General features: G+C 38.1%; 8 protein-coding genes across 8 annotated transcripts in view; 5 read left to right on the top strand and 3 right to left on the bottom strand.

Annotated features, from left to right (window-relative positions):
• Nucleotides 1-6,409: 6,409 nt before the first annotated feature.
• K441DRAFT_671952 (uncharacterized protein) lies at nt 6,410-8,729 on the top strand. Its single transcript, XM_067650497.1, has 6 exons — nt 6,410-6,507; nt 6,559-6,984; nt 7,052-7,346; nt 7,408-7,762; nt 7,820-8,169; nt 8,220-8,729. Exons 1-6 carry the CDS (start codon nt 6,443-6,445, stop codon nt 8,589-8,591), a joined length of 1,863 nt encoding a protein of 620 aa, XP_067496245.1. The 5' UTR covers nt 6,410-6,442; the 3' UTR covers nt 8,592-8,729.
• Nucleotides 8,730-10,535: 1,806 nt separating this feature from the next.
• K441DRAFT_33829 (uncharacterized protein) lies at nt 10,536-11,501 on the top strand. The gene has a single exon (XM_067641250.1). The coding sequence runs from the start codon at nt 10,701-10,703 to the stop codon at nt 11,445-11,447; it is 747 nt and encodes a 248-aa protein (XP_067496244.1). The 5' UTR covers nt 10,536-10,700; the 3' UTR covers nt 11,448-11,501.
• A 192-nt stretch (nt 11,502-11,693) lies between these two features.
• On the bottom strand, nt 11,694-12,497 carry K441DRAFT_671949 (ubiquitin-conjugating enzyme). Its single transcript, XM_067650496.1, has 2 exons — nt 12,195-12,497; nt 11,694-12,010 (listed from the first exon to the last, which is right to left on the bottom strand). The coding sequence occupies exons 1-2, from the start codon at nt 12,439-12,441 to the stop codon at nt 11,757-11,759; spliced, it is 501 nt and encodes a 166-aa protein (XP_067496243.1). The 5' UTR covers nt 12,442-12,497; the 3' UTR covers nt 11,694-11,756.
• A 300-nt stretch (nt 12,498-12,797) lies between these two features.
• Nucleotides 12,798-13,199, bottom strand: K441DRAFT_683150 (uncharacterized protein; the record flags this gene model as incomplete). The annotated part of the gene is made up of 1 exon (XM_067651662.1): nt 12,798-13,199. The coding sequence occupies one exon, from the start codon at nt 13,197-13,199 to the stop codon at nt 12,798-12,800; it is 402 nt and encodes a 133-aa protein (XP_067496242.1).
• Nucleotides 13,200-14,995: 1,796 nt separating this feature from the next.
• Nucleotides 14,996-16,363, top strand: K441DRAFT_597901 (uncharacterized protein; the record flags this gene model as incomplete). Its single annotated transcript, XM_067645084.1, has 2 exons — nt 14,996-15,656; nt 15,708-16,363. 2 exons carry the CDS (start codon nt 14,996-14,998, stop codon nt 16,361-16,363), a joined length of 1,317 nt encoding a protein of 438 aa, XP_067496241.1.
• A 938-nt stretch (nt 16,364-17,301) lies between these two features.
• Nucleotides 17,302-18,282, top strand: K441DRAFT_712959 (uncharacterized protein; the record flags this gene model as incomplete). Its single annotated transcript, XM_067653926.1, has 1 exon — nt 17,302-18,282. The coding sequence occupies exon 1, from the start codon at nt 17,584-17,586 to the stop codon at nt 18,280-18,282; it is 699 nt and encodes a 232-aa protein (XP_067496240.1). The 5' UTR covers nt 17,302-17,583.
• A 1,139-nt stretch (nt 18,283-19,421) lies between these two features.
• K441DRAFT_649795 (ribokinase-like protein) lies at nt 19,422-20,934 on the bottom strand. The gene is made up of 3 exons (XM_067646956.1): nt 20,416-20,934; nt 20,081-20,311; nt 19,422-20,033 (listed from the first exon to the last, which is right to left on the bottom strand). The coding sequence occupies exons 1-3, from the start codon at nt 20,887-20,889 to the stop codon at nt 19,758-19,760; spliced, it is 981 nt and encodes a 326-aa protein (XP_067496239.1). The 5' UTR covers nt 20,890-20,934; the 3' UTR covers nt 19,422-19,757.
• A 39,533-nt stretch (nt 20,935-60,467) lies between these two features.
• K441DRAFT_649793 (sulfite oxidase-like protein) overlaps nt 60,468-61,568 on the top strand; it is a 1,800-nt gene continuing 699 nt past the window's right edge. The window contains exons 1-5 of the mRNA XM_067646955.1: nt 60,468-60,530; nt 60,603-60,664; nt 60,772-60,810; nt 60,915-61,320; nt 61,465-61,568. The exon at nt 61,465-61,568 is cut by the window's right edge and continues 699 nt beyond it. Of these exons, the coding sequence (XP_067496238.1) occupies nt 60,522-60,530; nt 60,603-60,664; nt 60,772-60,810; nt 60,915-61,320; nt 61,465-61,568 (620 nt within the window). The 5' untranslated portion in view covers nt 60,468-60,521. The remainder of the gene's footprint in view (nt 60,531-60,602; nt 60,665-60,771; nt 60,811-60,914; nt 61,321-61,464) is intronic.

Genomic DNA, 61,568 nt, shown 5'->3' with positions numbered 1-61,568 from the left:
GGTTATAAAGGAAATAGTAATAAAGGGCGGGGGGGCGACTAATGGGCGCCCCCTAATAACTCTACAGTAGTAGAGTAAAGTTTGCGATACTAGTACGTCCGTAGGCTTATTACGGCAGCAGTAATTCCTAAGGAGGTTAAAAAGTAAGGTAGTAGGAGTACTATAGGTGACTTATAGGCGCCTCGCAGGCGCCTTATAGGCGAGTCCCAAAAGGCAGAGAGATAGATTATAGGGTTTTCTTAAATAGAGTTTTCTCCCTATATATATATAAGGAGTAGTCCGCGTAGGCCTAATAGGGATCTAAATCGGACGTTAAGTAATGAATTATTATTATATAGCCCTTATTACCTAATACCTATATTTTAAAGCCTTCTAGTATTAGTTTTAATGGAATATTTATAATTTTATAAGCTCGTCCTATAAAGCGTTAGATTATTTTATTAATAGTAAGGTAAGTTCTAGGGTTATAGAGCTTCCTATAAGTAAGCTAAATATACTTAACTAGCTTATTAACTTAGGTAAATATAGTTTTAGGTGCTTAATTAGATAGTTGCCATAGTAGTAAGGCTTAAAAGTATTAATTAAGCTACTAAAATTAAACAGCTCCCATATATTTTTTAATAATATACTCAGTACTATATATATTTAAATCTTTCTAGTAGTCCTTAATGGACGATTCTATAGTGATTCCTATATAAATAAGCATACGCGTAGAGTTCTTGCCTGTATATTAGCTGCCATAAGCGTAAGTGCTCTATTTCTTTATCTAGTGGATAAAGCTCTGTATGCTTATTCGTCTACTCTACAAGCTTATCTATAATATCTTCTATAAAGAATAAACTAAATAACTTAAAAGGATCGTGCGTATTAACCTCAGGAGGAAGATTTGGTAAGCTATGGTTGTCAAAATTGTTAATATAGAGAGGTTTAAAATTGGGCAACGGCCAGGGCTTTGGGGGGGGGGGGGTATTTTCGCCGTCTTATACAGGGGAACGTTATATTAAGTAGCCTAAATAAGATCTATATCAATTCTAATACAATTAGAAGGCATAGCGGTCGTGTAATTAATGGTTAAATTCTATATAGCTATACGCGTTATTTTAAGAACAATATTCCGCACGGACTATTTACGCTAAGGGCCTTAATGGGTTAAGGGATAGTATCTACCTAGTAAGTAGTATTAATTTAGGGCCGTATAAGGTTTTCTATTACAATACTAATTTCTTTTATAAAAGAAGGGGTTAGGGGTAAGGTTTTAGGCTAGATAAACCGCCTACTCCGTATATTAAGCTGTAAGCCTAAATAGGCTAGCTATTTTCTTTTTAAGATTATATTATAGCTTTTTAAGTCCGTAATAAGAAAAGGGACATTATATTACCTTTGTCTATTAATATAGAGGTAAATCCGCAAGATAGTTATAATAGGCTGCCCTATCTGCCCGTTATACCTATAAATAGGAATTGGTTTAGGCAGTTCTTTAATAGGTATATTTAAAAAGTTAGCTAGCTTTATAGTATACTAGGTGTCTATTAAGGCAAAGGTATTTACTTTAGAGTTAGCTAAAGTAGAGGTTAAAACTTAATATTTATTACGGAATAAAGTATAAGGGATAGTGTAGCTTCTTCTACTAACTAGCTAACCTAGATTAATATATAATATATTAATCCCTTTTAACCCTAAAGAGGAGTCTTTTTTTTAAGGTTCCTCTTTTTCTAACTCTATACTATCTTTTTAGATTAATAGGACCTTGTTTACTTTTATATTTATTAGGCAATCCTTTATATAGTAGCCTTTTTAACTATAAAAGAAGTAAGCTCCTTAATTACTAAGGGCCTATATACGGGGGTTGCTATATATAGGCCGAGTATTTACTAGACCTACAGTAGGACTAGCTATATAGCTAGCTACTAAATTAACAGCGGGCTATATAGGTAGTACTATAGGGGTTATTAATTATGCTAGGGCATTACAGGCCGTTCTTATATTATTTATAGTCTAATTTAAAGGGTTTTTAGCTTTATACCGTTTAGTATATACCTTAATTTAATAAAGGCCTTAGTTAATAGCTAAGTACTAGTTCATAAGTTCCTTTAGCGTTTATATAATAGTAAAAACTAGTAGTATAGCTCGCTATAGGTCTAGGGTAAGCTTATTAAATAGGTCTAGTATTAGATCTTTCTAGGGAATTTAAACTTAGCTAGCTAGGTATAGAAAGTGGGTCTAAAAGGCTAAAAAGGTCTCTGTTATTTTTATATTTAGGCTTTTATAATTAAGTCGGGCGTTTTATACTTTAAAGGGGTCCTTATAGATAGAAAATAGGTAGACAATTATCTCTTCTCTAGAGAGGAAGGGATTTACTAAGTCCTATACATATCGCGGACGTAGGTGCGTTTATATATCCCTGCCAGTATGGCTAAAAACATAGGCCATTTTAGCTTAAGTAGTAGGGAAGTAATCCGTATTAACTTTAAGCTTATTCTATAATTAAAGCTTCTAATTATTAAATATAGGGTTAGTTCTATTTATAAGTAATAGGGGGTCTATAACCTTTACGGACCGCAATAATGCTAATACTATATATTAAGCTAGGGCCTTAAGGACCGTAGCAAGTCTCTAGGTATTTAATAACTTTTTACTAGGTATAGGGGGTTTTCTAGCTTTAAGCAGCTCTTAAAGTTATTTAATTTTAGTATTAGCTGCTATAAGCTCTACCTAGGAGTTTAAGTTAGTTACTATTTTACTATTAGAGGCATTTAAGGGTCCTATAGCTGCTTTACCAGCCGCTATAGTTCTTAGTATAGTAATATAGTTATTAGGGTAACTTCTAATAAGATTCTATAAAGGTTTTAGCCTATATATATTCTATAGGTCTTATTATTCTTTTCTATTCTTTTAGTTTTGTTTTATTCTTTAAGTTCTAATAATAGTCTTTAGGTCTACTTCTATATTCTATTCTTATTTATAGTTTATAGATATTTTTAAGTTCCTTCTTAAAAAGAAGAGTAGACAAGCTTTAAATAATATTAGCGACTTAGTTAATTAAGGCACGAGCACAGCAAAAGGGTCGCGTAAGCCTATATAATTGAATTGTCTATAAATAAAGATCTAAAGCTAAAAAAAGGAAAGGAGATAAAGGGTAACGCCGCTTAACGTTATATATAATCCTTTAGTTACATAATAGCAATTATCTAAAACTATATAAAACTATCTACGACTATCCGCTATAATCTACTAATATCTACTAGCTATAATTTACTAGTTTCTACTAATATTTATTAGTTTTTACTAATATCTATTAGTTTCTACTAGCGCCGTAATACGTAATAGTATAGGAGGTGCTAAAGCTGATTAAACTGTAGGATAAAGGCTAGATAAGTTATATAAAAGGGTTACGTATTTACGTACTATATATATTTCTTAGGTGTATAGTTATATATTTAAAGACCCTTAGTCTCTACTATAGATAGCTATCTCTTTATAGTAAATCTTAAAATATAATTAAAGTTAATCTATTAGGTACTTACTCTACTAATTACGCTTATATCTTTATTTACCTATATACCTAGCCTATTAGTAAGTCTACCGTAGTGCTTACTATAAGGCTTTATTATAACCTTCGCCTCATACTAAGACGCCCCTTTTCCTTAAGGATTCGTCTTATAGTTCTTTAGAACCTATTAATATATCTTATTTTCTATTAATTAGACTTCTTATCTATCTTATACCTTATATTTAAATCCTTTATAACCCTTTTAAAAGGACAACTAATCTAATTTTTAGGGAATTATGCCGCTACAATAGCTTTAAGAGCGAAAAAAACGGACCTTAGAATACGATAACGATAAGATACGCGTATAATTAGCTTTTAAAAATATCGCGAGCGACTATATTATAGGGGCGCTAGCTAGATTAGAGCTACTTCTCGAAATAATCGCTAAGCCCTAGAATATTATACTATTACTCCTATAACGTAATCCACAAGCATGTGGCCCACACAAGCATGTGGCCTACTTTAAAACCCTACCAAAAAATCGTTCCTTAATATCTCAACAACGGCTTAATAATAAATTATAAAAATTTAAAATTAGACTCTTCTACCTATTTTAAGACCCCTGTTAAAGTTTTGAAGTAATTTAATAAGTGGTTTTTAAGATATAATAATTAAGTTTAAATTTAAAAGCCAAATCTTAATATATTAATAATGGCTACACTAATTAGTCTAAAACTTTAATAGAGGTCTTAAAGTAAGTATAAGAGTCTAATTACAAAATTTTATAATTTATTATTAAGCTGTTGTTAAGATATTAAAGAACGATTTTTTGGTTTTTTGGTGGGGTTTTGAAGTGGGCCACATGCTTGTGTGGGCCACATGCTTGTGGATTACGTTAAGTATAGAAGAACCGTTTAATTTATATATCTAGATTTAATAAAAGCTAAATAAGATTGCTAACGCCTTAATAAATAATACTAATCTAAAGGAGCTAGATAAGCTAATCGATAAAGTATTATTAATTTAATAAAGCCCTTTTAATATACTATAAACATCTAATGAAATAATTAAGATGACGCCCTTGTATAAGCGTAAGTGACCTAAGACAAAAAAAACCACGTGGAGGCATCTTTGTTGCTCGCCACGGATCAGGGACTGGAATATATTGAGAGCCTATCATATATCGCCGCGAACATTTCCAATGCTAAATATAAGGATTTTCGAGATAAGCAGGAGTACTGGCGCGAACGGATATCTATTCGATTAGCCGGCATGGCGCTTTCTCATTTATTCTGACGGCAAGGGCAAATAATAAGTAAATATGGGACGGTGTGTTTCGGCTACAACACGTGGAAAAGGAGATCGTGTTGAGATTCTGTCCACTGGCGGCGCCAATCCTGACGGCGAAGGAGATTCCATCTTTTCTGTCGTAGAAGCAGTACTTTACGGTATCCTTATGTTAATAAGCTTTTGATCGAAGCAGTGGCAGACACAAGAAATTGCAATTCTGCTAAAAAGCCTTAACCCCGGTTATCTTCCATGATTGGGCTCTTCCTTGATAACAACAGAGTTAATAGTAAAATCTTGACAAACTTGCTAGAATCCAATGAAATCAATAACCACCTTCAATTTTGTGGCTGTACACAATTCTGTATCAAACGTGCACATCTGGTCACAGGCCAGTGCTGACGCCATCATCTGGGAAATTTTGAAAGGTTGGAACCTGTCCTCGGCCTTGATCGCTGCGGGTGCAAATGTAAGATCAGCTTTAACGCCTAGACGCCTAATGGGGCGGTCCAATGTGCAGTGAGGATTAGTGAAGCTGATGCTAGATTGTGAGCGATGGATCGAACGCTAAGAGAAACACGGGTGAAAGCTGAGAAGATTTCGAGAGGAGTGGCGCGGTAGAGACGGAGAGCTTTATCGGAAAGGATTTCGAAGATAGGAGAAAAGTCGATTTAAGTTGACTGGTCAAGTTTTGATGCAGGTTGGCTGCCGATTTGCCACGCCCATTGGAATCTTGGAAATGGCGCATCTAAATGACGGCTAAGGCGGACACCCTGGGCCGAAATTTAGGCCCCTGCTCCATCCAACGGAGCCGGTGCGCGGTTCTCCACAACGCGATAATTTGCTCCCAAACAACGACGATCAATTTTATACTGTTAAGACCGTCGCATGATTCCATCGCAAAGTTGTTTTTCCATTGTGAGACGTGTTTATCCACCTGCGTGGACACCACGACTCATCCAAAACCTACGCGCTAGCAACCCCGGATCCCTTGATACCCCAGATTTGGGCGCCGGCCTCCCCGGGGAGTCCGAGCCGCCAGCCATGCCAGCCATGTCAGCCTAAATGCAGCCTTCCAGCCATGAAACGTCATGTCTCCAAATTTGTTTTACATTGGCCAATCCAAAGCTTTCGCTTAATGTTGGTGACTCTCGCATCGACCTCTGATCTTTTCGACTTCTGTGACCTTGTCTGACCGATGGTGAAAACCCGGGGCCATGGCACCGAAAGCTCACCGGCAGCGTAACATCGCCCAGCCTGTCTTTGATCGATTGGCAGGCTTATGCCTCCTTTCGTCGCGTGATACATTGACATGCATCAACAGCCGAGGTGAGTTCCACCGAGAAACGGAGTTTAACCAGCTCTGGCCCTTCCCATCACGCCACAAGTGTAACGGTGCAAGGGCAGCCTAGTGGTCTTGCAGAGGGATAAATCAGAGATGGCGCCAGCTTTGCTGCCCGCAGCAGCTCTTAAGCGTCTGACGCTGCATTTTATCGGCTAAGCCCTCGCCTTCCCTCAATCATCATTCTCACCAAGATGTCGCAAGACGCAAAAACAGAGTAAGCATATCTAACGAATTATGGCGTGTTTGTTTCGCAGCAGCTAATTATTCATCGTGGGCTGAATAGCCCGATTGCTGTAGATAATACTGATAGGCGTGGCTCGATGTTCGCCGATGAGAGTAAGCGTCGTCAAAGCGTCCATGATTTGACCGAGAATACCACCGGAGAGTGAGTTCGTTGAAATAAGAATATAGGGTCCTTCTAGCTGAAGCCGCGTAGGATCCGAAACCCTCTAGTGGGAATCCCCAAAGAGCAGCTCTTCCAAGATGTAGACGTGTTCGCAACTGAAAATCAATTAACCGATATAATCCCACTTCTACGAAAAGGCGCTCTGGTTGCACAAAATCCTCTTGGATACGACACAATTGAAGAGCTTGACGAGAGTGACCGGGCCGTTTTACGCGAAGAGCGGACTCATCGATGGCGCCATCCTAGGATACTCTATTTCACCATCATTCTCAATTCAATTGCGGCCGCCATCCAAGGCTGGGATCAAACAGGCTCAAATGGAGCAAATTTAACATTCGATGTCGCCCTTAACATCCCAGAGGAGGGATCTGTGTGTGAGGCCGCTGGCACCTGTACCAAAAATCAATGGATTGTGGGCTTTATTAATTCATGTCCATACATTGCAATTGCCTTCTTGTAAGCCCCGCCGGTGTCGCTGAATTACGCGCTTATGAGAAATTCTAATACATATCTATCTTCAAAGTGCTGCTTGGATCTCAGATCCAATCAACAATTACATTGGCCGGCGAGGGACTATCTTTATAGGAGCGATTTTCAGTCTTCTTGCACCTTTTGGGATGGCAACATCACAGCACTGGGGTGAACTCGTAGCTTGTAGAGTTCTACTCGGAATCGGAATGGGCCTCAAAGAAGTAACGGTCCCCGTCTTTTCTGCCGAGAATGCCCCTCCAAATATTCGTGGAGGTTTGGTCATGTCATGGCAAGTTTGGACTGCTTTCGGTATCTNCATGGGAACTAGTGCCAATCTTGCAGTGAAGGTAAGCCATAAATGTGCTTAGTACCTGAATGGCTTTGGGCTAAAGGTCCTTTTGTAAACAGGATGTCGGTAAAATTGCCTGGCGTCTGCAATTGGGATCTGCTTTTATTCCTGCTATTCCCCTTGTCATAGGAATTTACTTCTGTCCAGAGTCACCAAGGTGGCTTATGAAGAAAGGTCGGGTTTCTCAGGCCTACCAGTCTTTCCTGAGGCTCCGAAATTCTCCCGTTCAAGCGGCCCGGGATCTTTACTACACTTATACTCTTCTCAAGCAAGAAGAGATACTGATAAAGGAGTCGGGTCTTTCCACGAATGGGAATTTTTTCACCCGTTTCGTTGAATTGGTCACCATTCCTCGCATACGGCGTGCTACTCAAGCTGCGGGTATCGTTATGATTGCTCAGCAAATGTGTGGCAGTAAGTAATATCCCGCAAGACATCTGTGATTTCACGACAGCTGACATGCACCCCTAGTTAACATTATTGCTTTCTATTCCTCCACCATTTTTCGAGAAGCCGGAGCAAGCATCACCAAAGCTCTTCTAGCCTCGTGGGGATTCGGACTCGTGAATTTCGTTTTTGCCTGGCCCGCTGTCTGGACAATTGACACTTTCGGACGTAGAGGTCTCCTCCTTTTCACCTTCCCAAATATGTGCTGGACCCTCCTTGCCGCAGGCTTCTGTTTCTGGATCCCAGAAAGCAGCAGCGCCCATCTTGGTTTGATCGCCCTCTTTATTTACCTGTTTGACGCTTTCTACTCTCCTGGGGAGGGACCAGTCCCATTTACTTACTCTGCCGAGGTTTTCCCCCTCTCACATCGAGAGGTAAGTCGGGTGCAACGAGTTTTTTCTTCCCATAATAACAAGCAATCCAGGTGGGAATGTCGTTCGCTGTTGCGACAAACAATTTTTGGGCTTCCGTACTCTCTCTCACACTACCACGCATGCTTCGAGCACTCAAACCTCAAGGAACCTTTGGCTTCTACGCCGCACTCAACTTGCTAGCATTCTTCATGATATTCCTATGGTTGCCTGAAACTAAACAGCGAACTCTGGAGGAATTAGATTACGTATTTGCTGTGCCGACACGGACTCATATGAAGTTCCAGGTTACCCAAACAGCACCATGGTGGTTCAATACATACATCCTTCGAAGACGACGGCCAGCACCACAGCTGTACAAGTTTGACGAAGTCACGTCTTCTCCGGAGATCGAGCAAGAGGCCAAAGGGGTGAAAGAGGCGTGAGTGCTTAGGTCTAATGCTGTATGGAGGTTGGTCCAGTTCGGTTAGATCAAACTCTTGTGTGGTTCTGAGTTCTGGCGGTAAAGTTGATGCTGGGGAAACACGGCCCTCCTAAGTAGGGTAAATTTAGTTAGTGAAATGTGTAATGCATCTGAATTTGACCGCCATGAACTAGGAGCCCTTCACGTACCCTTTCTATCCCAGCCTCGCACTACAACTGTGACTGCAAAAGCCGAAACTACAATGATAATGATACTATGTATATTAGGCTAGAATATAATTGGTTTAAAATTCTATTATGACTATTATAACTGCGTTATATTTTATAAAACGCAAATAAAAATTAATTTTTAAAATATTTAGTTACTCTTAAAACGACGTCTATAAGCTCTTAGGTTATCTTGTAAATTAGACGCTTTTTAGCAGAATTTTAGCCGAACTTAGTTAGATTAATACGTGCTTGGTTACGGAGTAGAATACGTTTATATCTACTTCTTATATTTTAAATTCTATAATAGAGCGTCTAAGAGCTTATATGCATCGCTTTAATAGTAATTTAAAAAATTTAAGATTTCTTCTTTTTATAAATTATAGCCTAACTACAGTAGATATATCTGTATTTATTTAATATATTAGGTTTTTTAAATAGTTGTTATTCTTTATATATATATTATAGCCCTATAAAAGTATTATTAAGGGATAAGATATAGTATTATAAAAGAAGAGTTACACTTTAGAATATGTCTCTGTAATTTGTGGCTGGTTGCTTATATCTAACTTTTTATATAATTTAGCTATAATATACAGTAGAAGGAGAAAATAGAAAGCCTTACCCTGTGTTATTTTTGACGTAATTAGATAATGGAAAAGTGGTAAGGTTGGCAGTGATTTAAGAATCTAGTGTCGATAACCCAAAATCGCGACCTTTCGTGGAAAATTTCGTTAGTTAATAAGGAGTTGTACGACCGATCCACGAAGGGTCTGGTTTGTGAGATAACTCTTAGACGCTTTGCTGTAGAATTCAAGGGACATAGGAAGCATTATGGAGCGTCTGATTTAAGAGGTAAGCGAGAGCATTCTGATGTCTAGTGGATGCTCGAGATGCTCTTCATTCAATGGCTTGATTTGTCCACAATAAAACCACCTATATAGTGTTAGGCGCTAAGGCCTTCCGAAAATGCTTCTTACATGGTTCAAGTGCTGTGCTGAGTGGCTTTATGACACCGATAATATGACCTAATTCTGCTTGTTTGCTTGCTTTATCTCGGAAGGCTCATCTGTAAAACAGGCGCGCGGCGCTTTCCCATTCTTAAATTTTAAGTCTCTAGAAAAACTTCTACAGCGAACACGTATTGCTTGGTTGATGCGAGAGAGTCCAATACCCGATTCTAGAACCACCACTCCTGCTCTTCAGTTTATCTGGAAAAAACGTTAGGATTCGTTGGTATGTGACGCTTTAAACCCTCTTCTTCCTCATCAAAACAAACATCAAGCACACTTCTCATTTCAGCGCAAGTATCCCATTATTCACTTGTCCTTCATCCTTAAAAGGCGGCGATCATGAATGCTACTCAGCAATTATTCAACTCCACCCGTCTAGAACTATCATCGCAGACGCCTCAAGATCCTGAACAAGTTCATCAAGCAGATGAATTTCGGAGACTGTGCGGATGTCTTTCTCTCACGGCAGCCACACAACATCCCGATTGGAGAAGTGGCCATACCAGACATCTTGTTGACCTAGATCGGATTTGCTTACCACCGTCTTACTACTGTCTTTGATGCCTACCACCCTATGTCTTACCACCTGTTTCTGTTGCCTATTATCTTTCTTTGCTGCCTGCATCTACCTTATGTATATAGAGAGCCTTTAGAGCCAGCTTCAATCGACAGAGTTCTCATTCTTGATCGTCCTGTTCGACACACCTGTGATGGAGGGCGGCCTGGTCTCTCTGCGGCGGAACATTTTGGGTCATGCAATGGTTTAAAATCTAATATTGCGAAATGACCGAGTCCTAGCTTCAAGTACGTCTAGATGCGTACGAGCGGCAATTCATTCGTTATACCAAGCTGGTTGACGATGAAGTTATTTTCGCTTTGAGCGCACAATGCATGCTACTCTATAGCGTTATTGAAAGAGTCAGGGCGTACGGGACTCGCAAGTCATTCGATCTGGCCATTCACCGTCCGCCCTGGGGTAGCGATCTTGACCCCGACTACCTATCCAAGTTTGGCAATGCCTGGGTTGCCCCACAGCTTGATAGGGACAAAGACACGAAAGTGAACGGTAGGTTGGTTTTCAGCCCGTCCGATTTTTCTGGCCCCGAAACCATCGAAATAACTCCGTCCACCTCAAGAAGCCCGCCTCCATATGTCCCCAGAATGCAAACCAATATTGACGCAGCGTTTCCGACCAATTCACTTCATTCCTTCATTCCTTTATCCCGCCTAAAAATTGCAACTAAGGTAATCAACAGGAGCCTTCTACATCGTCAAGTGACAGGAGCTTCCCAGGTCCCGAATTCAGTGAAAACTTCCCACTCAAAAGCCGCGCAGGGTTTCACCCAGCTCGGGCATTCAGGTTTTACTCGCAGGATGAGGAGATATATGGGGAAAACCCGCTGTCATTGGAGAGAAAGACAAATCGTAGAGAGCGGTTTCGATGAGGCATCAATGATTCTCTCGATTCCTGGCCTTTGTAAACCCAATTCGTCAAAGGATGGCGGCATTGATATAAGCAGTGGTTGCTCACTATCGCCGCCTTTGGAAAATGAGGAGGTCCCTGATAGAGGAGCCTTATTACGGTGTAGGAAGAGAGGTCACACGATCACTAATATTGGCAGTATCAGGAGCAAATGACAGTCGATAGAGTCTGGAGATGCTGGGAAGGTGGATGAGGGGTAGTCGTCGTTTACAGCACGTAATGTGCCCTGTATGATCATTAAGAGCGCAATTCTTGGGTGTAAGCAGCGGTGGCATGGTGCTTTATATTGCCTCCCAGCTGTTAAATTGAGCTGTTTCTTTCCTGTCTAAATAATTTATGTCGCTGCTCACCCCAAACGCCATACATGCCAATGTCTCCGCTCAAATCAAACGCCGCGTAATGCACCCCTGACATAACCGTCGTACCCTTTCCTCCTATTCTTACAAAAAACTGCAAAACCGCGATCACAAGCCTAACCCCTTCCTAACATTACCCCTCACAATCTTTTCATACTCCTTCCTCCGCTCCCGCCACATCCTCGCAGCGTCCACATTCGCAGGCGACTCGTCGTTCGGCTCTGCCAGCATGCTCATGACGGAAATCAGAATCTTCTCGACGGATTGGATCGGCGACCAGCGCTCTGAGGCCTGCTCGTAGTGATGTGGATCGTCGCCTGGCGGATGTAGGATTGAGATACATACGGTGCCGTTGGGATACACTATGACAATACAGAATGTTAGCCATCAGCGCTGCAAACCCCTCTACCCCACCCCTCTCGCATCCAGCTCGCACGCCTTCATACTCTTTCCCTCTCTCCCCCTTTCCTTCTCCAACCGCTCATCTCCTTCGCCCTCATACCTCCAATCATACCCTCCCCATCATCTAGAAAATGTGTCCCTTACCATTCGGATGCCACATCTCACACGTAAACCGCATGGTAGGTGGGGCCAGCGGATAGTCCTTGGGGAACTTCAGCTCGGCGGGAAATATGCCGCCTTCAAATGGCGTGCCCTCAGGGCCCTGTATCAGCGCCTCCCATACGAACATGTCATCTTCAGTTACAGGGCCTGCGGTGATGCCTTCGGGTGGGTCGGAGGAGAGGCCACGGTATTCTTTGAAGAGACGCTTAGAGGCGGAGGAGGAGGCCATCTTTGGGTGAGCTGGTGGAATTTGTGTGTGGTACGGGGGTGAGCTTGAGCTTACGGTTTAGAGGGGTGGTGGTTGAAGTGGGATAATCGAGTCACGTGGTTTTCAACTTGCCAAGGTTTTCCAGTTGTTATATATGGATATTCATAGAGTTGAATGAATCATATTCATGCCCGTCCATCGCACAAGATTCCTACATGCATAGTACAAGATATAAAAATATGCCGGCAAACAGTGACTTCCGACGCCCCTCATAAATGACCAACCCGAAAGTTGTGCGACTTGACTTTCCCAACCATTGATACCTCATAAAACCATTTTCCTAGTAATACACCTCCCAATACAGAAACCTTGACCAGTTAGCTATCGCTAAAGAAATCATCAAACAAGCCCCCAGCCTCTCCGCAACCTCCTTGGCCTTCACCGCCTCCCTGACTCCAGGGTGAGCTATCATTCTTGTTACTATTCCCCCACGTGCTCTCGCCCCAGACTTCCTCCTGCAGATTTTTTTGATCTGGTTGCCCTTGCTGAGGGCTTCGCTGAGCTTCGTACGGGTCGATAGCGGCAGGCGAGGCGTCATCCTGTCGCTGGTTGTTCCTGGCACACTGCATAACTTCGTACCCGGCCATAGGACCTGCACTAGCTATCGCGCCTTCACCTGCTCCCAGTCCTCTGGCGGCATTGCCTACTGCCCCTGCCGATTCCGCTGCTTCTATACCGGTATTTGCTGCACCACCAGCATCCGCAGCTCCACCGCTCATAGGGAACTACATCGGCATCCAGTGTCATACTTGGTGTGCTTTCCGTTATAATATTTTTAGTACGAGCGCCTGCTTTCGGGATGAGATAGGATGGTTCCGCAGCAAGACTAGCAGCATCCATTCACAGGGCATAAACTCCAGTGTCTGTGAAGATCTCCCGCGCAAATCCAGAAAAGTTCCTGTTTACGGGCCCAATGAGGCGTTTGTTTTCTGAGAGAAGTGTGAAATCCCATGAGAGAAATGGTTCATCGGCTCGCGCAAATTGCGAAAAGCTAACTGCCGAGAATCCCCTTCTGCGACCTGTAACGCTTTTGGGGTTGAGAGGGGTAGCTCGCCGGATGTGAGCTGGGGAGCGTGCAAATTAGATTGATATTGGTTGAAGTGACGGGAGAGAAAGAGGTTGTATTTACGACGTAGGGTGCCCATTCTTGTTCTGCTGCACCGATGATGCGCATTTCCGAAAGGGGGATGGAAGAAACCTGGGCAGAGGTTTGGTTACGATCGAGCCTGCGCTTATGCCCTGTAGGGCCGCGGAGGAGGTGTATCTTTTTGAGGAGTTGTCCCCAATGGCATCATAGACTCGGATTCTCGAGGATATCTAGCCCGAAGGGCGATGGAACTAATACGCAAGATCAGTATAGCTCCTCGTATCACAAATGATGAATTCATAATCAAAACAGATGCTACGTACCCTTAATATTTCTCTCTCATTCCTATCAAAAACATGTGTCGTAAAGCTCCTATGGGTACGAAACATTTGACGTGTAAAGGTGCTCCCTATGTCATGCTCTTGCTCTGCCAGATAGCCAATATGATTGCCATGCGGATCCATTATAGCATATCTATTCGCTTGCTCAAATCCCATCAGCACATTCATCATCTCCAGTTGTCTGTGTACTACAATGGACGAGTTATCCAGCAGCGACATGGCGGGTGGCTCTCCTTGAGTACTCCATGAGGGTCTTCAGGGATGCGGACTGGGGTTAATAAACTATTTTCACAATCGGGGGTTTGTTTTAGAGCTGCAGAAACTGCTTCTATCTTGGACGGTTCGCCTTTTCCATCTGCTCGAGAGTTTTCAGGATGGCGCAGAAGAGGAGATGGTGGGGGTCGTTTGCTGAGGCTACCTCGTAGTCTAGGAGTATTGGTTTTAGTAGATAAAGCTTGAATAAATTCCCGGGGTGGTCTGAGAGGACCTCGAAGCAGGAAACATGATTGCGGCCCTCTATATTGTGCAAGAGGAGAATATGAAATTTGGATGATGGCTATGCTCGTCAGCGGACGAAAACCAAAGGTAATTAGCCTTATCGATAAGATGAACTTCGGCGTAGGGCGCCACTGAAGATTTCGAGTCACACTTCAACAACCAACTTCCCTTCACTCTTACCACTGTTGGCCCTCTTCCATCCTCCTCTCTAGGAGTCCTCACTAATATATGGAGGAAATGAGCAGCTGTCACGATATCAAACAACACTTCGACTCCTCTGGACAGAGTTTTGACTTAGACTGATCGCTGCAGGTAGCTTAATTTACTTAAATCCTTTTTATCAAGCCCTCCCCCTCTCCCGCCCTTCAATTCGCATGATTTTGCTGTGATGACATACCATTCGTAACCTAGAATAAGACATTGACTTTCGTCTTCATTCTCTGTTGGTTCAAATTCTCATTGAGAAAGACTACAACGGTATCTGAGCAACCCAATTTCTCCACTCATCCTATGTTTCATTCGCTAGAGTTTATGGATGCTGATAAGAAATTAAGATACACCGTTATCTCGTTGATGGATACGGCTCGATATGACTTCTACCGTCCTCTCTAAGGAGGTTCCGTCGCTGGTGGCTGATTCAGCTACGAATGGAATTGCATCGACAGAAAAGGCTACTGAGCCTCAACAACGTGTCCCTCGGCCTAAGAAGCCAAACTATGGGCAAATACACTCCCGGCCACTTCCCCTGGATACATATCCTCTACCAGCCTTTATTCCACACAATCCACTGTCTCTATTTAGAATTGTGTATGCAGTGTTCTCGCAACTCTTTTGGCCACCATCCTCACATCCCTTGGTTTGTTACAAAGGCTACTTCTCGCATGAGACTCAATCAGTTCACGTTACAGACTCCAAGACCATCCGTGCCTTGTGGGAGAAAGGGTTCTTTGGCAAGGGTACCCTCAGCCGTAGTGAGCCTCGGTGGCTTGATCAGGAAAAGCGAAAACGAGGGTTTCTAGCCCAGGAAACTAGTGAGGAAGTTACTCGCAAAAGGCGCGAGGAGAGGAGGCAGTTCAAGATAGAACGAGCAAGAAAGGAGAGGGAAACCATTGAACAGCAGCTAAGAGAAGAGGGGAAAATTAGCAATTTAGCGCCAATCGATGAGACTGAGCAGACAATCGATGATACTCAACTAAAGGAAAAGCGCCCGCAGCCCTCCAATAGCCACGCCAAAGGCCATCTCGAAAATAGTGACCATGTTGCAAATGGCCACACCCCTGTCTCATCCGGAATAAAACCAGCTAAGCCAACGCAAATTCTAACCTCTGAGGACAGTGGACGCTCCGCCGAAGCTGCTGATATCAAACTCGATGAAGAACACTTGCAATTGAATCCTGAAGAAGTTTTCTTCCTCACTTATGGACTTGGGATTCTCGAAGTGTCTGACCAGGGAATACCAATACCAACCTCTTCACTTTTCAAGCTCTTCTGCCATCAGTCGACCTCCCCGTCTCCCGACATACCTTCAATCCAACCCGATGATCCGTTCCTACTGAGATACGTAGTGTACCATCATTTTCGATCCTTGGGATGGGTAGTGCGGCCAGGCGTAAAATTTGCTGTCGACTACTTGTTGTATAATAGGGGTCCAGTATTCAGTCATGCAGAGTTTGCTGTCATGATTATCCCCTCTTACAGCCACGCATACTGGCTTAAAAATCCAGAACGAAAGGCCAGCGTTCAACAGAAGGAGAAGAGGGATTGGTGGTGGCTGCATCGTATCAATCGCGTGCAGACGCAAGTTCACAAAAGCCTCATCTTAGTCTATGTGGAGGTACCCCCGCCGTTTCATGGCGTTGGCGCTAGCTACAAGCTTGATGTCGGAAACGTTCTGAAACGTTATAATGTCCGAGAGTTTGCGCTGAGGAGGTGGGTCGCGAACCGTAACCGCGACTGAAAATTCGTAAGGATATCAACATCAACACCCACCGAATCAAAAGACTGGAGTCAGTTGCAACACGGCTACTTCCAGTCATCAATGGAAGGCCTCCAACCTTTCAACAACCAGCGGAACAGCGTCCCATTTCGTTGCTGAAGCTATCTCACTTCTAGCTAGTAGAAAGACTCGAGGTTGTGATCCAGTAGATGAAAAACGATGGCTTTTTAGATTAGCAGCTAAAATTTTCTTTCTCAAAATGTCGACGCTATTCCAAGAATCCACATGTTTCTCTGACGGGTTAGTAGCTTCTGCGGCACGATTATCCGCATTTGATAGTTCATGTAAAACCATGGCAGGGCGTTATATCAAAAATCGAGAAGACTGCTCTAACTTCCATTCACTAAGGGAGTAACATCGAGGTGGTGGATTCGATGAGGAGCGCGATAGCTAAAACAATCATATGAACAAGAGTGAAAAGCCTGATTCTGCGATGATAAGTCCGTTAACTCAAAATTCTCGGCCTCAAATGCAATATATTGATCATTAGTCCATATACATCGACGACACGCAACAGTCTTCTGTTCGCCCCTTCCCATATATTCTAAGGGTTCATTGCAGTAGCAATAAGATACTGTAGATCAACCTTGCACAACGCCCAAAACACCCAATTCACAAGATACCAAAATAAAATTCACGCATTCTTGGAAGGCATTCACGATCTCGGGTAAACCGTTAAAATTTCACAAGCACTTCAACGCATCACAAATCCTTCACAATGGTTGTCGCGCATCGCATAACTTTGCCGTGCACACCAACAATTCTGACTTACTCAATGTTTCTACTATGGAGACATCCGAATCGGTTACTAACAATAATCAGAGAACTCGCGCTATATCGTCATTATTTTCCAGTATCAATAGCTTTTGGAACCAGGATGCACCCGTGAATAGGCTACAAGAGCCTTAAAATAGGGTCCGAATGGACACACAAAATAGTCTGCCTTTTGGCTCGTCAACCTGCAGAGACTGTGGCTATTTGAATCGTTTACGACACACTTTCGGCTCGCCCGTATCTTTAAATAATGGTCTATTCTAACGCGCGTCACCTAGACAAAGAGTGGATTATTGAAAACTCCAAGATCCAAGCAGAACATTGCTGATTATGTAGCAGCATTTACACCAACATTAATTATACCTTCTCCAGTAGTGAGCCTCAACTTGCTGAAGTAATAGATCTGGATGAGGGCACTCGGAGAATTCTCGAGGCATGATAGAACACTTGAACTGCTATTTCGAGCCTACCATACATCAGAACCCCGTCAACGAAAAATATTCGAACACGCGTTTTTGGCGTATACACTAGGCATGGGGCTTCGTGAATTCGTCTGGAGACTGTATTTCGGAGCGCTGCCAGCTACTTTTGTCGAGTTTTTGCTCGGGTATCCTCCCAGCTTCTTAGGGAAATTTGAGCTGACGCAAATCACAAAGTTCAGCCAGAGATCGATTATTGCAAAATCATTCGTGGCTGTCATCAAACAATTAGAAAGGGACCCAAAGGAAGTGCCCGGAGCTCTTGAAATACTGCAAAGATGTTCAAAGCGCTTTGAGTTAGCGAAACAGAGGATTATCCTCAGCTATTTCACGTATGACTGCATGTATTCCATCCGCATCATACTCAGAATCCGTCTCAGATGGTTGCTAGAAGCCTCAGACTGCATCCAGTCATGCCAGGAGAACCGTCAGCGTCCAGATTGGACTCAATCAGGGTTCCCTCACTTCACGTGGGCCCAAATGCGCTGGTCAGATACTATTACGGGGTTGAAGACACTGATCAACATGTATATGGCCATCATCGACACAATATGCGAGGGCACCAATACTGATGAACTGCCGGATATTGGTATTTGGAATAATGAATTAAAGTTCGACATGAATTAGTATTAGTACTTGATTCCAATCGATGACTGCGACACGAAGGGAGAGTATAACGAACACAGTTTTATGCATGATTTGACATGGGGCTCAGCGTTGGTCTGGTGGCTAGACAGTACGCGGACTCAGGCAGCTGCAGCAGCGCTTTTGCTCAATAGACGAATGGCGAAATACGCGCAGAATATTCTCCGAGTAACATGGCTCCTGCAGACACCGCAGCTCCCCCGTTCTTGAAGGATGAAGAAATGGAGAGAAACAGTCGAGGGCTTATTTTCTTCCGCGAATGACAAGAGATTAGTTAAGAAGCTCAAACGACTTATCGAGGGGAACGAGCAGTTTTGGGAGTTTTGGGACGGGTTTTTCTAGGGAAAAGTGCCTGGAGAAGTGCAGATGGTCATGTATTTCGCGAATGTAGGATTGGACAGTCTCTTTTCTATCCTAACACGTTGATCCATCCTCTGAGTTACCTAAGACCAGCTAATCGATCCTCTCTCGTAATTGCCTCAGATGCCTCCCACAACTTCAACCCTCAGGCCTCTGGTCACTCCTTCTCGCTTACTCTCTTATGGCTGTGCCATCACCCTCGAATCACCCCTTGAATACTTCTGGTCCTTACCCTACGAGAGATTTAAATATTCCCACCCAACAGCCGGACCACAGTCCTCAACCTTGGAGACATGCTTGTGAGGCGGAATCTACTAACTTATATAGAGGCGAAGGCAGTAATGGCAATAACTATATAACCGTAATCAGCCCCATGATTCCAATTATTATATAATTAAAGAAAGTAATTCTAATTTAATTATATAGTTATATTAATTACGTCTTTTAGGCACGGGCCTCTACGTAATATTATTTCTATATAAGTTATTATATATAGATAATATACTTACCCTAGAGTTTACCTAAAGCTCCCCCCTAAAGCTCTAACCCTCCCTCTTTTTATTTCTGCTATTTCCGCAGTTAATTATATAGTTATATTTACATAACATAATTAATAGGTGCGATTATAATTAGGTTAGTTATGTTTCTATATAATATAATATAATCGTAACTAACTAACTGATTATTGCCATCACTGGGCGAAAGGGTTTTAACTAATAAGAATGCCATGTACGTTTACAGTAATCTGAGGTTTCTCAAGTGGGATAAGGTAGTTAAAGATTGGTAGTGTCACTGACAAGACTAATTGTGCGGCTTTGCTACCGCAATTCATATCTTAAATTTCTGCGATCGCCTGAGACCATAGGCCTACTAAGGTCACTCGCTCATAACTATGATTTTTAGGCTTCCTAATGAGATATATAAAAGGCTAACATTCTAGTTTAGTTGTCACTCGACTCACCTTAAGGACGTGCAACGCTCTTGGCATCTCACAAGTGTTCACGAGAATAGTGCTAGATTCAAAGTTTCCACCCTCTAACGGCATTATAAATGGCGATTTGAAACCAAGCAAGGAATCACCTCTCTTTCCCCTAAATTTAAATGCCCGGTACCTCATCTAGCCATGGGATTGCTGATTGAGCGCCTTTTTTTTGTACAGCCTTGGAAGCTGCCCGATTAGCGAAGTCGATGGCAGCATCTATGTCAAATGCGTCTCTCTTAGAGGCAGCTTTACTGCGGGCGACAGCCACAGCATAGCCGCCAACAAACGTATCGCCAGCAGCAGTGGTGTCCACTACTTCAACTTTCTTTGCGGAGATGAGCTTGGCTGTGTCCGATTGTACTTGACGATAAGCTGATTGGTAGTAGACTCCCTCCAACAGAGTTAGGAAGTGGATAAAATCTAGCCATAGAGACTTACTTCAGCACCAAGTGTGATTATCACATTCTCAACACCTTTTTGCACGAATATTGAGGCAATCTCATCCCAAGAATTTGATTGAGAAATACCAGAGAGGATTGTAGCCTCGGTTTCGTTCATGATCAGGTGGTTTAGTCCTTGGTATGCATCGTCCGGTAGTGTAAACGCGGGTGCTGGGTTTAATATTGTGTCGATGCCTCGGTCGCGTGCTTCTTTCATATTTCGTAAGACCTATGATGATTAGCATACAAAGGTACTTTAACATCATTCGTACCAATCAAGAATAAGGCTACGCAAATTCGTATATAATTTAAGTTTGCTGGGGATTCACATACCACATCCGTTGGAAGTTCGAGTTGGAAAAGAGCTACATCGGTATCATCTTGGAGAAGATTATCGGCTGGCACAGCGTAGTTCGCACCCGGAGAAAAAAGAATCCTATTTTCTCCAGTTTGGCTCTCGACGATGATAACAGCCACGCCAGTCTTCTGATTTGGTAGCCTCTGGATGTTGGAGATATTCAAACCGTCTCCCTGCAAGCTTTTGAGGAAATCATCGGCAAACTGGTCTTCGCCTACCGCACCAACCATCCGCACCTCTACATCTGCCGGTCTTCCTTCTATTGCTTGGCTGTGGGTTCGCGATAGCCGCGCACAGGCTACTGCCTGGTTTGCACCCTTTCCCCCAAAACCGATGTCAAAAGACTCTGAAGTCAACGTCTCTCCTGCAGCAGGGACTCGAGACGTTCGGGTAACTAGATCAACATTCAGAGACCCTACAACAGAAATGACTGTATGAGGCGGAGCCATTGTGGTAGCATTCACCGTCCTTTTATGAGGTGATGGTGGTCGGATTCTGGGCTCTCGGGTCTCAGCGAGCTCAGACGTGATTTTTTTGGCTAGCGTCCGTCTGATTACCTCAGCAAGCTCAGACGTGATTCCGTTGGTGCGGAGTCAATCGGCCCGCAGGCGGGTGACTAACCACATTCGTGATGCACCACCAGTATCACGTCTGAGGCACTTTTCCAACGTTTATTACCAGCTCCAACTTTTTTTTTTAATTCCTCCTACACTCGCGGCTGAATCGCTCAACCACGACGGCTTAAAATACTACTAAAAGTTAATCGATTAGAGGGGCGACCGATATTTTATAAATATCAGGTCTAAATTAGCCTATAACTGCCCAAAGTTTAAAAAAATCCGTTATTGTTACGGACCTTATATCGGCAGTAGTGGAACTACTAAGAAGAGACATAAACGGGTTAGTTGAGACAGCACGGGAGGCGCTGGAACCGATCGAGCCATGGGACAAGGGGTAGCTAAGTTACGTAGCTAGTCATGTTATAAGTTCGGAACGTAGGAACGTAAGAACGTTGTTACGGCACCGTAACGCGTAACCTGGACAGGGAGTCTAGTCAGGGGTTCGGCTAAGAACTTGGCGTCCTAACGCGTATATGTTACGTCTCTACCTCCTATATATACCTCTTCTCTTCTCCTTAGCTTAGTATCTTCGTAATATAGCATTCTATAAGCTTCGGTTTAGAGGCATTTATACAAGCCGTAACATTATACTAAGCTTACCCTATACTGCCTAAGAAGGCCTTAATAATATCCCACTCTAAAAGAAACTTTGTCTGTAACGACGCGTTAACACACTATACTTAAATACTAAAATAACTCTATACTGCCTGGGAAGGCCTTAATAATATCCTACCCTATAAGCTAGATAGGATTAGACCTATACCCCTAGAATTAAAACTAAATTATATAATTTTAATAAACCCTAGGAGGCTAATAATGGTACCTAAAGCGAGCTTATTTAAAAGAGCTGCCCCAATCTAAAAAAAAAATAAGATTTAATTAGGATTCGAAATTAATAATAATAATATTATTATTATAGACGTATATAAACAGATTCGTGCCCTAACGGCTAATTAGGAAGCCGACCGCCTTTAAGCTTAAAGTATATAGGAGGCCCTATAAGAGATCTTAGATAGCCTTATAGCCCTATAAAGTAGCTTAGCTTTCCCTTTTAGAAGTCCTAGTTATCCTATTTACTTAACTAAATATAATATACTAGGGAGTACAGATATAATAATAAAGTAATTAAAATCTGTTAAGCTCCTTAACCCTTAACTACTATTTAATGGGATAGACCCTACCTTTAAGAATTAGAGGATTTAAGTATAAGAAAAGCTCCGCGTTAACTATAACTATTTCCTTTCTAAAGAAGCCAAAATACTCTATCTTTTTAGTTAAACTATAGGGGACGCCTAATGGCACCTTTAAGCCAAGTTTAAGGACAAGTCCCCTATCTAATTTATATCTATTAATAAGATAATACGGTACCTAGCTACTATTTATATTAACCTAAATAAAGTACAAGATTCCTAGTATAATTATAATCGCCTAATAATAAAACCAAACTAACCCTTTACTAAATTTTAGATTTAATTCCTATACCTTATAGGAGAAGGCCAGGTTCCCCTTAAGAACTACCGTTTAGACTTATACAATAAGCTAATAATCTAGCTATAAGAAAAGATCGCTATGACCTTAAATAACCTACTAACCCACAAAAAACTCGCAGCTTATTGCCTATTATTAGACTTAAAACTAAAGTAGATTAATACCTACCTAAATTAGTAGAAGAAACTATATAGTAATTAGAACTCGTTAGCTATACCTATAGGAGCTAGAGTATAAAGATAAGCTATAACTTCTCTTATACTAAAAGTGGTTATAACTACGCACTAGCGAGCCTTGCCTAACTAGCTATATACTACACCCTTAACTAGTACTTATTATAATATACTAATTAACCCTACCTTAGCTATATACTATAACTATAATAAAGAGGGTTACTTTACCTTATCTTGCCTAAAGCTAAAGAATATAGGCGATATTAAGGAGATAGAGAAAGGAGAAACGTCTAATAAGTTAGAAAAAGAAGAACCCTAGGGAAAAACTCCCTCTTAGGGTACCCTATTAATCTTAAGGAGATTAATCTAAGTTAGTTAATAGGTAGAAAACACTTTATAGTTCTATATATAGTATCTTACTTTATAATTAGCAAGGCTATTAGCCTGTCCTTATAGTTATAGCAGGTAGTTAACCTAGATATTATAGTTATAACAATCTAGACATATAGGGGACCGGTATAAATTATTAATGTATATAACCCTAGGGTTAAAGGGGTCCTATAAACAGAGAATATTATATCGGTAATAAGCTTGCTAGAAATCGAAGGTATAGAGTTTATTTTACTAGGAGATATAAACCTCTACCACCCGCGGTGGGGGGGGGGGTATCTATATTGCTGCTAATTAACAGGCAGAGTGCCTACTAAGAGCCATAAATACCTAGGGCCTTAAGTTAGCCACCCCCTTAGGAGCAACTATATGGCAACAAGGAACCTCTAGAAGTACAATTAACCTTATATTTATAGACGAAGGCCTATACTAGAGACTTAAAAGGTATAACCCTAAAGAAAAATAGGCACTCGCTTTGGACTATATCCCTATTTAAATACAGCTAGATTTGGATATTAAGGCGTAACTAAGTAGTAAAAGATATGCAATAAAGAAGCTTAAAATAGATAGCTTCCTTAATATAGTTAAATAACAACTCTAAGACTTAGAAGAAATCCACCTAATTCTAAACGAGTAAGGCTTATTAGCTACCCCTAAGGAAATTAACTAAAGACTAGAAAGGATCTAGGCAGCAATTAAAAATAGGCTAGAAGAGTACTGCCTAGTCTTAAAACTAGGCCCCTATACGCGACACGTATAGTCCGCATAATACGCGGTTTTTGTTACTAGCTAATAATAAGCAAGAAGGAAATATATAAGTAGCTATAACCCTAAAGATAAGAAATAATATAAAGACATAAGAAACTAGTTAAAGAATACCCTAAAGAAAGAAGTAAGGAATAACTAGAGACGGTTTATAAATAAGTATACTTTTAACCTAAGCCTCCCCTATAATAAGGGCCTTTAGACTATAGCGAAATAAGTAAAAAAAAAGGCAGGGCGCCTAGTAGAAGACTGTAAGAGTATATATATTAGGTCCTGCCGCGCTTATAACAAGTTCGTAAGCACTCTCAGTCTTTTTGGCCGTATGGCGACGTGGAGGCGGGCTATGTTACAATTGTGCTTGCGAACTTACTGGGGCCAGGTATTATGGATCCGATCCCTATTGGTTACTTCGCTCTAGTATAGTCTAACGCGCATCCGTGCGATAAGGTGTCGGTGGAGATTCCGATTGCTTATGTTACTAGGGACTAACTAATATAGTAATACTTTTGGCGTTTAATCCCTGTGGAGGCCCAAACGGGCGCATAGAGGAATCCCTGCGAGCGCTCGGGGACGAGCGCGCAGAGGAGAGGGCAATTGTAAGAGTATATATATTAGGTCCCGCCGCGCTTGCGATAAGTTCGCAAGCACTCTTAGTCTTTTTAGCCGTATGGCGACGTGGAGGCGGGCCACGTTACAAAGACCTATATTTACTACCCCTATAAAGAGCAGGGGAATTATAGGCTACTAATAATAATGATAAAAAGGTAAAGATCCTTATAGAAAGGTTCTTCCTCTAACCGGCTCTAGTAGACCTTAGCGATATTATAGGTAAAACACCAGTAACTTGCCTAAGGGTTAACAGTGACATAATAACAGAGGAAATGGCCAGAACTATTAGCCGCCTTTTAAATAATATAGTACTAGGACCAGATAGGATTTTAAATAAGGCCTTAAAAACCTATAGACTATTTATAGCACCCTAGCTTATAGACGTAGCTAGGGTATACTTTGCTATAGGCTACTACCCACGACTTAGAAGATTTATAACGACGGTTATTTTACGGAAAGAAGGTAAAGTAGATTACTTAATCCCAGGAAGCTACTGCCCTATTGCCTTAAAAAACACCCTTAGTAAGATCTTAGAAAAGGTAATAGCGGACTATATAGTAGATACGGTTAAGGAATATACCTTATTATCACAAAGCTAAATAGGGGCAAGAAAGAACCGGTTAATACTATTAGCACTTACGCTACTCGCTGCTACTATTAAATCTGTATAGGCGATGCGAAGGGACTTTATAGTATTAATGCTTAGCCTAGATATTAGTGGCGCCTATAATAACGTACCCCATAAGCGTCTCCTATATATCCTTAGAGTAAAAGGCTTCCTAGAATAGATTATATAATTTATTTAAGGGTTTATAGGTTAGAAAAAAACATTACTAGTCTTTAGCGGATACTAGAGCCCCCCTATTGCAGTTATAACAGGAATACTATAAGGATTACCCCTCTCGCCTATACTTTTCCTTTTCTTTATAAGCAACCTGCTTAACTCCTTTAAAAAAGGGGCAATCTAGGGGATAGGCTTTATTAATAATATAAACCTAATTATATACGGGCTAATAGCCGTAGAGAATTGCAGAACACTAGAGAAAGCTTATAATACCTTTATAGAATAGGCAAGACAATATAGAGTTTAATTCTTACTAGAGAAATACCAGCTAATCTACTTTATAAGAAAACGTAACTAATCTATAGATCTCTAGCATATAATTCGCATTTAAGGCTTTAGGGGTTAACTAGTTTAGGGCCTAAGGGTATTAGGAGTATAGGTAGATAGTAAGCTTTGGTAAAGTATATATACAGTATAAGCGGCCTATAAGGGCCAAGTATAGTATATCGCATTATCTAGAATCGCCAATTCTATATAGGGTCTATACTTTTAGAGGTCACGCCTACTATATACAGCAGTTATCCGGCCAACTATAACGTATAGGTCCAGTGTTTGGGCTATTAGAGAATCTAAGAAAGGCCCCCCTAAATCACTCCTTAAACTACTCTAAAAGGTCTAAATAGCCTACCTTTAGAGTATAATAGGCGGATATAAGCGAACGGCTACAGCACGCTTAAAAAGGAAGCCAATATTCCCCCCCTATAACTATATATTAAAGCCGCTATAATATAAAGGGCGTAAAATAAACGCAACTCTAATATTATAAAGTATATTAAGATACGCTTAAATAAACTATAGAGGGACCCTAGGGCGCCCTATAGAAGAATAAACCAATAACCCTAAAGTAGGGAAAACATATTAGAGAAATAGGTAAAGAAAGTAGAAGAAAAATAGTACTACTTTAGGGCCTAGGCCTATATAGAGGAGAAAGGGAGACGCGTAAGAGGCTAGTAAAGATAATAGTAAGAGAGAGAAAGGAGCTAAAGTAGAGCATAAAAGAACGCTAGGAAACTATCTACTATAATGCAATACTGGCTGGACTAACGCTAGAGAGGTATATAGGCTAACTAAGGTAAGAGGAACCTAAGCTGTAGTATAGTTAATACTATAGGGGGTAAACACTTTAGGGCTCTAAGAAGGCCTAATAAAGGCAGAAAATATAATAGCAATACTTTTAAGAATAGGAATAATAGGATTAAAAGACTGGCTCTACTAGGTAGGTGTCTTAGTAGGTAGCCTAAGATATAAATATAGCTGGTTAAGACAGATACTAAAACATGTAATACTATTATGCCCCTTATATACTAACTAAAAAGTAATGCTCTTAGTAGCTAGTATAGAGAACTATAATATATTGCTCTTAATATAAAAAGGCCTTAAGGCGGTTACCTAGTAGCTTATTAGCTAAAATGTACTAAACTAGTTCTGGGTTATAAAGGAAATAGTAATAAAGGGCGGGGGGGCGAGTAATAGGCGCCCCCTAATAACTCTATAGTAGTAAAGTAAAGNTTNTAATACTAGCGCGTCTATAGGCTTATTACGGCAGTAGTAATTCCTAAAGAGGTTAAAAAGTAAGGTAGTAAAGTACTATAGGTAACTTATAGGCGCCTTATAGGCGCCTTATAGGCAAGTCCTAAAAGGTAGGGAGATAAATTACGGGGTTTTCTTAAATAGAGTTTTCTCCCTATATGTATATAAGGAGTAGTCCGCGTAGGCCTAATAGGGATTTAAATCGGATATTAAGCAATAAATAATAATATATAGTATCTTAAAATAGATATAAAGTTAATATAACCGCTATTATTAATACTAGAGTAAATAGCTTTACCTTTATAAATACTGTCTATATAAATAACATTACTAAGTTTTTAAATATAAAAGCCACTAGACTAGAGAAGCCTATCTAAGTAAGAGGCTATAATAGTTAAGCTAGTAAGCCGGGTACTTACGCCTTAAAGTTATATATCGCTCTTAATAGACAACGCTAGTATAGTATCCCCTTTTGTATCCTAGACCTAGGGTCTTATAATATAATCCTTAGCCGGAAATAGATATCCTATTTTAATATTTAGCTAAATATATAATAAAGATAATTCGTCTAGATAGAGGATAGACTAAAATTACCCTCCTTTATTAAGAAAATCTAAACTAACCGCAAGATACTAGCCGCGAAGGTTAACTCTACCTATTAGTAGGATGTTAGGGACCGCGACCTAGCCTTTATCTAAAAAGATGCCTACCGCGAGGCCGGAAGGAACTCTTTTATACTAAAAAAGAGACTCCCCTAAAGCGCTACAGTTAATAAAAACTCTACTTATAGTAGTAAGATAGATAGCGATATAAATAATATATAAATTACGCAGATTTAACTAATATAGAAGAGAATATACCGATAGGATATAAGGGATAACCTTTAAAAGATATAATAGGAGCTAAAAGGAATATTAACAATACCTTTACCCTAGAAGCCCCTAAGGTCCTATACATCCCTATTATTATATAACCCCCCTATAGTAGATATTACTACAATTAGCGCTATAGTATTCCACTTTAATATATATAGGAGGGATAACCTATAAAGTTAGCCGCGAGGAGCTCTTGCTGCACCCGGCTTAAAAAGACCAAAAACAACCACAAGAACCCTGAAAAACACCTAGAGAATCCCCCTAAGATATATACATCGCAGGGGAGGTATATATTAAACGACAGTGGTTCGTACTCGCGCGCGCCTACTAGAACCACGCCTAGTAATAGCCCTCTATAATAAAAACGGGCGAATACTACACTATAAAGCGGAAAGACCTCTATTAAGAAGGCATCTAATAAAATATAAAGCCTATTAGACGCGTCTAGTATCTGCAGTTACGGGGGAGCGACTATTAGCTATAATAAACTAATACAGCTAGTAGAATGGCTCCGCCAATCTAGCGTTCCTTAGGCGCCCCTCTAGTAAACCCTTAACTAAATCCTCTAACGGCTAAGCAAAATCAAAAATAAATAAAACCCCTCTTTACCGGCGAACCGCACCTAGGCCACTATAGCTGCGCCTCTATAGTATAGGGAGCCTACCCCCCTAAAGATAATATCTGGATATATAATTATAATATAACTAAATATAGAGAAAGTAGAGGGGCTTAGGGGACAATTAGAAATAGAAGTCCTTATAGAAATTTATAAGGAGGTTTATAACGCCGTTATAGTCTAACACCTTAGAAGCGGAGATATTAAAGTTACCCTAAGGGACTAATAGGTAAAGGAACGAGCTATAAGGGTAAAGGATAGGCTAGGAGAACGTATTAGTATAAAAGTGCTCTATAAAGATTACCTAGTTAAAGTCCTAGCGGTTCCCCTAAGCCTTAGGGTAGAAAAGGGACGCTAGGCGAACAATACGGCAACTATATATAAGATAGTAAAATAAACGGAACGCCTTATACTAGGACTTAAGATTACCCAAATCTAATAGCTTTAATAGGAAAATACAAACCAAGTATATAATAAGAATAATAAAAGAATATAAGGGTCGCCAGAGACTTGCTAGGGAGACACTAATTAAATGCATAGCTCCCTTATTATTAGCACATATATACTAGGAATATAAAAACTCCTTATCTAAAAAGGTATTATTATAAATGGCCTTATATACAACGCAAGACTCTATAACCATAAACTCTACCTAGAATAATACTACCGCTATATATAATGGGGACACACCTAATCTACATACGTAGTATAGGTGTGCTGCGGCCACTATATAGGCCCCCATAATATAAGAAACTGCTTAAATTAAGACTAAATAAAATGCGTAAACTGCCACCAAAGCACATATAAGGCGTAGGAGAGAGGAGACTGTATTAAATACAAGAGATGGAAGGTAAGGGCTTAATAGCTATAGGAATAACTATATGCTAGGTTATATAAATAAAAACAACAGGCGATAAGCTAAGGGGGCGCAGGTACCTTTCTAGCATTTCCTACCTTTAATACTAGGGGGCTAGGCTAGCTATCCCAAGCCTTAACGGGCTAGAAGCGTTACCGCGCAATATTACTAGACCGTATAGGGATATAAGGGTTACAGGGGATATAAGGGAAAGAACACCCTATAGGAAGACTATTATGGATAGCTATAGTAAGCTTAAGACTAGGATAATTAAGAATTAGACTTAACGCGGCAAATATAATATTTATAGCCGACTCTTAAAGGGTATATAGCTAACCAGTAAGAATAGGGGAGGAACTAGAGATAATAATAGATTTAGATATAAAAGCGCTACTAGGAATACAAGATACGGGAATAGAAAGCTTTATATAAAATAAGTAGTAACTAGGATGCAGATATAAGAGATAGAAGCTCTAAATGTTGTAAAGAAAGTGGAAATAGAGGAAGCGAGGAATAAAGGAGAGGCGAAGGACCCCCGCCGGGGGTCCGCCACCTATCTATTATATAGTATAACTGCGGTAATATAAACCACCATCTTGTAAGGCCCTTGCTAGATAGCTTAGACCTAGAGAAATACCACATCCTTACAATATAAGAGCCGTATTATAATGCCTACATATAATTAACATACTGCCCCTAAGGATTTAGCTCCTATATAAACCAAAAGCAGCTATACGCGTATGCTTTATAATTAGTAAGGCTATCAGCCTATCCTTATAGTTATAGTAGGCAGTTAACCTAGATATTATAGTTATAATAATCCAGATATATAGGGGACCGGTTTAAATTATTAATATATATAACCCTAGGGTCAAAGGGGTCCTATAAACAGAGAATATTATATCAGTAATAAGCTTACTAGAAACTAAAGATATAGAGTTTATTTTATTAGGAGACATAAACCTCTACTACCCGCGGTAGGGGGGTATCTATATTACTACCGAACGATAGGTAGAGTGCCTACTAAAAGCTATAGATACCTAGGGCCTTAAGCTAGCTACCCCCCTAGGAGCAATTATATAGTAACGAGGTACCGCTAGAAGCATAATTAACCTTACATTTATAGACGAAGGCCTATACTAGAGACTTAAAAGGTGCAACCCTAAAGAAGAATAGGCACTTGCTTTAGACTATATCCCCATTTAGATATAGCTAGATCTAGATATTAAGGTATAATTAAATAGTAAAAGATATGTAATAAGAAAGCTTAAGATAAATAGCTTCCTTAATATAGTTAAATAATAACTTTAAGACCTAGAAGAAATCTACCTAATACCAAATAAGCGAGGCTTAGTGGCTACCCCTAAGGAAATCGACTAAAGACTAGAAAGGATCTAGGTAGCAATTAAAAATAGGTTAAAAGAGCACTGCCCAGTTTTAAAAGTAGGCCCCTACGCGCAACACGTATAGTCTGTATAATACGCGGTTCTTATCGCCAGCTAATAATAAGCAAGAAGAAAATATATAAGTAGCCACGATCCTAAAGATAAGAGATATTATAAAGATATAAGAAACCAGCTAAAGAATACCCTAAAAAAAGAAGTAAGGAATAGCTAGAGACGGTTTATAAATAAGTATACTACTAACCTAAGCCTCCCCTATAATAAAGGTCTTTAGAGGATAGTAAAATAGGTAAAGAAAAAGGCAGGACATCTAGTAGAAGACCTATATCTCCCGCCCCTATAAAGACTAGGTAAATTACTAGCCATAAGCGATAATAAGGAGAAGGCAAAAATCCTTATAGAAAGATTTTCCCCCTAACCAGCTTTAGTAAACCTTAGCGATATTATAGGCGAAGCACTAGTGACTCGCCTAAGGGTTAATAGTAATATAATAACTGAAGAAATAGCCAGAACTATTAGCTGCCTTTTAAATAATACAGTATTAGGACTAGATAGGATCCTAAATAAAGCCCTAAAGACCTACGGACCACTAATAGCACCTTAGCTTACGGATGTAGCCAGAGTATACTTTATAATAGGCTACTACCTAAGACTCAGAAGAGCTATAATAATATTTATCCTACGTAAAGAAGGTAAAGTAGACTACTTATTTCTAGGGAGCTACCGCCCTATTGCCTTAGAGAATACCCTTAGTAAGATCTTAGAAAGGGTAATAGCAAACCACATAGTAGACATAGTAGAGGAACACGCCCTACTACTATAAAGCTAAATAGGGGCAAGAAAGAACTGCTTAATACTATTAGCACTTACGCTACTCGCTGCCACCATTAAATTAGCATAGGCGATGTAAAGGGACTTTGTAGTATTAATGCTTAGCCTAGATATTAGTGGCGCCTATAATAACATACCCTATAAGCGTCTCCTATATATTCTTAGAGCAAAAGGCTTCCTAGAATAGATTATATAATTTGTTTAAGGGTTTATAGGCTAAAAAAAATATCGCTAGTCTTTAGCGGATACTAAAGCCCCCCTATTGCAGTTGCAACAGGAATACCATAAGGATTACCCCTCTCGCCTATACTTTTCCTTTTCTTTATAAGCAACCTATTTAACTTCTTTAAGAAAGGGGCGACCTAGGGGATAGGCTTCGTTAATAATATAAACCTAATTATATACGGGCCAATAGCCGCAAAGAATTACAGAACGCTAGAGAAAGCTTATAACACCTATATAGAATAGGCAAGACAATATAGAGTCTAATTTTTACTAGAGAAGTACTAGCTAATCTACTTTATAAGAAAACACAACCAATTTATAGATCTTTAGTATATAATTCGCATCTAAGGCTTTAGGGGTTAGCTAGTTTAGGGCCTAAGAGTATTAGGAGTATAAGTAGACAGTAAGCTCTAGTAGAGCGTATATACGGCCTAAGTGGCCTATAAGGGCTAAGTATAGTATATCGCATTATCTAGGATCGTCAATTCTATATAGGGCCCATGCTTTTAGAGGTCACGCCTACCATATATAGTAGTTATCTGGCTAACCATAATATATAGGTCCAGTATTTAGGCTATTAGAGAATCTAAGAAAGGCCCCCCTAAATCGCTCCTTAAACTACTCTAAAAGGTCTAAACAGCCTACCTCTAGAGTATAACAGGCGGATATAAGCGAATGGCCACAGTACTACTTAAGAAGGAAGCTAATATTCCCCCCCTATAACTATATATTAAAGCCGCTGCAATATAAAGGGCGTAAAAGGAACGTAACTCTAATATTATAAAGTATATTAAAACACGCCTAAATAAACTATAAAGGGACCTTAGGGCGCCTTATAGGAGAACAAACTAATAACCCTAAAGTAGGGAAGATATATTAGAGAAACAGGTAAAGAAAGCAGAAGAAGAATAGTGCTGCTTTAGGGCCTAGGCCTATATAAAGGAGGAAGAGAGACATATAAGAGGCTAGTAAGGATAATAGCAAGAGAGAGAAAAGAGCTAAAGTAAAGTATAAAAGAACGCCGGGAAACTAACTACCGTAATATAATACTAGCTAGACTAACGCTAGAGAGGTATATAGAAGTTAAAGGTATAGAGGTTAACTAAGGTAAGAAGAACCTAAGCCGTAGCATAGTTAACGCTATAGGGGGTAAACACTCTAGGGCTCTAAGAAGGCCTAACAAAGGTAGAAAATATAATAGTAATACTTTTAAGAATAGGAGTAATAGGACTAAAAGACTGGCTCTACTAGGTGGGTGTCCTAGTAGGTAGCCTAAGATGTAAATATGGCTAGCTAAGACAGACACTAAAGTACGTAATACTGCTATGCCCCTTATATACTAACTAAGAAGCAATACTCTTAGTAGCTAGCATAGAGAACTATAAGACACTACTCTTAATATAAAAAGGCCTTAAGGCGGTTACCTAGTAGCTTATTAGCTAAAATATACTAAACTAGTTCTGGGTTGTAAAGGAAATGGTAATAAAAGGCAGGGGGGCGAGTAACGGGTGCCCCCTAATAACTCTATAGTAGTAGAGTAAAGTTTATAATACTAGTGCGTCCATAGGCTTATTACAGCAGCAGTAGTTCCTAAAAAGGTTAAAAAGTAAGGTAGTAGGAGCACTATAGGTGACTCGTAGGCGCCTCGCAGGCGCCCTATAGGCGAGTCCTAAAAGGCGGGGAGATAAATTACGGGGTTTTCTTAAATAGAGTTTTCTCCCCATATATATATAAGGAGTAGTCCGCGTAGGCCTAATAGGGATCCGAATCGGACGTTAAGCAATGAATTATTATTATATAGGAGGGATAATAAGGTCTTTATAACTAGCTTATATAAAATTAACTAGATTATTAATAAGAGGGAAGAAAAGCTAGCTAAGGAAACTAATAAGGAGCTAGTTAAACGCCTCCTCCCTACTATTTATGCGGGATATAAAAATGTATTTTTAAAAGCGGCTTTAAATAAGTTACCTCTTTACCAAATATATAATTATAAGATTTAATTAGAAGCTAATAACTTACTAAGATATAGCCCCCTTTATTAATAATTAATAAATAAGCTAAAAGCAATAAAGTAATACTTAATTAATAACCTTAATAAAGGGTTTATCGAGCTAAGCTAAGCCCCTTTTACTTCCTTTATTCGATTTATAAAAAAGCTTAATAAAGGCCTTTATTTTTATATTAACTATTAAAAGCTAAACGTTATTACTTAAAAGGATTAATATCTTATTTCTTTAATTAATAAGACCCTTATACGTCTAAGCTAGGTAAAGATCTTTACTAAACTTAATATCCGCCAAGCTTTCTACTAAATTAGGACAGACCCTATATCTAAAGATTTAATAATATTCCGTACCTATTATAGGTCCTATAAATATAAAGTCCTCTCTTTTAGATTAATAAACGGGCCGGCTATATACTAAAGGTATATAAACGATGTCCTTTTTAACTACCTTAATTAATTCTGCACGGTATACCTAGATAATATCCTTATATATATAGATAACAAACTTAAGTATAAGGTTTATATTAAGAAGGTTCTAGAGAGACTACAAAACGCAGGCTTATAAGTTAATATTAAGAAATATAAATTTAGGGTAAAACGTATAAAGTACCTTAGGTTTATTATTACTATAAAAGGAATTAAGGTTAATTTTAAGAAGGTTAAAGCAATTGGTAACTATAAACCCCCTTATACTATAAAAGGAAGCTAGTCCTTCCTTAGCTTCTATAACTTCTACTACTAGTTTATCTATAACTATAGAGTTATAGCTAAGCCTCTTATTTTTAATAGTAACTATATAAAAGCCTTTAAAGAGTTAAAAGAGCGGCTTATCTTTTCTCTAATCCTTTATTACTATAACCTAGACCTTAAATTAATACTAAAAACGGACGCTTCTAATAAAGTTATAGCGGGAATTCTATTACAACTATATCCGGACAGTAAATAGTACACTATTACCTTTTTTTTTATATATAAAATAATAATAATAAACCTAGCTAAGTATAACTATAAAATACATAATAAAGAAATACTAGCTATTATTTAATCACTATCCTAATAGCGTATAGAGCTTAAAGGTATAAACTCCCGGATTAAGATATATATAGATTATAAAGCCCTAAAGTACTTTATAACTATAAAGCAGCTTACTAAATAATAAACCTAGTAGGCTAAAATACTCTTCTAATTCTTTTTTATAATTATATATTATTCTAATAAGTAAAACTTTAAGGCTAATACCTTAACCTAAAGAGAATAAGATATAGGACCCTAGGATAAGCTAAAGACCTAATACTAGACGCGCGCGCTTCTCTATCCTAAATAGCTTAACCCGTAGATTTTTAAAAAGCTAGACTTTTAGTAAAACAAGCTAGTACTAATAGAGGAGTCCTTAAACAAACTAATAGGGTTAATTAACTGCCTTTTAACTATAAACCATATAGCTAACGCTTTAAAGGCCCTCCGCGATTAGGCTATAAAAGGAAACCTTAATTTTAAAACAGAGAAAGGATTGCTTCTGTATTAGGAGCGGCTTATAGTCCCTAATATTAATAATTTATAAACTAAACTAATTTATAAATGTCGGGAATGAGGCAAGCGGTCGTCACGTGACGCCGCGGCACTAGCGTGGCGAGGAGTCTTAAGCTCCTCGCCCTTCCTTATTCCATTAATAAGCTTTATTAACCAACATCACTATAACCTACTTAAGTAGTCGTTATTGGTGAGTTACCCTATATAACTAATACTAATTAGTAGTTGAATATATAGTTAACCACAGAGCAGCTAGGTTTTTAAATAAAAAACAGTCTTATATAGGGGTGCTATATGCGCTTATATAGAATAGATTCTAGTAATACTATACTACCTTAGACTTACGGAAAACTAATAATAAAAGTGTTACTAAGTACTAGGAGATACTAAGTTGCGTCTATTATATAGAACAACCGCGTTTATAAAGATTTAGTTAAGTACTTTAGGTTAGAAGTGTCACTAAACCTAGGGTCCTAAGTTAACATCCAAAACGCGTTAAACGACGTCTAAAACGCGTCAAACAATATCTTAAATTGCCTACCTCTTAACAGCAAACCTATAAGATCCTATAAAACCGAAAATCCTACCTACCTTTGATATATAATACCCCGTTAATTCTATACCTACTATAGCGTTAACCTACCTAAAGAAGTATAAGGAAGATATTAACCCAAAGATATAGAATAAAGCCATAAACCACCTTGCAAACGCTAATAAACAAGACTTAAATAGATTTTTATTATACCGTATAGCATATTATAAGGACAGTAAATATAACGATACCGCGCTATAGGAATGTATAAAGGAGGACTTTGTTAAATGGATAAAGGAAACATAGGCCCTCGCGAAGAAGGTTATCGTACGAGACTTCCGTAACTTCCTTCGGGAGAATAGAGTATTTGTCCCTATAGATGGGGGCATTATTAGAGATAATATTTAGGAGCATATTATTAACGCAGAAGAAGAGCACGAATGGACTCTACAAGAGATTAAGCACCAGAAGAAGCTTAACTTACGCTGGAATCCAAGTAATACACCACTAGAGACGCTTTAACCTCCGCAAGAACCTCCGCAAGAATCTCCGCAAGAATCTCCACAGCAACCACCATAGATAACCTCAGGCTACAAACACCTCAAGTTCCTCAAGCTGCCATATCTCAACCCGTGCCGCAAGCTCCGTCCACACAAGCTCCGTCTATATAAGCTCCGTCTCTACAAGCTCCGTCTATACAAGCTCCGTCTCCACAAGCTCCGTCTACACAAGCTCCGTCCGCGCAAACTCCGTTCAACTCAAGCGCCGAGACGTCTCCTCTAACCCCTACCGCGCCTGGACAACCGGCACGACAAGCTAGATCTGTAAACGATATCCTAACCCACCAGCAACCTCCGCAGCAACTTCCCCAGCAATCTCCGCAGCAATCTCCGCAGCAATCTCCGCAACAAGCCTCTACTTCTCCACAAACATTCAATAAGCTTCAGAAAATTCAGCGTGGAGGGGAATTCTAAGATACCTGTGGTTCCCAAGGTAGCTACAGAGGTGGCTACCAGCGTAATCTAGACAGGAAGTTCTTGTAGAGGGTACCGTGAAAAGAGAGTGATATAAGGGGGAAGCGGTTAGAACGGCACAGTTACGCTAGCAATGCCACAAGCATAAAGAAAGAACTGCTAGTATCTGCGGTAGTTACGAACCTGATAACTATTGTAACTAATATACCTACGAACCAACCCTATAACGAGACTCTGTGCCAATCTGCCTACGGAACCGACCCTACGCTAGCACCGTACTGCCACATACCATCGACAAACTGATAGCGCCGCTATGCCTACTATTACGATACTAATCGCGCCGATACGCCTGCGATCTACCGACCGAATAATCGTGCCTATACGCCTACGATTAACCGACTAACTAATAGATAAGCTCTATACTTGACCACTATTACTACCGCCGCTAATACCGTACTACTACCTAAATAGACTTCTACTGCTTCCACCTACGACGATCTACAGACCCTGATTTTAACCAGCTAATTAGGATTTTCCATACCCGGCATAGAAAATCGCTATTGGCTTGCTTACTACTAGCGCCTTAGCGGCCTTCGTAAGATGTCCGCCTACTACTTCTAAACGATTCTTTCTCCTTTCTCTTCTTCTCCTTAGTTTAGTATTTTTACTAAATAGTAATCTACAAGCTTTAGTTTGGAGGCATTTATATAAGCCGCTATAAGAGGCAAATTTTAGGACAGCGAGACTTATGTTATAATAGCAATAGTAAGTAAGGAGGATTAATATTTGTTACGCTAGTCAAGCAGTATTTATATATAGATGGCAACTATAAAAGAAGAGTTACTAGTGTTGGGAATAAGGCAAGCGGTCGTTACGTGACGCCGCGGCACTAGCGTGGCGAGGAGTCTTAAGCTCCTCGCCCTTCCTCATTCTATTAATAAGCTTTATTAACCAACATCACTGTAACCTACTCGAGTAGTCGTTATTGGTGAGTTACCCTGTGTGACTAATAGTAAAGCTTATTGCTAAGTCTCTATAAGATACTATGGTAAGAATAAAACCTATAAAATATTAGCGGCCGCTACTATTAGCCTAAGATAGCTATAGATATTAATTAATATATATAGAACTACAATAACTATTAAAGAGCTATAATTCTACAAGATAAGACCTTAGGATTACTAAAACCGCTTCTAATACTAGAGCGCCCCTAATAATATATCTCTATAGACTTTTATAAACTACCTATCCCTTATAACGTTAAAATAGGCCCTACGGTTATTAATAAGGGACTAGCTAATTAGAGAACCTAGTTTAATATAAGTGCCTAATTAAATCTAATAGCGAACTCTCTAAGGACCCTAACGTTGTAAGGGATAAACCGTAACGGGTATAATATAGTTATAATCCTAGTTAACCGCTTTAGCAAGCGCCTATTTTTAATCCTATACTATAAGAATATTAATATTAAAGAGGTGGCCTAGCTATATGTTACGGAACGAGGGTAGTAGCTATAGAGCGTATATATTTAAGGAGTTTATAAGACGTTACGTAATCGATTATAAGGGTTAAGGGCGTAAGGAGGTGATATACCTACGCGTAGCTAATATAAGCTATACGTAAGGTGTATATAAGAGTACGGGGCTCTCCTATAGAGGCCCCTGCGGTAGGGTTTTATAATACTACCCCCCCTCTTATAGAGGCGGAGCTCCGGCGACGCTGTGGTTACTATATATATATAAAAGGGATACTTAAGGTATAGAAAGAAGAAAAAAAAGGGGGGTATTATTAAAGGCTTAAAACAACGTTATGTAATAAGGCTTGGCATCTAAAAATCCAACTAATTAGATAACTTTAACCGCCGGTTAAAGTTTTTAGACATCTTAACAATATTCCAGTTATATAATCGCACTTTACCGCAATCTAATAGCAATTTGCCCTTACGTAGTAATATATAACGGTTTAACTCTATAAGGGCTCCCATAGAGGATTAGGTATGAAATCTTTACTTAGGCCTAGTTTTTATAGGTTTGTGTAGTAATAGTTACTAATTAGATCCTTTACATTTTTAAAGTCTTCCTATAGTTGCCATTTTGGCTAATTTATATTAAATCCTATATATATAGCTTTGTAGTAAAGCCGTTGTCCTTTACCTTTGCTAAGGTATTTAGAGTTAATAATTTATTTAACGGTTTCCTTCTTGTGGTTTTTATCTTTATTCTTATCTTAGATTAGTATTAGTAGGGGTTTAAGCTATATCTATTTTAGTAGGGGGTGAGGCTAATAGAGGTATAGTAGCTATGGGTAAAATATAGGCTATATCCTATAGGTGGCTAGGGTAGGTAGGAGTTCTAGCTTATATACAGCTCCCTTATTAATAACTTATTTAATTAAATAGGGGCCAAGGTTTTTATAATTAAGTAACTTTATAGGCCTCTATATAGAGATATTATATATATTTAGCTATACCTAGTCGCCAATACGCATCTCTGGTGGTAGCGTTCTATAATAATTAGTAAAGTAGGCCTACTTTACTTAAGCCTAGGCTATTTCTCCCTTATAGTAGTTAAGTAGATTTTTTATATAGTCTGTATACTAGTTAGTAAGTAGTATCTTAAGGCGTTTTCTATATAGCAGTTTCTTATTAATAGGTTTTAGTAGCTCTATACTGGATTAGGGGTAATAACCCTTATTTATAATAAATGGGGTAAGTCCTATAGTGGTTAAGACGTAGTTATTCGCTATAAATTTACCTAGTAAAAGGTAATTTACCTAGTTATCTTAACTATAGGCGACTACCTGTTATAGGTATACTTTTATACTAGTATTAGCGTTTTCTAGTTACCTAGTAGTTTTATAATAAAAGGATATAGACATCTTAACGGAGATGCTAAGGCGTTAGCAGATTTGTCTCTATATATTAGAGTTAAATTATATACCTTAGTTGGATGTAATTAAGTTAGGTAACCTATATAGTTAGTAGATTTTATAAAGAAAGGCGTTAGTAACGTTGCTAACGGCTACGCCTTTAGTTAGGACGTAGTGGCGCTCTTTTATAAGTCGGTATATTATTATAAGGATGTTCTTATAGGTACGGCCGTACTATTTATAGGGTAGTAGGTTAATAATAATAAATTTAATTTACCGCCCGTCCTAGTCCCCCTAGTGGGTCTACGCAGGCTAATACCTTCTATAGGAAAAACTCTAACTTAGAGAAAACCCTACCTTGGGCCGCGCTGGAGAGATAGCAGCGTTCCGACATCGGAGCGCCGGCGGCTCGCCTTCTACCTGTCTTTAAGTCTGCATATTAAGCCAACTAGCCGCGCTTCGCGGACAATCTTACTCTACCCCCTTCTTTCCTTGTTCTTTTACCCTTATTCTTTTACCAGTCCTCTAGGCTTTAAAAGGGCTGGTATTTACTTATATCCTCTATATCTATTACCTTTACTACCTAAAACTGGGGTAAAATACCTAACTATACTAGCCATTTTGCTGCTACTTGGGCGCTTTCTTTATTATTTAAAATATCCTAAAGGCGTTTAGAGGCGCATTTTGCTATAAAGTCCGCCCTTTGGTAGTGTGGATACTAGAATAGCATATAGTAGACTATCTGCTTTATTTAGCTATATTCGCACTATAGGAGAACTACTAGTACACCAACGGATGTAAGCCATATATTAAGCCCTATTACCTCTATACAAAGGAGAAATAGTGCTATAGCCTTTGCTTTTATTAGGCCTTTATATAATGGGATTATAGGTTTTCCCTATAGGGTCTTCTATATAGTTTCTGTATAGTCTTTAGCCTTTACCTGCTACTGTTATCGCTATTCTAAATCTGCCTATTTCGCAATAAAGGTAGTTGCCTGCCTTTAGTGCTGGTAACCTCCTATATAGTGGCGGCGCTCCGCCTACGCTCTGCTGGCGTTCCGCTAGCTACGCTTATGAGGGTTTATTGCAGCTTCCTGCTTTATATAGTCCTTTTAGTGCGCGAGGAAGCCTTATATCTTATTTTTATAGTCCTTTACGCGTTCCCTAAGCGCTTCTAATAGTACTAGTAGCCGTTTTGTTTTTTGCTGGCGCTTTACTAATATATTCTAGATACCGTTAAGTACCTCTACTAATTTTTTTTCTACTCTATTAGAGGCCGTCTTGGCGGCTTTTTAGAGGGCTGTCGTTTTAATATGGAGTTAGATTAGGGGAATAGCCGCTTCCTTCTCTATTGCAGCTATTGGTGTTTACTAGTATGCCCCTATAACCCTACGGAGATACTAGTTTTAGACTTTCTATAGTAGTTTAAGCAAACTTTTTACTAGCGTTCCGCCGTCATCCCGTACTCCCTATACTTAGGCGCTATATAGCATTGCTGGTTGGACGGTAGCTATATATAGGAGGCGTGAGCGGCGTATTAATGGGCCCTATGTAGACGCGGTAATCCTTAATATCGCTTTAAAGGCTGCTAAGCCCTTACTTACGGCCTTTTTGACCTGTTTTTTTTATTGGAGCTTAGGGTCTACCTAGATCCCTAGGACTCGTATGCTAGTTTTTTAGGGGGCTATCTCGCAGCCGGTGATACGTACGGTGGACGTAAGGTCTGTAATGGCGTAGCGCTATTACCTTATAAAGTGTATAAGCTAATACTTCTTAGAGGCGAACGCCGCCCCGTGTCGATTTGCCTATATAGCGTAGCAGTTATAGGCGGCCTCTAATTATTAACAGTTCTCTACTGTGGAGTCCCCCTAGGTAATAAGGTTTATGTTGTCTACAAAGCTAAACCCTAGCGTGCCGCTGTTAGGGTACTAGAATTTCTCTAATAGCTCTAATATAAAAAAGAGGAATAAGATTAGTGATAAGGGTAACCCCTAGGGGATGCCTGTCTGTGTCTAAATCTAGTTGCTCTTATATCCTATAAACTTAATACGGGTTTTATATACTATTAGGAAGCTTTATACGAAGTCTATAAGCCACTTTAAAAAGCCTTTTTTTTTAGGATGTAGAGGAGCCTTTTATAGGAGATATTGTTAAATGCCCCTACTAAGTCTAGGCTTAGTATTAACACTATATACCCGCGGCGCGTTCGCTACGCTGTTTGTACGTAAGAGCTAAGCAGTCCTATTGCTAATAGTGTGGATTATTTACGCCTTGCTCCTATCTGGTTCTAAAGGAGTAGCCTATACTCCTCCGCAGCCTCGGATATAATATTGGCTATATACTTTTTTAGGACTTTTGCTAGCGTGTTTTTAAGGGTAATTGGTCTATAGCTGCTTAGGAGAGAGTAGTATTTCTTTCCTTTTTTACGTAATATTATAGTTATAGATTCTTTAAGGCTTTCTGGTATTATTCCGCTGGTAAAGTAATAACTAGCTGCTTCTGCTAAATCTTTTATAATAACTAGGGCGACTACTTTAAGGACCTTATTTGGTATACTATCTAGTCCTAGGGCTTTTCTATTTAGAAGACTCCTAATAAGCTTACTAATTTCTTCTGTTGAGATGGTGGGGCTAATATTAAGCACATTTTGTTCCCTTATTGTCTTTATGTTGCTAAGGTCTGCTATTTTAGTTTTAGGAAAGAACTTAGCTATAAGGATATTAGCCTTTATAATATTATTGTCTATTAAGGGATCCTTAGTAGACCTCCTAAGGTCTAGTAGATAGGGGTCCGCCTTTACTATACTTGCTTTTTTGCTCTATTTTAATAGAGTCCAAAGTCCCTTGTTATATAGTTTTAACTAGTTTTTAGTAAGTTTATAAATAAAGCGTTTTTAGTTATTATGACTGACTCTCCTAGTCTCTTTTTATAGTTAATTGTTTAATGCTAAATATCTTTGGTGGTCCTTAGGGTTGTTATAAGCTTAGAGCTGTTATCGCGCCTATTAGGCGCCGGCGTGGAGCTATATGGCCTATAGTGACTATTCTTAACGGGCCTGCCGGCTAGGCTATGCTTATAGGCAGTGTTCTTTAAGTGCTTACTTAATCCCTTCCTAAAGGGCTTAAAAGGGGTCTTTAGATGTGGTCTAGTTAAGCTCCTAGATGCTTTGGAGAAAGCCCTATAAGTTTAGCTTTTTAAGGGTAAGGCGCTAGCGTTTCGCTAGCGGACAGCTGGCGTTATTAATTTAGATGCGGATTAGTATATGGTCTCTTATAAGGGCCTATTTCTTAACTATACTATAGAAGTTAACTTTTTTGTATAGATCTGGTGATATAAACGTAAGGTTTATTATACTTTCCTATTGCCCTCTTTTCTATATAGGCTCTCCTTTTAGTGTGGCGAGTACTAGGCCTCTAATATTAGTTTTGGCTAGAAGGCGTTCCGCCTGCTTTTTGCTAGCTATATGCTTTCCGCCCTATATTAGGTGGTAGGCATTAAAGTTATCTAAAAGTATGATTTCTTTCTTGGCTTCCTTAATAGCTATTTTAACCTTAGGCTATGCCCTAATTTAAGGGCCATCTTCGCGCGAGTTATAGATATTAATAATTGTAGCCTCTAGCCCCTTTAGGCGTACCTAGAGGGCTGTAGTAAAGGGGCTGTACTATTTACGCTTCTAATACGCGGCGTTAATATTTTAGCTAATTATAAAGCAGACCTTTGTTGTGGGGAGAGCGTTATATATAAGTGTGAATCCTCTAGGGCAGTATATTAATTTGGTATATCTGTTATATACCGGCTTTTAAATTATAAGGACCTAGTGGTCCGCTAGTATAACGCTGTTAAAAAAAGGGCGATACGCCCCTTGGTTTGTATTTCCGCAGTTATACTAGATAATTGTATATTTACTTATTTAAAGTAGGTATAGGCTTATTTATATCTGTGTCCTATTTCTTATTATTTTCGCTATTAACTATTATTGCTCTATTGGCGCGAAGCCGGAGCCTTAATTATAATCTATCTTTACTTACTATTTTAATAAAAGATGGTTTGCCTAGTCCCCGTTTAAGTGGTTATTTTTAGGTCCCTAGGTAAGATATTTCCCGTCCTCTTTTCTTATTAGTGCTGATTATAAGGTTTCCTAATATTAAGGGTTAGTATATTATTTTTATGGCTTCTTATATACGGAGCGACTACGTTAAGAGGGCTATTCTCTTTATTTAGATACCTTTAAGGTAGCTTTAAAAGGTCCTACACTCTTTTCTTTACTATACTTTATGGGCTTTACCGTAGTTAATATAGGATACCCTTTCCTTAGGGCAATCTGTGGTGTTATATGGTTCCGTATATTACCTATATTTTATTTACTTTTTATATACGCTTTATATATGCCCCTATTAATTATAGTAGTAGCATTACTTTATAATTACGCTATTCTTAAATAGCCTAGTCTTAAAAAGCTAGGATTTAATAACTATCCTACTTTTTATAATCTTTTGCTAAATTACTTAGGTTAGGATACTAATTATAATTATTCCCCTAGTCTTCTTAGGTTCTCTCTAGGTACTATTAGAGTTTACCTAGCGTTTCGCCTACGCTTTAGGGTTGTATAGCTATTAGATCCGGCTAATAGCTATTCTAGATATAAGGCGCTTTATAGCTTTATAAATGGATTAAGTTAATTCTAAATTATCTACGTTTCTTTTGCTATTAATTAGAGTCTTAAGTGGGACTCCTGGTACTTCTAGGAGATAATCTTTTCTTAGTATCCTAAGTCCTAGCGCGTTTAGCCCGTTTAGGATTTAGTCCTTTATTATTTAGGAGGGGATATAGATATCTATATCCCTACTATTAAGGGTACATATGGCGTATGCGCTTAGTATTATTCTTTAAATAGTCTTAAGAAGCTCCCCTAGTTTATAGCCCTAGGGCTCCTTAAGCCGGACGCGTATACTTGCTCTCTGTAGTGCCGCAACTACGTTTACTATGCGGGCCGCCTGCGCAGCGACGGCTGCCTATGTTTAGACCTATACTAGGGGAACTCCTAGGCCTAGGGGTCCTCCTTTACGCGTTTCTGTTTGGATTTTCTTAATACTAGCTTTAATTTGGTTAAGCTAGGCCTTAGTCTCTTATTCTTAGGTTATTTAGGGGACTAGACGCGTTAAGAGGGCTTTAATGTGCTATATTGCCTCTTAAATAAAAGCAAGTATCTAGTGCCGTGGAGTTTCTTCCTCCTCTTTTATAAGATTGTCTTTAATTTGTTTAAGTGTTTCCTTTAGTTTTTACTATTACTAGTAGCTATTTTTTTTGCGTTGTTGCCTACCTGGTTTGTGGTTCGGCTCCCGCGCGTTATAACTCTCGCGACTTTAGCGGGGAGCCTACGCCCCTCTGTTGTCCCCTATGCTCTAGATAGGGGGCGGCGTGGTTTTATGGGGTTTCTCGGTGTAGGGAATAGGATTCCGATATTGGGTTGCTTTATTAAGTGGTTTTTAGGCTGGTTTTGCTGCTGTTGCGGCTTTTATAAATAGCCTAATTAATGCGAAGGTGTCTTAGTAGGTTAATAATGAAATCTATAGCGATATCTGCCTATTGTTATATAGGTACTAGTAGAGGGTATAGTAATCCTTAGTACTTTATATTAAAGGCCTTAGTGCGCTTATAACTATAGTAGGCGCCTATAAAGTGTTTAACTAAGTCTATTATTTTTAGCTAGAAGTAATATTAGCTAAGAAGCTTATAGGTTCCTCCTCTACCTAGGTAGCCGCTTAATTAGAGGTTATAGGCTATTTAGATTAGTTACTGTTATAGATTTTCTAAGTTAGGGATAAATAGGCGGCCTCTATAATAGAGCTTGTTTTCTTTTACTTTTGTTAGGAATAAGGTAAGTTGCCGTTACGTACAGTAAACTGCTGTCACGTAATGGCAAGTTGCCATTATATGTTGCTGCGGCACTAGTGTGGCGAGGAGCCTTAAGTTCCTTGCCTTTCCTTATTCTAATTAATAAACTTTATTAACTAACATCACTATAACCTACTTAAGTAGTCGTTATTAGTGAGTTACCCTATATAACTAACACTAATTAGTAGTTAAATATGTAGTTAACTATAGAGTAGCTAGGTTTTTAAATAGAAGAGATAGTCTTATATAGGGGCACTATATGCGCTTATATAGAATGGATTCCGGTAATACTGTACTACCTTAGACTTACAGAAAACTAATAATAGAAGTGTTACTAAGTACTAGGAGATACTAAGTTGTGTCTATTATGTAGAACAACCGCGTTTACAAATATTTAGTTAAGTACTTTAGGTTAGAAGTATTACTAAACCTAAGGTTCTAAGTTAACGTCTAAAACGCGTTAAATAACATCTTAAATTGCCTACCTCTTGATAGTAAACCTATAAGATCCTATAAAACCAAAAATCCTACCTACCTTTAATGTACGATACCCCGTTAATTCTATACCTACTATAGCATTAACCTACCTAAAGAAGTATAAGAAAGATATTAACCTAAAGATATAAAATAAAGCTATAATTAACCTTATAAACGCTAATAAACAAGACTTAAATAGATTTTTATTATACCGTATGGTATATTATAAGGATAGTAAATATAACGATACCGCGCTATAGGAATGTATAAAGGAGGACTTTATTAAATAGATAAAGGATATTATATAGGACTTTTATAACTTCCTTTAGGAGAATTAAGTATTTATCCCTAAGGACGGGGGTACTATTAGAGATAATATTTAGAAGTAGGTTATTAACGCAAAAGAAGAGCACAAATGGACTCTATAAGAGATTAAGCACTAACTACGCACTATAAGGAAGCTTAACTTATAATAAAACCCAAGTAATACACCTTTAGAGATAAACCTACCTCCGCCTTTAACTCCTTTATATCTAATTTAACCTATAACCTTAATATTAAATACTATACCCTAATAAGAGTAGGTATAGGATCCTATTGCTTCGCGATTTAATAACCTTTAGACTCTACCGACTAGACCTACGTCCCCACTATAGCCTATAATATAACCCCTACCTCCTCTATCTTAATCTTAAATTGGAGGTAGTTTAAAATTACTTATAGAGCTTACGAAGCTCTATTTAGATTAGGAGAAGAAGTTTAGTAGGGAATTATATAATGTTCTTAATTTAAAACTACGTATCTTCTATAACTATTACTAGAAGGTAGGAATAGAGTCTAATTAATACTACAACGCTTATTCCGTTATACTTAAGGGCCAAGCTAGTACCTTCTATTATAACCGTTTAGTAAAAAAAAGATATAATTTTAACCGCATAGTATATAAGTTAAGATGCTACTTTAAAACAGAAGAGAATAAGTAGCAGTATATATTAGAATAGAGAGAGACTACCTTTTTAAAAATTATTACTATAAACCTAGGTATTCCTCGGCTTAATTGTTTTTAAAAGCTCTTTAATTAACTTTAGATAATTTAGCGTGGTTTATCTAAATTATATTAAGAGGACTTTAGCCTATGTAATTAAGTTATTAGCGTATGCTAAGGTATTAAAGAATATAACCTTGCTCTCTTTAATCCTGTAAATACTTACAAAGGAGTATATACTTAATTAAGATCTTCTATTAACACCGCTCTACGCTCTTAAGAAGTATAGCAATTTAACGCCTAACTCTAACCTACTTTAATTAACCCGCCTAACTAATATAATTATAACTGGACTAATTAAACATATAGTGGCTAGGGTAGGTAATACGGTAGAGGGTATAATTAACGACTATAAGGTAAAGGTGGAGGTCCTTATAGAGGTTTATTTTAAAGTAATTGCTAGAAGAAGTACTACGTTTATAAGAAACCGAATTACTAGTTAACTAGGCATTCTCTTAATAAATAAAAGGAGGTATATAATAAGTTTCGCTAGAGTGTAAGAAATATTAAGAATTATAAGGCTACTACGGCCTACTTTTAAAGCTTTCTAGTTTAATATAAAGGCGTAAAAGATCTTAAGGGTAAGGTTAATAAGGCTAAATAGCTTCTTATAGATATAGAAATTAAGGACTACTTACCTAACTAATACTTTACTAAGTATAGTAAGGTAGATAGTATATAAACCGTTACTGTTCTTAATAACCAATCTACGCTCCATTCTATTACAAAGTTAGATATCTTTAATAAGCTAAAGGAGAGCTCCGCGTTCTCCTTTAACAATAGATACTCGGTAAATGTCTTTTATAGTATTATACTAGATACTAGAGCCGCAAGAGTATCTATAGCAGGAGAACCTTAAGTTTGAGCCCTTTAGCAGCTTAATAACTCTATTTAGATTAACTATTTAACGGCAGGCTAATATACAATTTGTTTTAGCAAGGGTACTATAATCTCTCTTAGCATAATTAGGGTCTAAACCCCCTTAGGGTGCATTACTTTCCACGTTATTCCTATAAATACTCTATTTCTATTTTATATTAAAGATATAGATAAATTAGGCGTTAAGTTTAACAACCTTAAGAATATGCTTATATAGGGAGATAGTTAAGTACCTGTTATACGCAAGTGGGGTTACCCTTAGTTGCTCCTTTATTAACTAAAAAAGAGTGTTGCTTAAAGCTACCTAACTAAGTTAGAGTTACGCTAACTATACCATTATTTTGGCCACCTATCCGTTTATTAATTACTTAGGGTTCTTTAGTAAGTAGGCTATAAAGTTAAGGTTAAGGCAATTAAGCATCTTATAAAGTATTACTATTACTACTAAATAAACCAGAAGTCCCCTAGCCGATTTAAGTTTACCCTTAAGGATAACTATAACTTTAACTTCTGTATTATTATTAACGTTATATATTTTAGCGGCAAGCCAGTACTCTAAGTTATTAACTTCTTAACCTCCTTCTAAGCCGCGCGTTTCTTAAAAAATATATTAGCTAGAAACGCATAGGATACCCTTTAGTTATACTAGATTAATATCTATTTAGGACCCCCTAATTAAATCGTCCATAATATAGGAAAGAACTTCTTATCTATAGAGTTCTAATAACAGATAAAGGCAATAGCAATTAAGGTTAAGGAAGTCCCTATTAAGGTATATAATAGTATTAGAAAAGTAGAGCGATATCACGCGCCATTACGCCGCGTATATAAGTTTATCTCTTTAGAACTAAAAGACGCTAGCGAAGAACTTACCTTATAAATGGCTATTAAAGCTATTAATAATTCCGCTAGCCCAGATAAACTCGTACCTATATTACTAGTCTTTAGCACCTACCTATAAATAACTAACAATTCTCTACTATCTCCCTCTGTTGTGTAATAAGTTAAGGCAATTTATAAGGCAATAAAGGAGGTGTAACGCCTCTATGCTATATATTAGGTTAATAACGCACTAGGAATAAGAAATGGCCCAAACACCTTAACTATAATTAATCTACTACTCTAGTCTAAGGTACGCGTATAGCGTAAAAAGGGAGGATAGTTAGGCCTATATTAACTTATTGTAATTAATAGTTAAACTTATACTATTTAGATGCCTTATAAACCCACTTAATTCCGTTTAACTATTATTAAGCCTTACTATAAAGATAACAATTCTAAGCCTTTATAGGATGCCCTAGAAGATGCCCTAAAAGAGAACTATAATTAATATACTTTAGAAGGCGACTACAATCCTAATATAATTGTAGTAGAGGCGCCACAACTATAACGCGGTAGAGGTCGCCCGAAGGGATTACAAAATCGCTAATATCTTATTAATTTTAAAGAATAATTTATTGCCGCTATTAAGAATAGAGTTAAGTTATTAATGGCCTTATAATAGCCAAAGAAAAGGCTAACTTTAAGCTTATAAAATAGCTCTAAAAGGAAGGTCGTATTATAACCCTTAGAGCTTCTTTCTAAGTATCTAATAAGTAGAAGATCGATAGTCTTATTATAAGAGGAGTCTTTAAATTTAAGAAATATAACCCTACTAAGTTTAATAAAGTTCGCATCTTTAAGTTAAGGATGGTTAATGAGATTAAGGGCAAAGCTACTAACGCCCCATTTAAGAAATTAAGGCTTATTATCTAAGGTTACAATAATAATAGTAAAGAGATAATTCTTATACAATCTCCTATAATTTAACGAGCTAGTTAGTAAGTTATTATTATATTAGCTCCCTCCTTAATAAAGAATAGAATAGCGGTTTATTTATAAGATATTACTTAAGCCTACACCTAATTAGAGATACACCTTTAGCGCTTAATATTAGTATACCTTCTAGAGCAAATTCGCCACTAGTATCTTAAGGATATGATTATGGTTATACTTAAGCCATTATATAGAATCGCAGAGGTAGGAACTTACTAGTGGGCTACCTACAGTAAGTACTATAAAGAGAAGCTTTTAATAACTATATCTATATTTAATCCCTGCTTCCTTATTACAACTATAGGAACTCTATTTAGAATTATCGGTATATAGACTAACAATATAATTATCTTAGGAGACGACTAATTCTTAGCTCTTAAAGAAGATAAGCTAGTAAAGGTAAATCTTATAATAAAGCCAAAAGAAAAGCTTAATTTAATAACACTATTACTCTTTAATAGATGCATCCTCTCCCTAAATAAGGATTCTATTGCTTTACGCTAGAAGGGTTAAGGTAAGAAGATTAACGTTATTAACGTTAATTCTCTAAAGCAAGGATACGTAAAGCAACGTGCTCGCGGAGCTTATATTGCTTCTATCTGCCAACCTAAGGCTTTATTCAATCTCTCTATTACCGCTTAATACTAGGAACCTACTAAGGATGACGTTCTTACCCTAAATAAGCGTCTTTTCTAGCAAATAAACTATCTTAATTGGGGACTACTTTACGTGCCTATTAATCTTCCTACCGCTAAGCTCTTTATATTTATTAATAGATCGTTTATAAATAATAAAGATTTTAGCTCCTAGTTAGGATATAAGATTATTATCGCAAATAAATTTACTAAAGAGAATAACTTTATAATCTATAGTAACCTTATCTATTAGAGCTTAACTAAGAGTAAGCGCGTTACCTAAAGTATTTTAGCGTTAGAGATATATGGAATAGTTAGCGGAGTTAATATAGCAATTACAATTAGAACTACCCTAAAGATAATTATAGATCGACTCGAACTTCCCGTTATCCCTATAATTATATACACCAACTTATATTCCCTCTATAAGTGTTTAGTTAAGCTCGGTACTATAAAGGAGAAGCGCCTTATAATTAATATTATAGCACTTTAGCAATCCTATAAGTGTTAAGAACTCTTTAAGATTTAATAGATTAATGGCTAAGATAACCTAGTAGATGCAATAATAAAGGCGAACCTAAACAAAGCACTAGAGACGTTTGTTAATATAAATACTCTACGTATATAAGTTAAAGGTTAGGTTAAAAGGGAGTCCTTAGAAATTTCTTAGTTATATAAGGTCTTAAAATGTCTAGGAACTTTAACCGGCGGTTAAAGTTATCTAATTAGTTACATTTTATAGACCCTAACTTAACCTAGCTAATTAGGATTTTCCATCCCCGGGATGGAAAATCGCTATTAGCTCGCTTACTACTAGCGCCTTGGCGGCCCTCTAAATAAAATACCTACCTACAACTTCTAAGCAAGAGAGCTACGTGCTAAGAGGCAAATTTTGGGACAGCGAGACTTATATTATAATAGTAATAGTAAGTAAGGAGGATCTATATTTGTTATAATAGTTAAGTAGTATTTATATATAGATGGTAACCATAAAAGAAGAGTTACTAGTGTTGGGAATAAGGCAAGTTGCCGTTACGTATAGCAAACTGCCGTCACGTAATAGCAAGTTGCCATCACGTGTCGCCGCGGCACTAGCGTGGTAAGGAGCCTTAAGTTCCTCGCCCTTCCTCATTCTAATTAATAAGCTTTATTAACCAACATCACTGTAACCTACTTAAGTAGTCGTTATTGGTGAGTCACTCTATATGACCAACAACTTTTAAAGCTGTTATATTAATCTAGCCTAAGCTTTAGAGGTTAGTAGGTAGCATATAAGCGCTAATAGTCTTTATAGTAATAAGTTAATATAGTAATAGGTTAATAGAGGTGTTATATACCATAGTAATAAGCTTATTAATTTTAGGAGGTAACTTTAGTTCTATAGTATAAAGCTAAGGTATAATTAGCTTTATTGTAGGTAGTATACCTAGGGCTAAATTTCGTACTTTTAGGATTGTTTATTATTAGAACTAGTTATAAGGGTTATCTTTAAACTAAGGAAGGTCTTATAAGCGGCGTATTAGGCTATTAGGTTTAGTATCTTATACTCTTAGTCTATATATAATTTTAAAGTTAAAACTAAAGAGGAACTTATTCTAATATACTTGGCGTTAGTTTAGCTACTTTATAGTTATAAAGTACTTAAAGTTGCGATAGTCCGTAAGGACTTTAGTTAGCTAGTTAGGCTTTGCTAAAGAAAGTTCTAGTTAAAATTCTTTAAACGCTTATACAATTGTAAGGAGTTCTTTATTATAGATCTTATAGTTATACTCTTATAGTATAAGCTTAGACGAGTAGAATGCGACTAGGTAAAGAAGACCGTTATTACCTATCTAGGAGAGAACGCCTACGTTAACGTGGTCTAAGGAGTTGGTTTTAAAATAGTTGTTATTCTAGTGTAAAGTAAGCTAGGATAGGTGCTTTAGTAAAGGTATTTTTAAGGTCTTAGAACGCCTTTTTGTATTTAGGCGTCTAGGTAAAGCGTAGGTATATTTTTCTTCCTTTTATAGAAAGGCCCTTTATTTATATTATTGCTATAAGTAATACTACTACGCCTAAGAAGTTGTATATGAATTTCTAATAGAAGTTAGTAAAACTAAGGAAGTCTTATACGTCCTTAATATAGTTAGGGGCTTACTATTTAGTAATTATACGTACCTTCTTAGGGTCTATATAGACACCCTTAGTAGTAATAATTAGTTTAAGGTATTTTACTTCTATAACTAAGAATTTATATTTCTTTAAATTAATATAAAGTCCTACGCCCCTAAGGCGCTATAGGACCTTTTAAATATATTTAGTATGCTTAAAAGGGTTATTATTATAAATAAGTATATTATCTAGGTACGTAGAGCAGAAGTTATTAAGGTAGTCCTATAAGGCGTTATTAATATAGCTTTANAAGGTGCCTAGGCCGTTATATACGCTAAAGGGTATAATAGGATATTTAAATTAGCTAAAGCGTAATATAAATACGGTTTTCTATTTATTACCTTCCTGTATTTAAAAATAGTTAAAGGCGGCGATAATATTAAGCTTAGTATAGATTTTAGCTTAGCTAAGCCGCTTAAGGGTCTCCCGTATAAGTAATACTAGGTATTAGTTTTTAATTATAATAGCGTTAAGTCCTCTATAGTTAATATAGAATTAGATACCTCCTTTTAGCTTCTTAGTAAGAAGGATAGGGGCGGCTGCTAGTAATATACTGGGATAAATAAACCCTTTATTAAGGTGCTTATTAATATACTTTTTTATAACTAGAAGTTTATCTTTTAATATTAAGTAGGGTCTCTTATTGTTGGTTATATAGGGTAACTCACCAATAACGACTACTTAAGTAGGTTATAGTGATGGTGGTTAATAAAGCTTATTTATTAGAATAAGGAAGGGCGAGGAGCCTAAGACTCCTCGCTACGCTAGTGCTGTGGCGTTATATAACGACCGCTTGCCTTATTCCCGACACTTATAAAGTGGCGTTTTTCCTTATTTAATATTAATAGTATAGTTATTAGGTTAATATAGGGGGAGTATATCTACGCCCTTTTATAAGTATATATTAATAAAGTTATAGTACCTCTTAGGGAGGAGCTTATGGAGTTCTTTATTGGTAAGTCCCTTTTTAAGTTTTATAAACTTCTTAAAGTCTAAAGGTAAAAGTCTATAGAATTCTATAGGGGCGTTATCTTTTAAAAGGTTAACTATATCTATTCTATTATTATAGAGGACGTAGTTTTATTCTTTATTAAGCTTATATAGTTATAATTAGGAAGCTATAGTAACGGTCTAGCCTTTCCTATATGCTATATAGTAGAAGGCCGCGGTATTTATATAGTAGCAGTTAGTTATAGGTGGGGTAATAAGGGGTTTCTTAGGTTAATATCCTAGTAAGTAAATAGAGGCGGCTAGGCTATATCCTAGGTAAGTCTCTCTATAGTATTTAGAGTTAAAGGTTGTTTTTTTCTTTTCCTAGTTAATAGCGGGGTTATATTATTTAAGCTAGCTTATTTTAAGAATAATAGGGTAGTTAGTAAGTGGTGTAATATAGGCCTAAAGCTCTTCCTGGTGCCCATTTATATCTAAGTAAAGTTATACTATATAGGTAATCTTCTATATGGTATAACTGCTATTAGTAAGTTATAGGGCGCGGGCTTTAATAAGGGGTAAGGTAGGTAGGTTATAAGTATATATAAGTTAGGTATCTATAAATTAGTTAGTAGCTCTGTAGTTAATTATAGAATGGCTTTTATATTATTTTATAGCAGTAGTTCTTATTATAGGTAAAACTATCTATTTCCGTTTATTTATTTTTATTAAGTTATCTATTAAATAGGCCGATATATAGATTCCTCTATTATTAGGGCGTCCTAACCCGCGACTTAGGGCTAGGACTTGGCGTTTTCCGCTTTTATATCCAATTCTACTACTATTACTATATCTTTATCTTATATAGTAGTGGCACGTAGCAACGTATTTAGTGTTTAGGGTATTAGGTTAAGTATTAGGCGGTAAGTACTAAACCTAGTTATTAGGCAGTTTAGGTTATTATAATAATAGCCTTCTTAATAGTATTTATAGCAGCGTCCTAGTTTCTAGAGTAGCTCGCGCTCTCTATTTAGGAGTTTTTACAAAAAGGTTAGTATAAAGAGGTTAATATTGGCTTTAGTGGTACTTAAGGTAATAGGTGTTAGTGGCTTAGTATATATAGGTTTAGTAGGCCCGGAGGGCTTTTATAGAAAGGTCTTTAAGTAAGAGTTAGTAGTAGTAATCTAATTTAGTTATTATTTAATCTTTTATAGGGCTGCTACCATCTTATAAATTTTGTTGTAGTTATAACTAGTGGCTGCGTAACTAAGGTAATAAGTAACTTTTTTAAGGAGATCCTCTTAGTCTTTAGTATTATCTTAGGCAAGGGCTTTAGTATATTCCTAGAATTTAATATAGAACTTATTAAATAATTTAGTAGGGCTTATCTTTAGGGCACGTAGTTTAGCTTAGTTAGTGGCTAGTAGGTTATAGTTATGGTATATTAGGTTAAGATTATTAAGGACTTCTTAATAAAACTGCTACTTTTAGGGGCTACTAGTCTCCTATTAGGCAAAGAGTCTATTAAATAGTATACCCTTTATTCGTCCGATAATATAGCCAATCTTAGTATCTTCTATAGGAAAAAGGTAGGCGCTTTAAGTTAGTTTCTCGCGGATTTATATCTTCTAGTGGCTATATTCCTTATAGTCTCCTTAAAAGACTAAGGGATTAGGGTAGTGTATATTAGACCTTATAGTAGCAGTTTAGATCTAATTATTATAGCTTTTATTATCGCTGCTTTAGTAGGGGTTCCTATTAGGTAAAGCTGCTTAGCGCTAACCCTCTATTAAGCGTTAAGTAGGTAAAGTTGCTAGGGGCGTAAAGACTTAGGTGGCATTATATGTAGTAGAGAGATATCTAGCGTTATTATAAATATACTTATTAAGCTAAGATTATAGGTATTTAATTATGCCTTCTTTTTTAGTAACTGTAGCAATTAGTATAATCTTATTCTTCTTTAACTATTAAACGTCGCGTTTAGACACGCGGAGGTTATCTTTAGTTTCTTAATATATATTATTAGCGAGCGCCTTATAAGCTTATAGGTCTTAGATAATATTACGGTCTTAGGTAGTATATATCTTAGCTTATATAAGCTTTAGGTAGTAGTTCTATAGAAGGCGGTAATATTTATTAGGGTCTTATACTACTATTTTTACAAACGTCTTAGTGTCTCATATTTTGATTTTAATAGGTAATAGCCCTTCTATTTACTTATCCGTAGTTATATAGTTAATAAAAGATAAGATATTATTAGTGTCTATCTTCTTAGGGGTTAGGGCTAGGGCTAATAAATTAAATTCTTTTGGGATTAATTAGCGTTATAGGTTAAGTATAGGTATTAGATTATTCTTTAGGTTTAATATAGTAGCTAGTAAGAAATATTATCTTACTATTATGGGTTCCTTAGAAGTATAAAGTAAAGTAATTTATAGATATGCTGCTTTTAGCAGCGCCTATAGTATTATAGAGATGTAGAATTAGTTATAGGCTAAGCATTAGTAGTAAAAAGGCGCAACGTAATGTTATAAAACGAGGGTAGTGGCTATAGAGCGTATATATTCGAGGAGTCTACAAGACGTTACGCGATCAATCGTAAGGGTTGAGGGCGTAAGGAGGTGATATACCTACGCGTAGCTAACATAAGCTATACGTAAGGTGTACGTAAGAGCACGGGGCTCTCCTATGGAGGCCTCTATAGTGGGGTTTTGTAATACTATATATCTACTTCGTCTACCAAATTTATAGACTGCTAGATATTATTATATCCAATTATAGGCTATAGTTTATATCGGCCTTTTAGAATAAGTTTACCTAGATCCTAAGTATTAAGCTAAAGCTCTCTATAGCGTACTACCCTTAAATAAACGGTTAGACGGAGATTATAAATTAGTATTTAAACTAAAGGCTCCGGCCCTTTATTAACTACTTTTAAAACAACTAGTCTAAACTACTCCCCCTAATAAACTACGCCTAAGTAACCCTACCCTATAACTCTATAGGGTTTGCCCCTATTTAGCTAAAAATAGGCTAGTAGTAATTCTTTAATTAACGTCTAATACGGATCCTACTGGCCCACGCAGACTACTCTGTCACAGGGGGAAAACTTGTAATTTATATAAAGAAAACCCTGCAGTTAGGGGAAGGAAAAACCCTATAAGCCACCTCAGTCGGATAAAAAACCCTAAATTGCTATGTTTGCACGTAGTGCGGCCCTACAGGCCTATAGCTACGTCCTCCTCCTTAGATGTTTCGAACTCCTTAGAAACCACTGCTTCCTTCTCTAGCCTATCCCAGCTAGGGTTCACTACGTCCCAGCTAGGCCTTGCCAATTAATTACTGTACTATTGTTTCCCATATCTTAGCCATCCCCTATATACTATCTCTTATCTAACCATTGCTATATACGCCATGCCTCCCCCCCCCTAGGGCCTATTGAAGGCGTAAGGGGGATTTATCTATAAACTACTACTATACCAAAAGGCGAGCGGGACGTGTGTATGCCTAGGTATCTTTTGTGCCTAGGCCCCAGTCACTAGGCCCTCGCCAAGGGTCACCACTCCTTAAGAGGAGACAGGAAAACCGTACGGTGTTGTCTAGGCTGCTAGGTAGTATTTAATAGTTAATGGTAAGTGACCGCATGCTCCGCGGGCGATCGCCCTGGGGGTTAGGAGGGGCCGTATATTTGCTCATTCGTTCATTTATTTGCGTTTGTTTGTTCGTTAATATAAGGTCGTTAATACTTTCTACTGGGGGTCGGGGGATGCTATCGAATACTGTGTATCCATGTTGGATCGTACAGGTGCCCTGGATAGGAGAACAGCGTAGTAGTCGTCGTATGTAGAGAGCCGACAGTAGTGTTCTTCAAGATCTCACCATCCGAAAAATTTTCACCACCGCCCTTAACGCCCACAACCACCACCAGGTCCTGTCCGCACACTGTACGACGTCTCTACGTTGGCTTTAGATCTGAACTTCAAAGACCAGGTTCGTAGCCGTCACCACGTACAGGTGCAGAGTCCGATTTCGACGGCCTAAAAATAGGCTACTTACCCTATATAAGCTTTAACTGGTAAAGACTAAAAGAACCCTAAACTATACGCGAGAAACTATCCTATAGTAAGGCCTAGCGGTATATTAAATGCTTTAAAAAAGTCTAGATAGTAGCCTATAAGAACTTAGAAAAGGCCTAAAGGTTAATAAAATAGTAGGTAAACAAACACTATTAAGAACCTAATTTTACCCCTAGTAATATAGTCTGGGTTATAATAAAGAATTAGAGGACAGAACGGCCTAGCTATAAGCTAGACTACTAGATAATAGGACTATATAAGGTCCTTAAGAAGATAAGCAACTTATATAAGGTAAAGCTCCTAGATTTAATTAGAGTTTATTTTATTTTCTTACTAAATAAGCTACGGAAAGCTATAAATAATTTATTACCTAAGCAGAAGAACAAGCCTCCCCTACTAATTTAAGTTAATAGCGATAATAAATAAGAAGTTAAAGAAATATTAGTATATAAGCTAGTATAAGGAACGCTAAAATACCGTATTTAATAAAAGGGCTATAACCTAGACCTAACTTAGTACCCTACTTAGAACTTTATAGGTTGCCCCTAGAAGCTTAAAGAGCTTTATAATTAATACTCTAACTTACCTAAACCCTTAAAGTACCTAGACGAGTAGATAAAATATTAGTATAATAAAGACGATAAGTTACCAGAAGAGTATAGAGATAAAAACGCCCTAAGGCCCTAATATAAGCAAGGAATGAAGCCTACTACGATATATAGCTACCTAGATTTGCGCGTTATATAAGGCCTTTAGATATCTAGAAACTTTAACCGCTGGTTAAAGTTCTCTAATTAGCTAGATCCTTGCTAAGAGTTTTAGCGGCTACCCTTTCCACTCTAGCGCTTCTATGTAACCTACGGTCGCCTTATATACTTAGTTTAAACGTACTTACGTCTCTTTTTTTCTAGTTCTCCTTTATTTCTAATAAAGCCTAAGGGCAGGCTTCCTTTTAAAGGGGGGGGGGTAATATTACGGTATTATAACGCGTAACCTAGATAGGGAGCCTAGTTAGGGGTTTAGCTAAGAACTTAGCGTCCTAACGCGTATATATTACGTCTCTACCCCCTATATATACCTCTTCTCTTCTCCTTAGCTTAGTATCTTTGTAATATAGTATTCTATAAGCTTTAATTTAGAGGTATTTATATAAGCTGTAATAAATATAGGACGTACTGACGTACTAATATACTAATATACTTAGTACATTTCCTAGGCATAGTATTATGTATTTAAAGGACTATAGTCCTTACCTAGATAGTTCTTTTCTTAGTAATAAATTTTAGAATATAATTAGAGTTAATCTATTAGGTAACTGTAAGGGATATTATTGCAGTTACCTTAGGTTGCCCTTAGGACAACCTTTAGACGCCCCTTAAATAGTCGCCAGTTATATACTAAAGGCACGTGCCTCTAATATGTAATTAATAGACGTTTAAGGGATATCTAGGGGTTATTTTAAGGGCAACTTAAGGTAACCGTAATAATATCCCTTATATTGCCCCCCCCCCTTCTTATAGTTAGCCCCTAATCGCTATAACCTTATAGTAGAGGGAGATTATAAGGGCTTGTCCTAGAAGGGGTTTAGAGAGATATTGGCATACTATTATATATTATCTATATATCTAATCCCTACTTTAAACTCCTAAAAACCTTAATAAGGAAAAAATATAACTAGAGAAAAAATATAAGAATTACTAGGAGACCTATTAGAAGCCTACTAAAAGTATATTAGTAACTACCTAAGCTAATATAGGGATTTTTATATAACTCTACTTCTAAGCCTTTATACTAGTTTGCAATTAATTATAAATATTTTAAGTAATTTAGTATTCTAGTATAGTTTTATAAAACCTTTTAGTATAGGATTTAACGTATAACGTAGGTAATGGGGTTATAACCGCTCCCTAGGTTATAACCGTTTTGAACATTAAAACTTTACCTAAGTTATATCTATCACGCCTAGGTAAGCCTTAGCACAACACACCGCCTTTTAAACGTATGTGTTACTTTAATTTTGGCAGAATAATAAAACTTTACTTAAAATAGCAAGCGGTATACTAGCGCGGTCATAACCCAGGGAGCGGTTATAACCCCGTTACCTACGTTAGGGCCTTAGCTCGCCGTTGTCTTTAACTACTAAAATATAATCCGTAATCTTTTCTTATAACCCTCTATATTATTAATATATTACTTCTATATTCGCCTTTAGGCTATTAAATACAGTTAAGGTATTAATTAGTTAATTAAGGAGACTTATCTCCTAAGATTTAGTATATATACTTTTAAATCTAGTAGTTCTATACTATATAATCAGCATAGCTTTACTACTTAGCATATAGGAGGGATACTTTATAATAGTACCTATATAAAGCGTAGCTTTTTATAGAGACTTATAAAGACTAGATTTAAAATCTATAATAGTTATTTATAAGTTCTACTCCTTTTAGTCTATATTAATTGATTCGTTATAGAGAAAATAGGTTAATAAGTTAGGGATTTAGTTTTAGTAATACAGTTAAGTTTAGAGAGTAATCGAGTTCTAGGGGTCCGAGCTTATCTTATATTTATAAAATTAAAAATGGTTTAAAAATGGTTTAAAATTTATTTAAATTTAAAAAAAAGTTTAGCCTGCCTATAAAACATCTAGGGTTGCTTTTCTTGGCAATATCTGGGGACCGGAGGTGGTGGGCCGACCTTTTAGTGTGGTGAGGTCAACTGATCCCTCCTAGAAAGCTCATGAGAGCTCTCAATGGCTGGGTTGGAAATAAGTTTCCCTTCTATAGATGTTGTGCAAGTTGACGGCATTCGGACTTCGGAAGTGTGGGCAATCGCATCATCGCCCGGGCATGCTCTCCCGCGCCATGATGAGCTTAACTCAAACGGATGGGAACAATGCGATTTATAACGAGGCTGGGCGAAAGTTGCGTCTTTTGGCTTTTCGTCTCGCTCCGCCCCTGCTTCGTCCCGCTTAAGAGGCCTTGACCCCCACCAAATCTGAGAGCACGAGGAATCACGCAATTTCGAGCCTGTCTTAGAATGGTCACAGTGCGTCAACGCCCTATATATCGTCCCCGGTTGGGAAATATGTAAACAGCCTTTCTGACCTTAGCTCTGCAGCTTGAATATACGGTTGAAAAACCGCTGAATCGAGAACCACCTCTCGAAAAGCTGGTCTCTAGGTCTGTCAGACTCTGATTTTCCATGATAATCTTGAAAACCCCCCAGATTTTCTCGTCTGCACCCAAGGACCAGTAAAAAGGGACTAATAGAGCGGCTTATGTGATAGCTTCATTACCGAAAAAGATGGCTATGACCGCAATCATGGGTAAGAAGATCTCCCTTTCCAGTCCGCGGTCTTCCGCAATTCTGTTTCTGCAACTTTGTCTCCCGAAACCTTGAGTCCTGAAACTTTGTCTAACAAAATCCTAGCCCTATTCCCTATTTAGATGCTGCAGCACATCGTGTAGGCGTCTACGGCACCGTTTCCAACATTCTTTCCCTATCCATCGCAGACCTGTCTTCCCTGCCCCAGCACACCGTAATATGCGCTCTTCAATGTGCTGGCAACCGGCGCCACACCATGCGCACAAAGCTCAAAGAAGTCAACGGAATCGACTGGTTTGATGGCGCCGTCATGAACTGCCGCTGGCGTGGACCCCGTCTTCGTGATGTGCTTCTTAAGTCCGGTGTGAAAATACCACGTGATAAGTGGAGCAGTGCGCACGTGGCTTTTGCGTGTTTCCAAACGCCCTGTCAGGATGATGAGTGGTATGGGGCGAGTATTGAGCTACAGAGGGCAATGAGGGAGGATGCAGATGTGATATTGGCGCTGGAGGTAAGTTTCCATATTTTTCTAATTCTCGTTTGCGTCTTTTCCACCATTCAAGTTCTCTTCATATTTCATCGATCCTCTCGGGCAACTTCTTCTGTCAAACTATTTCTCTTCCTTTATAGAAGCCCTGTCTAAGAAGCAATCAAGATGAACAACAGACCCTTAACTCCAAACCATGGCTACCCTGTCCGCGTCGTCACCCCGGGCATCGCCGGCGCCCGCAGCGTCAAATGGCTCGACCGTATAACCGT

The sequence above is a fragment of the Cenococcum geophilum genome (assembly GCF_001692895.1).
Source record: "Cenococcum geophilum 1.58 unplaced genomic scaffold K441scaffold_112, whole genome shotgun sequence".
Classification (NCBI taxonomy): Eukaryota; Fungi; Ascomycota; class Dothideomycetes; order Gloniales; family Gloniaceae; genus Cenococcum; species Cenococcum geophilum.
This window is presented reverse-complemented; position numbering and strand designations above follow the sequence as displayed.

Coding starts and splice junctions, on each gene's coding strand:
- K441DRAFT_33829 (XM_067641250.1), top strand. CDS start 10,701: ATGCTACTCTATAGCGTTATTGAAAGAGTCAGGGCGTACGGGACTCGC.
- K441DRAFT_671949 (XM_067650496.1), bottom strand. CDS start 12,441: ATGGCCTCCTCCTCCGCCTCTAAGCGTCTCTTCAAAGAATACCGTGGC. Junction 12,011..12,194: donor TGAGATGTGGCATCCGAATG/GTAAGGGACACA, acceptor GTATTGTCATAG/TGTATCCCAACGGCACCGTA.
- K441DRAFT_649795 (XM_067646956.1), bottom strand. CDS start 20,889: ATGGCTCCGCCTCATACAGTCATTTCTGTTGTAGGGTCTCTGAATGTT. Junction 20,312..20,415: donor TCGAACTTCCAACGGATGTG/GTATGTGAATCC, acceptor TAATCATCATAG/GTCTTACGAAATATGAAAGA. Junction 20,034..20,080: donor TAATCACACTTGGTGCTGAA/GTAAGTCTCTAT, acceptor ACTCTGTTGGAG/GGAGTCTACTACCAATCAGC.